Below are 63,619 nucleotides of genomic sequence, written 5' to 3'. Positions count from 1 at the left end.
CAAAAAAGTTTTTTCTTAACTTTTGATTGGGTGGGCAGGACGCACGTTTGGGTGGGCTGACCCCACCCATGCCAGGGCCTGCCACCGCCAGCCTTGTGCCTCATCCATGGAAGGCACCAGCCTTATGGCCTCTGCAGTCCACTGGCCATCAGTCAAAATGGAGAACAGCTGTCTCAGTAAGATGAGGATGTCACCTGAGAGTTTAGGGGAGCTTTCAAATTGTTCCGTGAAGTTTTCTCGAAGGCTCATCACAAAATCCTTCATCGCTGGATCCTCCCGTATATTCTTCTTGCAATGCTCCCACAGATATGGAAAGTGCAGCTTTCTTCCATGAATGTCTCTATCCAAAAGGTTCAGCTTTGACCGGAAAGCTTCAACCACCTCGTCGACAATGGCACCTGCTGTAATAGCTCCACGACTGTTTTCTTGTTTTTTCTTAACCATATCAATTGCACATTTTAATCAACTCAGCATCAGCAAATGGCTCCTGAGCTTTAGCAAGGTTCCATGATGCAGCTGTTGCACTCTCGTGTAGATGTTAATTTACAGATAGTAGAAACAGAGTGCTTTTACCGGCTTAGCTGGTGAGTGGTATTGTCTAGCTGTGGAACGTAGAGTGCACAGTAGGTCTTACATGTGCTCTAAAGTATAGGTCAAGTGTGGGATGAGGTCAAAATAAAGTAGAGCAGTGCAAACTTTAATGCACATGTTGCACACTTTATTTCATGTTATGACAGGTGCGCTCATGTAAGTGCCAATGGGTCGGCGTGGGCCAGGCATTTGGCTCTTGCAGGCTGGACCTGGCCTGTGGGCCACCTATTTGGGTTCAGTGATCTAGATGATTCTAGAGGAATGTTTTGGGTTTTTTTTTAATTTTCAAGTCTTTAAGGAATCCTTAAAGTTCAGCATTTTGGGAATTCTTTTTATTCGCTTTCTGATAGCAAGATACAAAAATTGATGCCACTCACACATCTGCGCACTAACTATGGTGTGAGAACCAGGCAGGAGCTGATTAGTTTAGCTTAGCATACAGACTTGAATCAAGGGGAAACAACATATAGCTCTGTAATGTCAGACTTGGCTCAGTTTACATCAGTCTAAGCATTTCTTTGTCAGCCTTGTTGTTACTGAGACTGAGTCGCTAATCTGAGCTAATTCTAACATGCTAACACTGGCATTAGAGTATGTTAACATTAGCATTTTAAAGCTTACAGAATATGGAAATGCATTCACTAATTGTTGAAATATTTCATTCTGGGCCAAACTGTTGGACTTACAGACCAAATTTAGATTGTCCATCAATCTATTTTTGTTACTGCTTAACCAGTTTCAAGGTTGAGCTGGTAGCATGGAAAGCTAAGCAGCTCCTTGGCTCAACAAAGCTCCCAGGAACAGTGCCGGGCTGTGAAGCTAATTTGAAATAATGGCAAAAGCAATTGCAACTTCTGGGTCCATCAGACTTTCTGGCTTCATGCACCACTGAGCAACTTTCATAGGAATGAATGGGTGCCACTTCTGAACACGGTATCCATTTCTCCTCAATATATCCATGGGTTACACCCACAACATCCTGGTAAATATGGTCTGCACAGTATGTCTGTCTACAAGCCTTCTGCAATCACAATCCTGATCAAGTACATCCTATACACAGTGTATATGTAATACCAAAGATTCTACAAATTCAACCTCCTGGAAGCGTGGTGGGGAGGGGTGGATGGATGGGTGCTTAAATTGCGTCCCTGTTGCTTTCATGTTGTAACTGGACACATGGGATGTTCTCCAGAGACCATCTGGATGTGTGTGTTACCACAGCAGATGGATTACCACATCTCTCTTCCATGCACAGGTGGGAGCTAAAACCTGCCCTTTGATGAAAAGACAAGATCCACCACTGCAGTTAGAGGAGAAGTCAAGGTGCACAAAGCCAGTCTGATTCCAGCATACAGACACACTCTCCATCTGTATGCAGATGAGACCTTATACATATGGGAAAGAGGTGTGTTTTTTAACCTTTGTCAGGCTATTTATCTTAACAGATCTATGCTTTTACATTCATTTGTAGAGTTCATAGACTGGCACTTTCTATTTCTTCTACTGGCATTTAAGGAGCCATTATAGGATAAATGCCTTGCACAGTAGTTTTAATAGGTGGGGAGATAGCTGTGGAGGTGTTTTGGGTACCTCAGAATCATTTTGACTTTTGTAAAGAGTAGATATGTTTACTGTAGTGTGGTTATAGTTTGAACTAGCAAAAAAATTGTCCTTTTAACTGATGGTTCACAACTATTTTGGCATTTGATCCTTTAAAATAAAACTATATCTCCACACAACCCCTTTACTTCGCCACAGGTTCAAAGAAGTTCATCAAAAACATGATGTTTTTACAAGCATGGAGGGAAAACTATCCAGTAATTCATAATAAATAATCACAAGATAAGATTAGAGAAAAGACAGCAGAGTTTGTTTCTTTATTTCCAATCTTCTTAGTAATCTTACAACAGATCTCATATGCAGAGCCGAAATAACAATGATCCTACATACAAGCGTTGTGTGTGTATCCGAAGCCTGATATATATATATCATTTTCCTCTGTGTCATAGAGCTCCATTGTTGTCCCAAAAATATTAAAAATCCTTCGATGAGCCATATCGTTGCACTGGGTGACATGTTCTTTTGCCACAGAAAAGTTTGGGCACATTAGTTTGTTTAGAATCATCTCTGGAGAGTAGTTCTGTGTAAGGCAGATGCCGCTGTGCATGTGTGGGAACGTGGTTCCATTTACAGAGCTTTGCTAACTTGTGTTTTGAACTGAAGGTCTTTGAGAAATTTATAATGTACAGAATCATTTTGATGGTTGTAAAGAGTAGATATGTTTACTGTAGTATGGTTACAGTTGGAACCAGCAAACAAAATATTCTTTAAACAGATGGTTCACAAGCATTTTGGCTTTTGACTCTTGAAAATTAACCAAAAGGTGATGTTCCCCTCTTAATCTGAGAGTTTTTAGATGTATGTGTAGTATTTTATAATAAATAATCATAAGCGAACATTAGAGAAAAATGTAGCAGTGTTTGTTTTCTTATTCTTGTCAGTAATCTCTTCAGATTTATCCTGCGATCCCTTTAAACATTACCAAATACAGTTAAATCTCTTGATTTCTTGTCTACTTTTTCACCCTAAAATTTCTACAAGATGTGCTGCTCTTCCTCCTTTAACTCTGGAGCAGTTAGGTCAGGACCTTGGATTAACATGGCATCGTACTTTGAGGAAGAACAGAGGGGCGACTGATCCAAACTGATAAACAGTCCTAGATAGGAACCAGGTGAATGCCGACAACCTGCTTCTGCTTTAAGGGGTTCATACTGACCTGGCCATAAAGGTTTCGCTGCTATTTTTTGCAACCATGTGCAGCGTCTCCTTGGGCTTATCAGTGAGGTATATTTACGAGGTCCTCGGCTGGGCATGCTGGGATGGGTTGGAGGATTTACTGCAAGCCTCTCTTTACATGTCTCCATATGTGGAAGGAGGCAAATGGGAAAGTCTTATCTGCTATGTTAACACTGAGAGGAAAGAAATCTGAGCAACATACCACATATCCTCTTTAATCATGTTTTTAAATCAGTGATTTACAGTAAGATGGGCAGCATTTAGGTAATCTGAGCATCGTATCTCATCTCTTACAGATGGGTGATAGAGGAGGAGGGGAAGAAAAAGACAATAATTTAGGTTCAAAGGGCTTTAAGATGCAGCTCTTGCATACTTTTTTCTCCTCCTCCTCTTGCTCAGTGTCGGAAATGATTTGTACATTTTGACAGCAGAGTGTAAACAATATTTAGCATTGCCAGGCCGTCATAGACAACACACAAAATAAAAGGGTGCTCGGTATGAGCAACCGTTCATTTTGTTGTCATGTGTCTAATATCTAAAAGGTTAAATGGGGACTTGCACTGAAAAATGAGTTTCAAAGCATGAACAGGAAAAGCAAGACATACAATGAAGTGTCATTGAACTTGCCCGACTGGTTAACATTGTAACTGTGGTTTTTCCATTGTAAACCGTTCTCAAAAATTTGTGCACACTATACTGAATGTGGGTTGGGGTGGACAGTTTCCCTGTTCACCCAATGTTTTTGAAACCCAAATATGCATTTCCAGTTTGTTTGGAAATGTCTGCCACTTTTCCTCTCCTCTGAACAGTAACATGTCAAACAGACTGGCGTGTACTGTATAAAAATCTGAGCTCTCCGCATGAGAAAACACAAATGCATACATTGCTATCAGCAGAGCAGAACATAAGGGTATGAGAGAGATACGCCTCAGTGTCAGTGGTGACTACATGTCTCCTCTTATCGCAGCGGAAGTGCCCTTTCCACACACTTAATAGTTCAGTCAACCGTTTGAAGTCACTGAGACACCAGGGCCTCATTTACAGAAATGCTTGCTGACCTTAGCCTGATTTCAGCCTCCAAAATTGTATTCATTCTTTTGAAATACAGCCAGGAATACATCATGTTTTCAATTATTAAAGCCCCTGAAAACTTAAATAAAACCATTAAATATTGGTGATTATATAAACAACAATCAGAGTTTTAAAAAATGAATATTCAATTATTATAATAAATATTAATTTATTATTTAATACTCAAAAACTGTGTAATTCTGCCTCATAAGGGCGGGTGGATGTGGTTTAATCATTAAGCCTAGCAACATAAGATAAGATCATCACAGTTTGATGAACATTTGGCACATTGAGTCAAATCTTGCCAAATCGTGATTGGTGCATAAAAGTATGTGGCATCACATTTTTCCTGCTGAGTCCCGCCCACTTTAAACCAGTGAGACAGGCACAGAAGAAAAACAGAAATATGTCATGTGAAATAACCAAAACTTTTTCAACATGCAGAAAATAGTGTGTTTATGTAGGATTCCACCACTCACAGTAAGAAGCAATTCTAGAAAATAAACCCTTTAAATTACTATTTTAACCCTCCTGTAAACTCTGGTGAACTTATGAAGACTGCTTCTTTGATAACTATGTGAAAAATGCTGCCTTCAAATAAAAATGTGAGTTTGTTTTTTTGACATAGGAAGTCGAGTGTACAATATGCTTTCTACTTTCTCTTCTGTCGGGTGCTTACTATAGCAGTTCTTCTAGAGCCATCGCGCCTAAATGGCTTGCTTAAGAGCATATTTCCAATAGTTTTACTCTTGAGTCTGCTTCACTAATTCTTTGGGTTCCTCAAAACCATTCTGACTGTTGTGAAGACTAGATAACATTATTGTAGTTGGAGCAAGCTAAAATAAATGTCAAATAAATGCTAGTGGTTTGCTGCTATGTGACAATCAACGAAAATGGAGAATGATGATGTGTTGTGAAATATGTTTTTTTGTTTGTTCGTTGCACATGAAACCACATCAGGGTCATTTAATATAAACTAATAGAATAAACACAACCTCACTTTAATGTACTGAGAGTTCAGAGTGTATTAGCTAGTCCCTCCAGGATTTCCCGGAGTTTTTTTTTTTTTTTTGTGATTATTGCAACCAAAAATACTTGATTTTGCAGTAGCTTTTCTCAAAAATTACATTACAATTTGCAATGTTTTATGTGATTTTTAAAAAAACTACTACCAATGAAGAGTCATATGTAATCACTTCCGGTGCGCTGTGATGACATCAGTTACCACGACACAAAATGTAACAGTTGGTCCAAATCCCAAGTGGTCTGTTGATTTTGCCATGCAATGTCAAAAAGTTACCATAATTTAGCAAAATGGCAAGTTCTCATGTTAATTATTGCGATTGCAAAATTTCCTGGAGGGACTGTTTAATGTGGAGATATTCCAGGAATTTTGTAAAATTGCGAGCCCCCGCAAATATTGCACAGATTGGCTGAATGTGCATTAATTATTGCGACTGCAAGATCACGACTTCCTGGAGGAACTAATTAGCCCCAATTGAGGACCATCATACTTGCGGTCCTGGATTGCCATCTCCTGGAACCCAGACATTTTAGTCACTTACTACCTACTTACTGTAGGTACTAAAATTCGTTAGGGTAAAAATATGAACTCATAGGAAAGTAAACAATGTTCTCAGCAATGTATCAGGTGTACAAATGACATCAGGTGGATAAAAAGTAACAAAAAATGATGATTTAGAAATAAAGAGAAAGATATTTTCCATTTAAGTCTATACAAATCCTACAAAATCAAATTTCCCGCAGGATTTCTTTTCCACTGACTGACTGTAGCACTGTTAGCAGTGGTGCACTGCCACTGCCAGAATATAATAGAAGAGACCTTGCTCAGAGTTGTGTTCTTGCTATTGTGTCTAGCCAACCACTGTGTCTACTCGCCAGCATTTGCATAACCGCCATACAGTTATGGTTTATGACAGCAGTGTGCCGGAAAAGCTGCATTCCTCTACCAGCCGCCGTGCAGTGCAAGACTGTATTTCCCCATTCTCTCCACCAAAGTTTAAACTAAATAACACACAACTAAAACTGTACTGCTACAGCACATTCACATTCACGTCATTAGTGGGGGGTGTAAGGTATGCAAGCATGATTCCTGTGTGAGGAAGTGCATGCTTTCATCTGCACTGACTGTTGCCCAATATTTTGATTTGTTAAAATGGCAGAAGACAAGTAACTGTGACGAGTTCAATTCCGGCCACAGACCTCATTTTCTCTCACCATATTTCCTTTCACTCCACACTGCTAGCAATCAAAGAAATGCAAAAATGACAGCCAGAATAAACATGTTGAGTACAGGAAGGTGTTAGAATAAACAAGGAGAAATTGGTTAGAGCCTCAACTGCACTTACAGAAAATCGATCTTAAGATGCTGGAGACTAAGTTTGATTGACAGGTGATCTCTGTGAAATGCATCAAATCAATCTTTGAGACAAATAAAAGATGGATTAACACTTAAAAAGATATTTTTTAGATGTCACCTTTATAGGTCTACAATGCAACACAATAGAATTTCACAAAAATACAGACAACAGACAGATGAGAACCTCACTGAGGTTCATATATGAGACATATATGATTTATAATAGAGCTTCAATAAGGGTATATTAGGTTAAGTCCTGTTTGGTTTTGGTTAGGTTACCTAATCATTGCTCCGGCCTTTCTGACACTTGCATCTAACAGGACATGTAAACAGTACATATTCAGGTAAAAATGTAAAAAATAGGTCCATATTCTCATAATACATTCTAGTATGAAAGCTTTTCTATACAAAATGCAAACGCCTAAATGAAAGTCAAAATAAGAGACCATCAATGGAGGTGAGACCAAGTTGTCCAACTCCATACAGATGATGAATTTAATGCTTGAATTTGTTGTCCACCAATCCAACCAGGAAGAAGAAGAAATTGGTGTTTTGAGTTACCTGAAAACACTATGGAAGATGGTTGTCTTTTTTTTTTTTTTTTTTTACATAAAAGACACTTTTAGATTGGTCTGCTTTAGTGTGGATATACCCTATGAAGTTGAAAAAAGCTTTCAAACTAGCACGCCAAATAAAAAAACAAAACAACATGGGGATTTTGCTCTAAACAACTTGCTGTTGAAGCTCAAGGGTAAGGGCCAGGAAACACATGTCACCAGTGCTGAGACCTAGAGGTCACCAGTCGAGGTCATTAATTATTCAAAGCCCATTTTAAAAGACATATGTGTTTGAATTAATCCACGGGGGAAATAAACTGCTATTAAACAGTCTGTTTATATATGGTCCATGTGGACTGACCTCCATATCTTTCTTTTGAGATGAGGCTTCATCATGTTCAAAGATAAAGGCTCCAATCATCCTCACTGAATATTTAGAACTCAGTTAACCATTAAGGGAAAATATGAAGGCTTCCTACCACAATTAAAAACTGTGAAGACATCAGTAAATGAGCATCATCTTAGTATCCAGTGTGGTGAGACAGTCATTATAGCTTGATGAAAAAACAGCGTGTCTCAACCTTGACCCGTGCTGTCACCAAACCCCCTCCCAAACACCACCAGACACACACACTGAGTCCCCAAAAGATGCTTAAAGATAAAAGAGAATCGACCCGTCAGCCGTATGTACAGAGACTAGAGATCTGAAAGGAGAAAAGCCATGAAAAATGGATGAGAGAAGAAATCCACTTCACCTCCCCCCTGGAGGCTGGCAAACCCCCCACAGCGCTCCCACTCATAATCCCCTCTCCTCCTGCACACACACTCCTCTCTCTGTGCCTCACACACATGCATGTGGTGTATGCAAACAGGAGGACAAGGTAGGCACACACCACCCGAGGCCCTTTGGTAGGTACTAGTATTTGGAAGATAATACAGTTTGGTGCTATATTGGACTAATTATGAGTCTTTAATGGCATATTATATGTTATGGCTAATGTAATGAAGTACAGCCACATAAGCAGTCTAAAATCTAAAATTACAATCAATTCAATTGTTATTATATTGCTTTTATGGTTGCTCAGATTTTCAGGTAGCGTTTTGGTCAATTAGTTTTTTATGTACAGTCAAAATATATCAGGTTCCTCTGCTGGATCACTCTGGCTTAAGGAGAAGCTTAACAAATTTCATTAGTCACGGTTTTAATGGAGAGGCTCATATTAGTGAACCATTACAGTCTAAAAGGTTTTTAAAGAGACATTTCCACTCTGAAAAGAAAGCAGTTCTGGAGTAAGCACTGAATGCTTTCAATTTTATAGGCATGGAAATGAAAAAAATGAAAAAATATAGAGCAAGAAATTGGCTATCAAACAGCATATTTCAGCAAGACTGACAGTCCACAGCCAGCTCTGTGAGGCTGTACATCAGCATGCTAACATGCACACAATGGGAAAGGTTACATGCTGATGTTTAGCAGGGATAATGTTCACCATGTTTGCCATCTTAGTTTAGCATGAGAGCATGCTAACATTGCTATTTAGCACTAAACAAAAAGCACAGCCAAGGTTAATGGGACTGACATTAATTTTGCAGGTGTTTGGTCATCAGCAACAGTATTATACAAATTTGACCAGATGTTGGTGCTACATGCAGAGTTAAGGGATCACCAATTAATCCTTAGGGGAACAAGAACATTTGCACCAAAGTTCACAGCACTCCATTCTATAGTTGTTGAGACATTTCACTCAAAGCCACAAATGTGAACCTCATGGCAACACTAAAAGTCAGGGGATGACCGAAGTCATTAGGCTAGATCATCTGGCAACCATTAATATCCGTACAAAATTTGGTGACAATCAATCTTGTAGATATTTCATTGGATAAGTAAAAAATTTGAGCTGCTATTGCTGCTGCTAGAAGAACAGTCAGAGGATCACCAAGCCATTAGAAATCATCCTCTGAGGGCCATGAATGTCTGTACAGAATTTAATGACAGTCCACCCAATAGTTGTTGAGATATTTCTCTAAAAACAAAAATGTTAACTGCATGATGGCATCAGAGAAAAAGTCAGAAGATCACCCAAGTCAGTCGGATTCATCCTCTGGGGATCATGAATGTCTTCACAAAATGTCATGACAATCCATTCAATAGTTGTGATATTTCAGTCTGGACCAAAGTGGTGGACCGACAGACCAACATATCCCTAAATCACACTGCTAGCATGGCTGAAACCCCATACTGGTCAGACACTACAGAAAGCACACACACTTCCACACACATATACTCTTACACATTGTTCCTTCACCACTCGAAGCCCTTTACCAGGTGTGATCCAACTTAAGGCACTCACATGTACTTGTGACAGCGTGTGAAATGTTGGCGGCTCAGGCTATCGGCAGCCTCCTTTAAGGCCTATCTGACGACCTGGCAGTCGCCTGATGAGAAGGAGACAGAGACATGGAGGGAAGAGGGGGGCTCCTGTCATAGACACTTTGACTGACAGCTTCTCTCTCTCAGCCAAAAGGAAGTGGTGTAGCTGCTGTGGTAGCATGTTATATTTCACTTACACCAGGGCAGGGATATTAAAGGAAAAATCATTTTTGTAGTCATAGTTTTCAACACTATTAGTTGGCGTTACATTGTACACACCACTGTCATTGTCCAGTTTAAAGATGTTTATTCGAGCGCTAATAGGTACAATGTAGAAAGTCTGATTGTAAAATACTGTAATTTTCCTTAAAATAATCTCTGATCTCTGAAGTTAATATCATTTGCAGTCAAAACTTCAAAACCTGTTTATATAGATAATGAAAGCTTTATAGGGGCAAAATGATGAAACAACTTACAAGACTGTACTGTTTGGTCAAAGTAATTAATTAATAGACCCAGATCACCAAACTATAAGCTCAGAGAGAACATCTGTCCCACATGCAGCTGAATGTGAGTATTTGATGGATGTTTTGTCTTTTCGTTGTGATGATGAACATCAGATACAAGGAGAATGCGCCATCTAGTCTGGGTACTGATGTCCACCTATAAAAAAAAGGTACTATGTTTTCCTTCCTCTTCAGGCAGCCTTTGGTTTCCATTTATTATCACACAGTATGTAAATCAATTTAAAACCTGCTTGATGAACATCATTTATTTTTGTCATAGTTGCAATATTTCTGCACTGTAATCCAGAACATAATTTTTCACACCGGTCAGGTTTTACAATTGCATTTATTACCACGCAATGTTGCTGCAACTTTAACAACAAGAAAAACACACACATGCTGTTTACTGTGATGGAGACTGATTGAATTTCAATTATCTGCATATTGATTCTTGTACTGGAAGGAAATGAAAAGAATCACATTTCTGCTTGTAAGGGGAAAGAAAAAAACAACACTTTGCTTTGAGAAATGGTTATCACTTTTAAAAGGGGGCTAAATGTGAGCTAAAACATGCAAAAACACTGGTGTGGTCCTTCAAATGTAAAAACAGTAACCACTGGCCACCTGTCAACAAGAATCAGAACCCCTGACCGAGCTGTCAAGTGATGCAAATATCCTTAATTAAGACAAAGTGCAAATTGTGACATCTAAAAAATTCTCTATCAGGGCAGATAGGATTAATTAACTACAAGAGTTAAGACTACATTAAGAGAAAAACTACATATCAATGAGAACACGTGTTAAAGCACAGAATATGTTCACAAATGTCTTAAAGGGAAAATGAAATATCTTGCTCCAAGAGAATAGGGACAAAATGTTTTTTTTAATTTACTTTTTACAGTATCAAACTCCATGCAATATCTAACAAATTATGAGAATATCGGTATATGAACAACTGAAATGTGTGATATAACATCAAATCAAAATTTGCACATCTAATTTCTTCATATTGCCGGTTTTTAGGGAATCAGGTTAACTGGTGACTGATGCAAACAGTAGAGGGCGCTCTAAACTACTGCAATGTATGGGGTTGAACTGAGGAGAGCACCTTGGTAAAACTGCTGGTTTACACAGTTTAGTCTTGTTAATGAAGAAGTGCTGCATTGTAGGGGCAGTTTTACCATTAATAGCAAGTCATGCTGCAGAAAAAAAGATACGTAAAAACATATTTTTTGGCAAAAGGATTAAATAAATTGGTATTTCTCTCTTGAGCCAAGGTGTTCCACTCTCCATAGTAAATGAGTATTTATTGTAGTTTTTCACCATCGTTATAATTAAAAGCAACTAGATGAACCGATGTTCCATCCAAACTGATCATTTAACGCAAACTATAATCACAGCATCATGATCATAACCAAATTACATATCAGTCACCAGCAATTAGTCCACTTTGAGCGGAAAAATTGAGTCAACATGCGGGAAAGTTTTGGTGACAAATTATATTTAAATGCTTGGAATGAACTGGTGTCCAAAAATTGTCATTCAAATGTGTCCCTGCGTTTAATAAAGACTATAATTAAATTCAAGACATCACTGATAGGCTCCTAATTTGAAATAATAGCCCGGCTCATTATAATATCTCTGCGGGCGCGTTTAATTAAAGTCGACCCCTGCTTTTGTTTGCATGCTGTAATGCGGTTTGTCCAAATGAAGCTCAATAGAAACCCTATATAATTCAAGTTTTGGGAGGAGGACGAAGAAGAAGAGGAGGAGGAGGGGGGGGAGGAGGAGGAGGAGGAAGGTTGGTGGGGGTATTATACTATTGTCCGCCCCTTAATCCGGTTGGCTCAGAGACTGCCCGCAGGCCAATTTGTAAGTGGTTTGCGGAGCTGCCAATCAAAGCAGACATCCTCTCCTCAGGCTGTGGCTACGAAACATCAGTTGCTGTGTGGAGAGATTTGACGGAGGGACACTCCTGTACATGGACCATCACTGCGCTGCAATCCGCCGCCTGCTCACACACACACACACACGCATGTAATGCCTCGGTGAAATCTGGACGCACTCGGTGGGGAAAACACGCATGTGAAGATTTGATTCTTGCATGTCAGGAGAGGAGGAACTAGTCGCCGGCTCCGCGGCTGTTTGTCTTTTCTTATCGCTTCTCCCCCCCTCCTATGTCACTCTAATTAATCGGAGGCATGTGGAATCGCACCGGGATTAGGAATTGCTTCCCAATAGTGTGCCTGCTGTTGACGTTATGGACGAAGGTAAGAAGCCTCCCCTTCATTTTAAAAATATTTATTTACGCCACGCATACGTAAAATAAATGTTTAAAATTACCAATGTCAAAAGTTGGTGGGCGTGGGCAGATGTATTTGCTCTCCGGCGTTGCAAATTCGCATCACATTAATCGATAATTGAATTACGTAGCCGTCAGTTGTGGAGCATGTGATCATGTTACCATGACAAGATTTGAAGTCTGAGGAATTGATACAGGCTACTCTCCATTTTGGTTACAATGCTGAGCAATGTAATGTTTTAATATTTGGGTTGAGAATTAGGCCTGAACCAAACAAGAAGTTGTAAGTTGCATTGCATCAATTGGCTGCTGCAGCGGTTCATTTGCTCCCGTCTGAGAGTAACCTGATTGTCTGAAACCACCAGCCTGCCAACTGTAGGCTATTCACGTGGTCCATTCATGGTGCAACAAATCATTTTGGAATATCCACCGCCATCTACAAACGCTTGCTTTATAATGCTTTTAATTGAGAATAGAGCACTCACTATTTTGGCCACTTGTCCGTTTTTACGCACCGATTTGAGCAGCCTGCATCACGCTGTAGGCTTTTAATATGGGTATATAAATAATTTTGGTCTTTTTAAAAATGTTGTTTCTAGGTGTCCCAGTCAACCGGCTATTTCGAGCTGCAGCTGATCTCCGTGGAGAATGTAAACGGCGAGTTGGCGGACGGGGAGTGCTGCGACGGATCCAGGAGCTCCCAGGACCTGCGCTGCACCCGAGACGAGTGCGACACTTACTTCAAAGTCTGCCTGAAGGAGTACCAGATGGAGGTCACCACCACCGGCCCCTGCGTGTTAGGAGTTGGATCTACGCAAGTTCTCGGTGGAAATACGTTTTCTTTTAAGGGCGCAAAGAATAACCCGAATAAAATCGACGATGCTGGCAAGATTTTGATCCCTTTCCAGTTTGCGTGGCCGGTGAGTGTGATTCCTTGCTCCAGTTAAACCTACAGGAGTGTTTCCTGACCCCTTCTCCTCTGGAGAGAGCACAGCACTGAACCCTGTTTAAAATTTGAGCAATGTAAAGTCCATCATCTTGTGTATGTATGTGGGAACACATCATAAAACCATATATGGATGGTTCGGAGCCCCTCTCCCATTCTTCATACATCCAATGCACTACAGCAGCACTTATCTGGATAAAAGTTAATACTTTCTGTCATCTTTGCAGGGCTACAAGGCTTGACAGTAAGAACCTGTTATAAAAGGGGCAATTTCACTTCTCCTTTCAGCATAAAAGCTGATATTTTATATGAATAAACTGCTGCTTAATGGATCAAATTGGTGCCAAATTTACCAAAAATCCTTAAAGATTTGATTAATTGGGTTATGTGTTTGTGCCTTTGCAGAGGAGATACACCCCATTAAATGGGCATCTTAGCAGCATCCTGTCCTTATAAGATTTGACACTTATCACGGTTAAACGATTGCATGCTTCACAAGGATCCGGTTGCAGCTACAGTGGTTCGCAGTGTCGTCTGGGTCATCTTTTAAAGTTGCCCTGATATATGAGGGTTGGCTTTGTTCCAATCCACCAGCTTGCACCTGCCAAGGCCGTGATAGAGTAATTAGACTGGGGGAAATGCTTTGATATGTGGACCCTAGAGGGGGAACTCTGTTACTTCTCAAATGGAGAGACGGTTATGGCGAAGCTGTACACCTCAGAACATGACATTTGCTGATTCATGAGGGTGTTCAAGGCAAATTCATATAATCCATCAAGTGGCCTTTGGTTTAATAAGATGAACATTTTTAGAATTGGTCCTCATTGCTCGCTAGTGCCAGTTTTGTTGGAAGATGATTGTGGGGAAATACCAGGAAAAGCAGCTGCAAAAGTTAATTTAACGTAAGAACAAATGCTTGTTTGTGTGTTGGATGTGTGGTCATCATAAACAAATTTGATATCTTAATTTTGCTTTTATGCCTCACAGGAGACGTGTGTGATGTTCTTTCTTTCTACAAGAATGGCATGTACTGTATTTGCGAGTATAGTCTGGTTTATGTGTTGGATGGATGCTCCCCAATTCATTCTCCATTATGACGATGAATGAATGACACGCTGCGAGTGTGAAATATGCCTTCAGTTGGAGTGAATGGTGCCTGCTGGCAATGGTTTGGTATTGCTGGCTGTACCCTTCTCTTCCCCCCTTTTGCACCCCACAGCTTCCCTCTCCTGCTGTGGGTGCCAGGTGGCCCCTGGTGGCCCCTCCAGGGCAATTAAGCTCGTCTGACTGTAGTTGAGTGATAGCTGATGGATTAGGCACGCGAAGAACGTGTGCATGTTTTGACTGCCATGCTGCTTAAAAATGCTTGTACAGTACAGTAGCACTGAACACGCTTTCAGTTGTTTGTTTGTTTTTTTGTGGGATGCACTTGTGGTTTTTGATGACATCTAGCTGGTGATTCTGTTAAATTGAATTGAATGTTTTCATTCAGATTTTTAATGTAGTGGTCGTGCTGTAGTGTGTTAAAGGAATTAGACAGTAACTTGACTATTGTACCAACCAGTGCTGTTCAGTCGATTGGTTGATGTACAGAAAATTAATTGGTGTAATTAGAAAATAATCAGCAGAATAATTGATGAAAGCAAAAAATCTCTGGTTCCAGCATCTCAATCTGTATGTTTTTTCAGTTTCCTTATGATAGCAAACTGAATATTCTTGGAATTTGGATTATAGGTCAGACAAATCAAGGCACTTAAGGCTGTCATCATGGGCTCTGGGAGCTAGTTATGGGCCACTTTTTTCACTATTTGCTATTTTATAGACCAAAACAATAAATTGATTAAATGAGAAAATAATCAGTACATTAATTGATAATGAAATCAATGATTCGTTGCATGCAGTCCTGTTTTGACGAAAAGTTTTAGCTGCTTTTGAGCACTAAAAGGTTGAAGTAAACTATATTTCCTTAACTGGTCGGTTCTAATAAATAACAAGTCTTTGTGCTAGTGTACTTGCTGTGGTCTTTTGTGTAAGGCCTCATGGGTTTGATCCAGGTTTTGTCTTTTGTGTATTTAATGATTTCAGGGTTTCCCGCAGCCATTTATAACAGAGGCGGTCCACCTTTAGTCAACTAACAGCTGCCTTTGCTAACGTTTTGAAGCTTCAGGGGAAAATGGCAAAGGTGCGATTTCACACAGTAAAGGACATATGTTATATTTAATGAGCGAGGCTCTTGTTTAGACCATCAGGTGGGGAGGAGGGCTGAGTTAGCGAATCAGTTTTCTGGATTTAGTTTGAAATGACATGCATAAAAGATCACACATCTAACAATCACCGACACATCTGATATGAAGCTCTGGGAGTCTCTTTATTCATGGCATTGAGCGACACCTCAAGGCAGAGGTGAAGAGGGCTATTCTGGTGTGTTGTCTTTCTGTTAAGTGGTCTAGGCTGATAACGGTGCACTATTCCAGTGCCAGATGTCACAACAAGCCGGCGGGGTCACTAGCTGTGGCGTTGTCGCTTTCCTCACTGAAGAAACAAAGATGCAGTGTACTATATGGCTGTGTCATCTGGCCAACTGCCCATCTTAAGCCTAATGGAAACCAATGTGGGCTTTACTCTTCTACTCCTCTCATCCCGAACCCGGCTTCAGCAGTCTGAAAATGAAAGTCATGCATTATTTCGTAATTATTTTGCATAAAGTTTGCAATTCTTGAAATGTTGTGACACGTTTTATGTTATTAAGAACTGTAAAAATCCGTATCGGATGCAAAAAACCCTGAGACATGCAATCTACATGTCATTTTCCTGAGAAAAGTCATATTTTTGGTAAATTTTGGTGTACATGGCAGCTTAGTTATGCAAGTGTTTGCAAATTAGTCAACTTGGAAGTTCCTCTCAAGACTCTAAGGCTATTTATTTTCACTAAACATTCTCAAAAAATGATAAACTGTAGCTATGAAAGCATATGTTTTTTTCCATGATCAATGCAGTTCATATTGAACCGTTTCCTACAAAATCAGACACAAGCAGTGATTTTTTTTTTTAAATTGACCTCGAAATGCTGAGTTGTGAAAAATACTCTTTGATGCTTCAGATTTTAATTTTCTGAATTGACACTTGAGCCTATTCTCACAGAACACTTTTCATCTCCCAGTCTAGTTGTAGTGCAGTTGGGCTGTGACAATGAAAATCATCCCACATTTCTGGGAAGAGCTGCTTGTTCTGTGAAGAGACAGAGATATCGGTTCAGCTATCATCACACCAGTGTGGTGCACTCGTTAATGGCTGATTTTACTCAGATTGCATGATGCTTATCCATTTTTTGGCAATCTTCCAGTGATTCTCCAGCGATAGATTTTCTTGCCAGCATGCCAGTAAAGAGACTGACTACTGATGCTGCTGCCACCCCTGAGCTCAGCCTACACTCAGTCTTTCTCTACAGGTTTAAATTTACAGTAAATGCACTTTGCTGGTGATGCTTTCTCTGCTTATGGGTTTTAATCTTTTGTTAAGGTGCTGTTTGAATGGCAATCCACACCTTTTTATGATTTGAGTTAAGGAAATTTGTTTTACAGTGGAACTGAGTTTTTACCCACAGTGAGAAAGACAGGAGATTTTAGGGAACTTAATGTCCTAGATTGAGTATTTACACTTGACTCTTGAAATAAATTAGCGTGACTGCTGGAGGAAATGGACTTTTTGGTATCTAGAAATGTGTTACCTAGTTGCTATTTTTCTCCTCTCATGCTTTAGTCTAAATACTTCACACTTGTGTTTTTAGGTTTTAAGGAAGAGTTCATTTTGGGAAGTAAAGCTTATTTGCTTTCTTTTTGAGAGTAGCCTGGAACTTGGTTAGCCTAGCTTAGCATAAAGACTAGACACAGGGGGAAACAGCTAGCCTGGCTCTCTCCAAAGTTTGAAACTACGCCTACCAATACCTCTAAAGCTCACATAATAAACTGGCTGCATCTCATTTTTTTAACCCGGACATAACAGACAGAAATATGAAAACAACAATTTTGTGGTTTAAGGAGAAGCGTGCTGTAACTATGTCTTGGCAAATAAATCATTTTGTGTGTAGCCGCCGGACATGCAGCGCTAAAGTACTGTGTGGAAGGATAAGCTGTTGTTTTGTCAAGAAATAGTCACAGCGCTCAACTCCTCCAATGGTTTACATTTCTGTAAATGTACTGATGAAACAAACAAGATGCTTTCAGTAAAAAGGAAAGCTTTATAGGTTTTGTGAGGCTTATTATTTTTTTGGGACAAAGCCAGGCTAGCTGTTGACCCCCGTTTCCAGTCTTTATGCTAAGCTAAGCTAACCATATCCTTGCTCCAACTCTGTACTCAACATCCACAAATGACTTTGATAACAATTTTCTCTAACTCTTCAAAAGAAAGTAAGAAACATGTATATTCTCAAACGCAGAACTATCACATTAAGAAACTGTTCAGGTTTAAGTTTAAAGCTGCAACGATTAATAAATTACTCAATCAGAAGATTTATCTGCAACTATTTTGATAATCGATTGTCATTTTTCAAGCAAAATTGCCAAAATATTTGATGGTTTGAGCCTCTCAAATGTGAAAATTTGCTGTTTTTCCTATTCATATACAACAATCAACTGAATATCTTAATGTTTTTAACTGTCAGACAAAACAAGAAGTTTGAAGAGGCTTCTGACACATTGTAAAAGCCATTCAGTAACATTTCATAGACTAAAAGCTCGACTAACTGAGAAAATCTGCAGATTGATCGATAATGAACACAATCATTCATTGCAGCCCTTTTTAAGTCATCACACTATCATTATGTGGATGATGCTTCTATGGACGTCAAACATCAACCCGGTCCAGCAGCCATCTGACCACGTTAAGGCCTCGTTTGGCCCGTCTGATTGAGTTTCCATTTTGTTGGCCCATGCTGTGTCTGCACTTTAGCAGAGAGAGCGAGAGGGAGAGAGACACGTCTTACTTCCATTTGATCACTAATGAAATTGCCGGTGGAATTTCTCTGCCTCTCTGTCTGTCCCTCCCCACCCCCCAGCTACATCAGCCGGACGTCCGATTGATGTGAGCCTGCCTGTAACCATATCTATCTGAACTTGGATATGTATGAGAGCTCCTTTCTCACTCAGCTAGTAAATGGACGCATGTAGTTAGCCAGACCTCTAGGTGATCTGCAACAGCCATCATCTAAATTAAGATTGAGAGGCTTAATCGTTATTCCAGAAGCTCGAGGAGTCGAAGAATTTGAATTTGAATGTTTTAAATGTCATGCTTTCACCAAAATACTCAGTCATGGCAATTTAAACATCTTGATCAAGGGATGAAGTGTGTATCAAGTGTGTTGGTTTATTTGGTCTGCTGCTCATGAACACCCTTGAGCTGTGTGCAGCTTCCTCATGAGGCGACGATGATCTCATTCACATTAAAATGATGTATTAATCTGCACAGACCTGCTTAAAGCCTCCCTCCGCTCAGTGTTTTTCTTCTTGTTCCTTCAGTTGGGTGTTTGAGCTTCACTGTGCAGAATGATGGATGTGCAGAGTTTGACACCAGAAGACTGTTTTCACATTCATCTGCTGAAAGTGGAAAGTTCCTCTGTGCTCATTGAAAATCTAAATTAAAGAGGCGGGCCTACGAGCATGACATGTGACATCACGGTCATAGTTTGGAGTGAAACTACAAGTGTGATGTGGAAACTTGAAGCCTCCAGTGCACAAAAACTAAGAATTACAGTGAAGTAGGAGACATCTTGTGTCCAGCAGGAAAACTTTAGAAATCAACAATATTTGCATATTTATAGATTGTTGAATTTTTAACGAGGCAGAAGGAGTAGATGCCATTTCAAGGATTTTAACAAGATAAGTTAACTTTTCTTCTGTGGAAAAAAACATATCCGACACAAATTATTAGTCAAAGTGGAGTATTTTACATACATCTTAAAACATGTCTGAAGGGGATCTTTGAGATTGTTTTTCCTGGAACAAACCCAACTATTTGAATGGTTTTGGCTCACTGCTGTTGCTTGTCACGTGCACCTCACATGCACACAGTGTTACTGTCATCCTTTTTTTTTTTTGTGCTACTGTCAGGTGTGTGTATTGTCAGTATTAAGTCAAGATACAAGTGCTGTTCAGTGTGTGGTTCTTGGAGTGGGTGTGTGGGACCACCCACGTCAGACTTCCACAAGAGTCTACCTTCAAAGTTGTTCTTGTACAATCTGAAACCACATCCGTGAATCAGCAGCCAACTGTGATTGGACCGGGTGGGTGGATGTGCATTACTGGTTCAGTATGCTTGAACTGTTTCTGAAGGCGAAAGTGTTTGGACCACTTTTTGAACGGCCACACAAAGTCTTCCATCATGGCCTCCTCCTGGCTGCATCATACTGCCTCTCTCATCTCTCTACAATAGCTCTGTGTCTTTTGTGTATCTTTTTTTTTTTTGTCTCAACAATGAATCATATAAATGGGAATAACGGTGCACACCTCAGGACAGTCTCTCCTCAAGGCGTTTGTGGTTTTTCACTCTGTTGTAGATGTGAAAAGTCATGGAAGTAGCTGTGTGAAGGATGAAAAATGAAAGCTTGAGAGAGGAGTTCAAACCCTGCTTACATCACTGTGTGAAGTGGGTGAAGATGGTCAGATTGTTGGTTTTCGAAAAGTTACAAGAACTGGTTCTCATTTTTGACCTCGAAAAGGTGCCAGGGGAGAGGCTGAAAGACAATCAAGCACTCAGTTTGAAAGGATAAATCACATAGACCAAATTTGCAGAAATGGGGATATTGTGCTTCTATAGATTTAAGAATACAAAGTTATTTGAATTTGCTAAATACTGTAGCAAATCTAAGTGTTTAAGGTTCAAATTTTGTGCTGGAGTAGCTGAAAACATTCACCAGTATCATCAGCACTGTAGGTTGATGCAGGCAGCGATTTAGCATGAATGACGGAAAGTTGGTCCACGGTTCTGTGTTCATGTAGGATTTTTTTCTGTTTGGGCTACATGTTCATATATATATGCCAGGATTATATGCTTTAGTGTTAATACTGTAAAATGTGCAAACAGTAACAAAAGACAACCTACAGTATGTTTGTTTTTAAGCTCTTTTTCGTAGGTGTATATACTGTACCCTTTGGGATTTTAATGATTTTTGGAAATATTCACAAAAGCATATTAAGTCGTCTGTCTCGGTTTTGTTGTTTCTGGTTGTCTTCCATGCAACGCCTGCAGTTCATGCTAATGAGAAAACAAGATCTGAGCTACGTGTGAGGGGGGAAAATAAGAATTGGGACACTGTACAGACAGAGTGTAGTGCTTAATATTAGAAAGAAGTAGGACAGACGCTTTAGTAGTGGCTTTAGTGTGTCTTTCCCCCTTCCTCCCTCTCCTCTCGTCTCTGCCTCAGACAGCAGTTAAGTAGCTATATTTTGGATGAATACACACTCACAGTACCAAAGGCTAACAGAGGCTGCCGTGGTTTGCCACACCTGATACAGAGCTTGACAGAGCTGTTGCTAGGAGACGGCCACATAGGCCTCAAGTAAACAATTATCTTTCCTTGCTGTGACTCCCTCCCCCATCCTTCATCTTTTGTGGAAAGCCACTCACAGGAGTCTCACCTGTGATTCAGCTCGGCTCTGTATTGATTATGCAATTAGTCGGTCAGGCAGAACTCCCAAAGTGAAATGTCAGCTTTTTCCAAGAGCTCTATTTTCCCTAAAAGTGGTACTTAAGGTCTGATATTTGTATTTCAGCTATTTTTAATTTCTTGAGATTGTTTTCAGCTCCCTACTTAAGCAACACGTGAGAGGGATCCTCTGGGATGCCTCAGTGAACTGTGGTCTAGAATAAGGTCTAGGGTTAGTCCCCTCATCGGAGACAGAGACAGAGCGGTCACAAGGACTGTATGAAATATGTCTGAACTTATTATTGTTGTACACTTCCCTTCTAAGATTTTTTTATTTTTAACATTTTAAGTTTTGTGTGAAATATTACATGTTCAAAATTCTTTTTTCACTACTGATAGATAAAAGTGATTAAAATTGCCTTTTTTATTGCATATAGCCACATAGAAATTATTGCTCATGTGCCATTGAGGACATTTTGACTTCATATTCCTTCTTATTCTGGGGCTCTACTGGAATATCTTTGAATGATTTATTATTATTTATCTTATACTGGCTCTTTATGCAGCCCCTCAGTTCAGCCTCTGTCTGAAACAGCTCCTGTCTCTTTAAGGCCCCCCTCCCAATGAACCCACTCTCATTGGTTAGCTTCTGTTCCAGAGGCTATGTAAACAAACAGTAGAAGTGGGATTTCACTTCTTTTTAACATTCTTTACTCAAAAAACAAACTTCTCAAAAACATCCGTACATGTTCTGAGCCAGAATCCGATCCAAAATATACCAGTGGACAATGCTGAACAATCTGATGTCATCACGAGTAGGAAGTAGAGGTAACTTTGCAAACAAAGTATTCAGAGCAGGCTGAAGCCCTGGCTTTTGACTTGAAGGCGGCATTTTTACACACAATCACCTCAAGTTTTGGAACTTTGACCATGTTTAACACAGACATCGGACATCATAACAGTATATCAATTACAGAAAATCATAAAAAGCATGATATGTCCCCTTTAAGAAATCCTCATGGACTCTCTGAATACTTTAAATCATAATGTGCGCATTTCATAGTACCACCACATTTTCACAAAACAATTGTGCTTTTATTTTAAACTTTTTAGAGTAGAGTTTTTACTCTACTCAGATTCTGCAAAAAGCTGATTCTGCAAAGGGCAGGAAAATCTTTCAAAATGACGAATTATGCTTTTTCATGCAAGCATCAGTGTAATTAAAAATAGTATCTGTCACATTAATTGTCTCTCTCATGTTCACCAGTGTGTGTGTGTGTAGGCGGAGAAGGTAAAGGAATTGAAAGAATCATCATCACTCATGCCCTGATTACTCCCTAACAAGGCCTTCCCCTTCAGACACTGCACATTTTGTCTTAAAAGTCTTACGTACTGTTGCCTGTCGTCAGAGTTTACAAGTCTGACAGACATCTGTGTTGTTGCTTTGCTCATCAACAAAGATGCAGTGTAGTATTGACTGTGTGATATGGACAGCTGCCCTGTGGAAGCCCATGCGGACTGAACTCTGTCATCGCCATCTGACTCTGACTACATTCTTAATATTAAATGGATCTGTGTTATGGTGTGGAGGAGGAGGCTGCGGGGATTTCCTATGAGAACATTTTGTTTTGTTCATTCTGTGATTTCACATAAGGTACACCAACGGGGGTTTTTTTTTTTTTGTTTCAGTGGTAAATAACTGCTTTTCATAATCCATTATATTCAAAGGCGGCTATCCTACTCAGTTCCTCAGGAGGATGATGTTTCAGTTTGCGCTTTGTCTATTGATGTTGCACATATCAGTTCCATGAAGAATCTTGCAACTTTTTTTGGTTGGGTCGATGAATCAGCTGTTTTGTTGAAGAGACTGTTTCTCATTACTGTCTTGAAGCATTTCAGTGTCTTTCATAAACGTTCAGACTGGTAAAGTTCAAGTTTTGCAACATCAAATAAAATTCTTTTACTTTTTTTTTTTTTTTTTCATTTTAGACTTTCTGTGATCTTGTGAAAGACTCTGCTCCATGTGTCAGCAGTTCCAGTGACTTTCTACTAATTTTGGGCATATTTCTGCCTGTGCCAAAATGCACCAGTTTCCCTGTGGTACTGTCCTCCTTACCTAGTTAGCTTGCAAAGCTGCCAGTCCAAACTATATCTGGTCGTTCATTTATTTCAACAGTTGTTCTAAGGTCAGATGTTTACAAAGTCAAACTTTGTGGATTCTGACTTTCTTTGTATCTTGTCCGCCTTCCAGCTAACTCACTGGCTATAACAATACAGTAATAATTCATTTTAAGTATCTAACTTAGATAAAGCTGTGATGAATTGATGCTGACAATTCATGACAGCTTTATCTTTTAATGTCCCCTCTTTTTGCATGTAACTGACTGAGGCATTCAAAAGTAAAATGGATGTGACGTGTCCTGTAGCCACGCCGTATGGAAATACACTCGTTATTCTTGCCCAGGTCAGTGGCTAAGTGCAAACCACATTTTTAGCAAACCACTGCACTGAATATGGACCATGGACCAAGTGGCTTTATCATTTTTGAATGTGTAAACCAGCATTCAAAGTGGTTAAGGGCTGTCATGGAAACCTTTCCGACAGAGATACAGTGCATTTCCTACAGTAAGTTGGTTGTAGCTTAACTGTCGGTGCAAGAAAGTGAAGCTTTCAGAAGCTTTTGGCACGTTAGTATCACAGTTTCTGTAGAGCTATTAAAACAGGGTCATGATGACCTGGTGTAAAGAAGCTGAGAGGTGGACAGACATGAGACATTGCACGCTGCATTTACAAAATTGGATGTGTAGTTTAAGTTGTTGATGCTGGTCACTCTAAACTAAATACCATACTACACTAAATAGTTACAGTACTGTATCCTCTGCAGGCAAACCAACAATGTGTCAATCTGGTAAATGTGGGGAACATACTCCTACTTTTACACATAATGAGGCAAACAGATTGAAGCTGCAGATAACTTTTGATAATTAGAAGATTTTGTACAGATTCTGTATTTTGAAGCTGACTACATGTCTTGTCTGGTAGAGCAAAAACAGTATTCATTAGGAGTCTGTTGGTTGTGATGTTTCAGGTATTTCTGTGGGTGCATTCATAAGTATGTTAAGGATGCCTGCCTGAGTAGGTTTATCTCTGTAGTATCTGAGGCCAAAATTAAGCTGATGTTAGGCCCTGGCGATAAAACAATAACAATATGTACCTGCAAAGGACACTTCATCAATTCAGCAATAAGAAAATTGTCCCGTAGCATGTCTGATAGTTTCAATTAAATGCATTAATTGCAAACCGCCATGAAAGCACATAACAAATATGCAAAGTTTGGTTACATGAACAAACCCCAAGCGTGCTCCCTCCCTGGCTCATAAACAGCCTATCATATCCCCTGATAATAGAGCGTGCTATGAGTGACACGCAAACAGCCAATCATTTAACAAGTGTGTTGTTCAGTTGCACCATCAAACAGTGTTGAGTGAGAAAGTGAGTACAGATGGTGAGGTAATTGTTTTTTTTTTTTGTTTTTTTTTTTTTAAAAAAAAGGACAGGTCAGCTCACCAGTATGGCAGTTTTTTGGGGTTAAATTCAAGATAAAGTGGTTAAATACAGCCTTTTCTTCCTGGTCTTTATTAAAAAATAGGTCATTAAAAACGATCAGTAATTATCAATATCAACTGAAATGAAATATTTTATCGTGATAAATTTTTCAGCTACATCGCCCAGCCCTTGCTGATGTCCATTTTTCATTTTTGTTTTGCAAGAGTCAAGTGTGTTGGGATCATTTTGGGGGCACTGTAGGCCTTTTATTAAATTGCTGACAATAGAGAGATGACAGGAAATGAAGGGGGAAAGAGGTGGGGAACGTCATGCAACAACATTCCACAGCCAGACTCGAACTGAGTACGTTGTGGTTCGTGGCTGGTGGCTTGAAGAACTTAAGTCTATAATGTAATTTCAGTTTTATGTGCCACAGAGTTGGTTAGGCAGGAAATCTGTCTGATAACCTTGGAGCACGATGGAAAATGTCTTAATGATACAAAACATGCACTAAATTAGGCAAATAACTTTATGGCAGTTGCAGTATTGTAAGAGCATAGTTCAAACATATTAACTCACTTTGTAAACATGCATATTGATTGCTGTCAGGGGTTCGGAGGCTGCAGATAACATCTTGTTTATCTGGAAAAATGTATGGGGGAAAAAATGAATCAGCCTCCACTAATGACTGATAAAGCAGCGGCTACATCTCAAGTGTTGAGTACATGTGGTATAACCATCAGGTGCATAGCAAATAGTAGTGACTTGTGTCCCAGCATGTGTGTATTTCCATTGTCACTCTGCATTGATTCGTGTGTTTTAAAGTACGCTCTATGTGCGTGTTGCTGTGGCCCACTGCGTCCCCTGTCTCTTGTTAAATGAATGGTGTGCAGGTGCTAGGGGCTCCTTGTGGGGGTAATTAAAGCATGTCATTACATGGGCAGTTAAATTGTCACTGTACTGTTGAACCTGTTTGAAATGATAATGGGGCTCGGCTGGAGGCGGTGCTGTATTGCTCTCCAGTCAGGCGCCCTGTTGCTTTGGATCAGGAATTAGCTTGTTAATGTTTCTGAAGCATGTCTATTGCTGTAATTTTTACATTTCTTCAGGCAAATTAACACCTGAGTAAGTAATTGACAAATATCCAAGCGCGCACCACAGTTGAGCTTTAACTTGGTTGTTTGAAATGTTTAAGTTGCTTTTGAAGCTTTTTATTTTGCAATGTTTTACTGATATTTCCATTTTGAATCATGCAAGAAATTCAGTTAGTTTTTGCTCTATGAAATTTAAAACATTACCCCAACCAGTTTCTGTCTTGGCAGTATCCCCCCCCCCCATCTCTAACCACTCTGTAGCCTGCAGTACGTATGTACCTGGGCATATCTATGGTTTTGTATGTCAGGTCATTTCGTTTTTCTACGCAAATGTGAATGCATTGGTGTTTGTTTTTACGTGTTGCATAGTCTTGGATCATGCTGGTTAATTAGCACCAAGAGGGGAGGGGTTTGTTGTATTGGAAGTGCATGGGTAATGACCCTGTTGGCATAGTAGCAGCATGCTCAATGGGCCGTGTGTGTGTGTGCACAGCCGGTGTACACCAGCCAGCCAAATGCCTTGCCTTCAGTGCGACATCTCTTGGCACACGACTTTGGCAAGCAACTTGCACGCAGAGCTCGCAGCCCTCCACCTTTCTACCCAGCAGAGATATGACTGCTATAGAGTCTGTAACCTGCTTTCTCAAGACCTCATTTAGTCGTATCAGTGTAAATTCATGTCTTTAAAAATGCCTTAAGTCTAAAGGCAGTGGTGCCTAACTTGTCTGTAGGGTTTCATTCAACCAAAATGCAGAAGAAACTAATAAACTGCTTTGCCTGAAAATTACTCATGTCTTAAGGCTTGTGGCCCTGGCACATGGCTTCAGATAGGCTTTAGTTTAACACATAATTGCAGACATTTTCCTTTGTATATGTTTGTGTGAAGAGGTTGGCACACTTGCTGGAGATTGTCTTGTCTGGTCCGTAAGAAGGATCACTGGCCTCTCCGTCTTTGATTCTGAGGTGAGATGCAAGCTTACTGTAAGTGCAACGATACAATGTTGTACAAGAGGAAGTATCTTGATGTCAACCAGAACCAAACACAATGCTAAAACTATTTGTTAATGAACAATATTTAGATCGAAGGGCTTGACATAACTTTCTTGTTTGTGACCAAGTGGAATGGTGCACACAACTATTGGTCAGAAAAGTTGATGTTATTTCAGCTTGCAAACTGGAAAAGTGGGGAAAGTAGGGTTGGCTTATCATTTGGTCTGATCAGTTGATTTATCATTAAATCAATTAGCCGTTCATCAGAAAAAGTGTTACCCACACTTTTGTTTGATGACTGATTAGTCGTTTAAATCATTAATCAAGCAAAAATACCAAATAGTCATTGGTCCCAGCCCCTCAGATGTGAGGATTTGCTGCTTTTTCTGTTTTTGTATCTTTGTAAGGGAAATAGCCTTTGGTTTTTGACTGTTGATTGGACAAAATGAGCAATTTTGAAGATATCAACTTGGACTCTTGAGTAATAGCTGTGGGTATTTTTCACAATTTTCAGACATTTTGTAGACTTCATAAAAAATACTTTAAGTTTAAATTTTGTCCAGTTGCAATCCAAGGAAAAACAAAGGTGACAAGCAGGGTTCAAACATGTTCAGTACGACAAGGGTCAAAAACCATCCAACTTGTACATCACTGCTTGCCAACATCATCGCCACATTTGCAAGGATTTTGCCACTGGAGGTCTTTGATCTCTGAACCTCTGAACAGATTGAGGAGCTACAGTTAGATCCAGTCACTCTCCAGGCAGAAGTGACAGGACCTTGGTTTCACACATCTAAATCTACTTTTTACCCTCAAATGCAAGAAAAAGAAGCTACTTCCCAAACCCCCAAACCCCTACAAGCTCCTCTCCAGTCTGAAACTTGTCTGGTTGTGATCTCGGATGGTGTGAGTCTGCTGTGTCCCATGCATTAATGACCCTCAGTTATCAATGATTTCACTTCCAGTTAGTCTTAATGACTAATTAGAATAGAAGATGCAACAGAGTTGACGAACATAATTTTATAGGGCTATTTTCATTGCATTATTCCTCCATGTTCAGGTGGCTTTTATCCATGTAAGGCCAATAAGGATCACTGTTATCCATCCATATTTTCACTACTAGTTTCTAAGACCAAAATACATCACATGCTTTTGTGTCCATTGGCCTTCCTATTCAACAGAGACAGTGTATCTCAGTGCCCTTGCTGGAATAGTGTAGACTCAGCCCTAGTAAAACCAAAAGCTGGGATTGACATCACAGATTAATGAAGATTACATGCAGCGATTACTGGCCACGGGATGAATCGTAACGACCTCATGTCCCATCAGAAGGCAATAAATCAGGAGATGTCAGTGGAACTCTCCGTGGAGGAGCTGGGAACAGGGAGGTGGGCATTCAGGTCACCTCCCAATGACATGGGAAACAGAAATAGCTTGAGGTTACAGAGGGTTTTTTTATAGGGAGTACACATTGGAATTTGTTGCATGAAAGGCAAGAGAAACCAGCCACTTGTAATAATTCTCAAAGCTCAATCAACATTTGAGATCCGAACTGGGATCTCACATGGGATTACACACCAGGCCTGGATCTCACATTCTTGGTATTCTTCGAATGCAAACACGCACATCACCCCAAATGCAGAGGGCTGACCCCTCTTTTGAAAAAGAAGCGTGCAGATCCCATGCTTAGTGACCCCAACCTGCCCTGGCTTCCACTTCCCACTACCACCTCTCTGTGTTCCCTGTTCCTTTTTATTTAAATGGCCACCTTCCACTCACCCATCCAGCCCTCATCTGGCGTGGGAACCTACACCTGTGGCTCTCCCCAGACATCACTACCACATCCTCTGCCTTCATGAGTAGGGCCCATTATAATGAGTTTAAATGATTCTACCTGGATTCAAGGAAAGTCCTTTCATTTAATGTCATGCAATGCAAAGATGGCAACAGAGTGTTACATCATTTCAAACAAATACAGATTCACTGAGTAGATGACACATAAACATCCTTTTTTTTTTTTTTTTTTTTTTTTTTTTCACCATGCCCCCCTTCTTGACTTGAAAACTAGGATTTCTCTGAGTAAATCCTCTAATCCATTAGGGGAAGGGCCGGGTAGGGTTTTGGAGATTTGACTGACAGCGGATGCTTCATGGTCTCGGATGAACTATCTTACACAGTCATACGTGGGTTATATGTGTGTTTTTGAGTTGAGAAAAATGGCAAGTTATTGAAATAAGGAAATTTTTATAGTTGAATGGATGATCAGGACTTGTGCGAGAACCACTGGCAGCTTTTTTTTTTTTTTTTTTTTTTTGACTTCACCCATGCAACAGTCCTGCCCAGGCTCAGTAGCACACATGCTGACACTAATTGTCCTCGTGCTGACTGTGTCTCTTCATGGACAATGGTTTTGATTGGGATGGGGGTGAGTTACGGTGTTGGGACAAGGGTCTTTGTTCAGTAGCCTTTCCCCCTTCCCTCCCCCACTCCTCCCCTTTATCCCCCTGCCCATCCATCTATCTTGTTCCAACCATTTGGGCAGCTGTCACTTAATCCAGCTAATCACAGACTGGGATGGTCTGTGGGAAACCAGACTAGTCCGTGGCTTTGCTCAACCCCGACACACACTGACTCAGGGGACTATTTACTGAAACGTTTACAACATGCAGGCATGCAAGCAGGTCTGGATTTTAGGGAAACCCAAAAGGCTCAGGTCACAACACGGCCACCTGTTCTTTCTTTGATCTTCTGATTCTGTCCAATGAAGAGTTTTCTGTCCAATAAGTGAACACTTGCATAGTCTCGTGAACCAGGGCGGCATCACCGAAGATCTCCTGTCACTAATGCATGCATTGCCACTCATAGTTCCTCTTGTATGCATCGGCATACGCACACACCCACCCACATGCTCAGACTGGGGCAGCCAGCCCACCCTTTTGTAGTGGGGGGAGGGGGGATGGGTAGAAAGGTCAGAAGCCGAGCTACATGTCGTGGGATGATCCACGTTCATGTGAAATAATCCATCTTTGAGGCCGCATCTGTTGTGCGTCTGCAGTCGGACGGGTTGGCAGAGCTTCCAGCAACAGCAGCACGAGCATCGCCCGTGGACCACCTTACCTCACCAAAAACCCCCAGACTCTCCTCTTCTTCCTGCACCTCTCCTGTAACTACGGCGTTTCTTCTCAACCATCTTGACTTGCCCAGCAGCTCATGCAGCTGTACCCCCGTGTCCAAACTCCGACCCCAGCCCTTTTAGCTCACCCCTCTCCCGTCATCTTCCATCCTCTTCTCTTGTCACCCGTGGTCTTCCACAATAACACTCCCCTCCCCTTCCTCCCGCCACCACCCACAGCCAGACAAGCCTACTTAATCCCACAGCCCAGCAGCAACCAGCCTACCAGCTTGTTGGTCCTCCAGATCAACAACACAGACTGACTGACACACACACACACACACACACACCCGTACAGACACACACAGACTTGCACACACATTTTACAATCCCCCTCCCTGTGATTTCTCTTTCCTATGTCAGTCGACCAACTACAAGTCTCTCAAATACTCACCTTCAGCTTTTTTTTTTACTAACTCACCCCTCAGGGTTGATGTCCTATCAATGACATTACTGTAGAGGTCACAGCAGTCACACTGTGGCTACTACAACTGTCACTGGTGGTGACGTAATGAGTGCTATTTAGGTCAGCTGGTTGCCTAGCAGTTTGCCCTGCAGCACACCAGCTAGATTACTCCTGTGATGCTGGTTAGCTTGGTTAGTTTCCATCTGTGTGTGTGTGTGTGTGTGTGTGTGTGTGTGTGTGTGTGTGTGTGTGTGTGTGTGTGTGTGTTCATGTTTACTCAAACCAATGTCAGCTGCGCAGAGGGTTTTTTGCTACATCATTGCTAACAATTACAAGCAACCGTTCAGTGTTTTAGTAACCATCCCAACATCCACAAAGTGTCAAACAACGTGACTTGAATTGTTAAACGTAATAGTTACATTCAAATATCCGTTTTTTTTTCTGTAAATAAAATAAGAATAGCAGTGTTTGATGTCATGATGAAATTGCATCATCAGCTCTCCTGATTCAGGCTGAACATCCTTGGTAAGCTAATGATTATTTGCATTACTGATTGATCTGTTTATTGTGCTGATAAATTGTTGAGCCTTTGTAATGTAAGAAAATATCCCGAAAAAATCACATTTTCCCAAAGTGGGACATTGTCAGGCTGCTTGTTTTGTCTCACAAATAAATATAACAAAAAACAACAAACAGAGCTGAAACATTTAGTCAGTGAATCAATTAGTCAATTCAGTTTTGATAATCAGTTTATTATTTTGTCTTTCTCCGGCAAAAATGTCAAAAATCACTCACTCCAGCTCTGCAAATTTATTTATCTGCTAGTTTTTGTCGTCTTTATGATAATAAATAGAATATATTTGTTTGGTCTGTAAAAGAAAATGGTAAAAAAAACGACTAACCTATTACTCAAGAACGCAATCAGCTGATTAATCAATAGACAAAAGCAGGAGGAGAAGGTGAAAGCAGAGAAGGTTTGGTTTTATTGATTGATACATGACTTAAATGATTAACTGATTATGAAAATAGTTTTCAATAGTTTTTTTTTTGACTAATTGAATAATCATTCATGAATGCAATGCTGCTGGTATATAATGATGTTTAATACAGTTTTGGACATATTGTTCTATTTTATTTGTAAAATCTGTACTGTTGAGTTCATGTAAACAACAGGTATCATACACATATTGCCCATCTGAGGAGTAAAAGTCTGTGGGGAAACTATGCTGAATTTTCTTCGATAGATATGATGAAGATTGAAGATGTTGCTGTTACTCATCTTTTTCCTTCATCTGTTTGAATTCATTGTACACGTGTTAGCGACTTTTAAAAGAAACACAAGGTTTCGATGTAATGGACACGAGACAATGATAAATCCATTGCATGATGTCTTCAGTGGTCGACTGTAAAGCATAACTTGTTGTGAAACAAGCTAATCCCCTTAGCCGCTGATTTACCTCACTGTCTGACAACCAAGGACAAAGCCAGGCAGAGTTCATCTCCCACTGCTAATATTGGCAAAGTGACCTTCTTAATGGACATCATACCTGCTCATCCTTTTTTTCCTTGAAAACACGGTGGAAAACAACCTGCCTTAACATCATTTTGATCTGTTTTATGTATTGATTTTGTCAGAGGAAGGCTTAAATTGTTTTATAGCAGAGACAACAGGTAAACCAAAATGGGTTTCAAGCAACACAGAACCCTTGAGTTGGTAGATAAAGTGAAAGAACAATGGAACAAGGATTAAGAATCATAATCTATTACAGGCAACATAGCATTTTATCAACTGGCCACCACCATATCATCGATGTTAAGAACACAGTTTCTAAGGTTTCATGGGTAGCAGCCGCTACCAGTAGAGCTAACAGTAGAGTTAGCTGTTTTTGATGTTGATTAGTTAATTGATTTGACTATGACTATGTTGTGTCCAGCAGTGCTTCTTCTAGGGTGACTGCTATAATTCAGTCAGGTATGGCCTGTTCCTCAGGTGACTTCCAAGATGGCACCACCATTGGTTAGCAGGAATTTTGAGCTGTTACACGTGTTACGGTAATGTGATTACTTTTTAAATTAGTAATTTGTGATGCGAGAGTGATTACATTTCTTAAGGTAACTCGTCCAGCACTGCTCTAAGGCCAGCAGGGGTGCACGGAGGTTCATACTACTACATTGCATTCTGGACAGAGGGGTAGTTGGCTCAGGCCGGTTTGAATTACTACTCGCCGCGTGTCCTTCCCTCTCTACATCTCAATCCTGCAGCTTCTCTTGGCTTCTTCCCACAGTTGTACTTACCCAATGGTGTTCTGTCATCTCTGAATCATTGGGTTTCATTGGCAGTGTAACTCAAGCGCACCTCCGGGTAACAAGGCCAAGTCGCAAACGAGACTCAGTTGTAGCAATGAAATCGATTGTTGCATCATCTTTTGTGTATGTGTGTGTGCACGCATGTGTATAAGCTGGTGTTTGTAGAAGACTTGCATGACTATGACTAAAATTAACCCTATTATCCTGTTTGTACTATAAACACATTGCAATTATTTGTTTACTTCTCAGTGAATTTAGGAACAAAAGGACAAAGGCCCTCTATAAATTGTTCCTTCTTTGTAACAGAGTAGACAAAGACGTCATGAGCTCATTAGTGATGATGATTTGAGATGCTGCCAATTTCAAACAAATTTAGTCTGGTATTTGCTTTTTGTCATTTGGACATTGTAATATTTTAATATTTACAAATGGTATCTATTCTTTTTGACATCCAGGCCAATGCAAGGCCAACTTATTGAGTTTCTCTAACATAACCAAGCTCATGTCAAATGGAAATGTGAGAATGCAGCTGAGCTGTTATTAATAACAATACTCAGAAAAAGAAAGAGGAAGTTTAATTGGAGAACTTTTGATAGTACAGCAGGTGTACTATTAAAAGTTCTCTAAAGCAGTAGGAGAACTTCAGACGTCATTTACTGGAAATATCTTGATTTTTGATTACAGAAAAAGTATTTTCTGATTGTGTTTCCTCAAATGTTTTTTGGGGGAAAAGTTTGCTGTAACATTGCCTTGTAGCAGCATATGAACACAGCTGTTCATTCCACCTACAGCTGAAGTGTCACATATGCTTCAGACACAGTTATCTGGATGATATTAGCCAGAATCTGTCAGCAGTATTGTCGTGTGTTTTCCAGAATGCTAACTCTCTCATTTCGGCCTACCTGGAAGAAATGAACAAACTCTACAGCCTCTAGGTAAAGGAAAGAGATGCTATTTTCTCCGAAATGCCACCTGACTCATTTTGACATTCCTTTTTTCCTCTTTCTCCAGCGGATGTACACGCTAATTGTAGAGGCCTGGGACTGGGACAACGCCACACGTAACAGTAAGTCTAAACCTTATATACATCTGAATGCTGTGGCTTCCATAATCTGCTACTAGAAGTGAATGAGGGTGGCGGTTAAACAGGTTTTCAGTAAGATTTCTAAATTTCTGGTCAGGTTTAAAGTACGTCAAGACACATTCACGAGCATATTTTACGTTTTGTGTCGCGAGTGGAAACTTAATAATTTCTGCTTTAAATCATAGCAGGTTGAAAACAAGGTGTACTGTACATTTTAGCCTCCCAAGACGCCTCATATAGAATGCAAGTGTTGGTTCTTCTCAGCTATGTCGGCTCTGGCGGTCAGTGCTGACCAGCTGTATCCTGTTTTCCTTTGGTTATGTCCGCTGTGTGGACTCCTGTACAACCCCTTTTTCCCGTCTGAGCAGTAGCGCAGTCTGGGAGGAAGAGGACCCATTGAGGACTATAATATCTGTATGTGTGGACGTAGCTTTGATCTAGAGACAGTGGCATTTTTCACGAGTCTCTAATACCTTTCTATGCTTGGAAGCATGTGCATGAATGTATTTCTGATGCTGAACCAAACTGTCCTCTCTTGTCTAAACTTGTGCCTTTATTTATATGAGGTCATTACATCCTGTTTTGTCCATAACATCAAACGCACTTCCACTCATGTATGCAGACAATGGGGAATAAATAGATTTTGACATCATAGCTCTTTGATTAGACTGTTTCATGCCCTGTGTAGTCTCCAGTTTCTGCATGTGGGCCTCCAGTAATTGTGTACATTTACAGTGATTAGTTCCGGTGTTTCTGATGGATGTAAGGCCTGCAGTAAATGCTGCTTGAGAAACCGTCCAATTGATTTCCTGCCAGCTACTAACACTTTAGTGCCGGCCAAATTGCTACAAAGAAGCAAATTATGTTTGTGTTTTTGGTCTAAGGATGCCAGACATAAACACATTTTCAGCACTTACAGATGGATTTATATATATCGAAGAGAATGTTATACCAAAATGTAGATAAAACTGACTTTTTTTTTTTTGAAGCCCAAGCAGGTTTGTGTTGCATACTGTTCAAAAGCTGAATCGAGCCTGCTGTTAGCTCACAGACATCAGCTGACTTCATCCTTAATGTCATGGGTTCAAGAAACACAAACGTCTGGAACAAATGCTCCTTTCAACCTCCGTGGAAGATCACAAAGGAGTCTGCTTGTAGTGGCAAACTCCTGTGAGGTCATAGGGGGGTTGTTGTGAGGGGGGGGGGGGGGGTTGTTGGTGTGGGGGAAAAAAAAATCAATTATTAAATAATAACTAACTTACCAGAAACAAACACACATACAGGCTAACATGCTAAAGGGCCATTCATTTTTTGCGCATTTGTCCTTTTTTTTTTTTTTTCCCCTAACTCTTGACAGGATGACAGGAGGTCCGCTCGAGCCCTGCATGCTTGCTAATAATTTCTTTGAAGAGTTGGGTTTCTGATATTGTGTGAAGAACATGCTGTAGATAGACCAACTTATCAGAGTTAACTTGAATGCATATTGGACAAAGTTGTGCACATCATGTTGCTGAACAGCATTTGTCTGAACATGGCATCAGTGTCTTTACAGCATCAGTCACTGAAATACAGCTGAGATGCTGATTTGGCTGAAAAAAGGCTGAGCCACTGGATTTGAGTTATTTAGATGTTATGTAAATGTGATAGTAGTGTAGATTCGCTGTTAGAGCTTCTGTAGGATTAAGGGAGAGAGCTGCATGCTCTGTGGCTTTATGTTTCCCTCGGTCGCATTGTAGACATGGCATTTCATCTCACTGTCACACAGACAACACTCGGATATATTTTCTCGTTGAAGACTGACAACCTTACTGATGTGTGTGTCGTGTTTGGTTAAGTATCTGGAACAACTGTAGGTTGGATGTCCACCAATTTCCTGTAGTTAAATTCATACAAATCAAAATTTCTGACTGTGTCATTAGTACGGAGACTGAGCATGATCACATTCTGTCTCATCCTGGTGTTTTTTAAATATTGAGCCTATTCCTAAAAACCTGCATGTGCTTTTTAATTCGAGAAGTTTAGAACAATGTTACAGTCGTGGCTTCTGTAGAAGTACCATCAGATACCTTGACAGAAAGGTACTTATCTGCAGGGCAGAAGGTGGAGATTGGTAGACATGTAGCTGTTTCTGTTTTGTATTGATATTATGTATATGTGTGCTATGGACAAGTTGACACTGTTGTCAAGAGCTGCAACGATTAGTCGATTAATCGAAAACTGATCAACAGCTACTTGCATAATTGATTAACTGTTTAATTTTTTATAAAAAATATCAACTATTTGATGGTTCCAGGTTCTCAAATGTAGGAGTTTTCTGCATTTCTGGGTCTTCCATTATAGCAAGATTATAGTGAGATTTTTGGATTTTGGACTGTTGGTCAGACAAAATAAGACAATTGAAGATTGTCATAAACTGCATTTTTCAGTTTTTTGATGTTTTATAGACTTAATCATTAATTATGAGAAAATAGTCATTAGTTGCAACCCTATTGTTGTCTCTCATGAGGTTATTTTTTTAACAGAAAAATCTTAATAGTAATTAATTGTTGAAGTCATGTTTTTAAGCAAAAATGCCAACAAACTCACAGGTTCCAGCTTCTGAAATGTTAAATTTTGCTGACTTTTACAATAGTAAACTGAGTATCTGAGATTTAGACTTTTGGTTGAAGAAAAGACAAGCAATTTAAATATGTCAACTTCATCAATCGAGAAAATAATCTGCAGGTTAATTGATATTAAACGATTGACTGCAGCCATAATTCTGTCCTCCATCCTACAGCGTCTACATCATTAGTGTTTGTTTCTGGTGTTCATGCGTTTACCCTTGTTACTCATTAAATGAATGAAGGAAAGTTTATATTAAGCAATGACGGTGGTGGAAAAATTCTCAGTCAAGAAACAATAAAGGGCACAGCACGAAAAAGAACGCCCTAAATAAAAACCTGAAATACATGACGGTCCTGCAAGTCATTATAGAGTTGAACTTGTTGTCTGGCCTGAGTCAGCAGCAGCTTCATCATGTCTTGTCCTACGTAAGAGCCTACCAGTGTGTTGGTCTGTCAGTGAGATTCCTCTCCTCCAGCGTCACATCCTCCAGTGTGCCTCTCTTCCCTTCCCCCTTGTGTCCTCAGGAAAGGCAGCCGGCTGTTTTCCTTGTGTTTATCGAGCAGGAAGTGGAGTGGACTGGGCGGCCGGGCTCAGTGTTTAGACACTGAGGTAGCAGAGCCCAGCTTGGGCCCGGAGCCCATTGTTCTCTATCTGGCAACTGCCGGGGGTTATTTCTGTTATTGTTGCTTAATTCTGTCTGACATTGTGTCAGTCCCCAGCAGAGGAAGGTGTGTGTGTCCCTGCTTGCTCACTTCTAAATGTCTATGGTGCATTGCAGCCCAAAGCCATGGAGAAAAGGAAATTGCAGACCCCCTATTTCCACAGAGATTGTTTGCCAGCTTCGATCCCACTGTGATAAAGATTGCTTTCTTTCTGGAAGCTGACGCTGTAGTGAGCCCCACAGAGGCAAACAATGTTTAATGTGAGTGTTGGCGTGCTAGAGGCTAAATAGTAGCAACCTCAACAACACAAGCGCTTCATCACAACGCACATGCAGAGAGCTCGGAGGCAGTGGCATTTTATGCCATCACCAGAAAATGGATCAATTTGCAGACAATGAATTTCAATTGCATACTTAAAATTCAGTGAGTGCTTTGCTCACACGCAGACACACACACACACACACACACACACACACACACACACACACACACACAAACACACACACACACACACACACACACACACACACACAACGTGATATCAAAGTCTGGCTGTCTGCTGAATAAGAATGCACTGCTTTTTCTTCCATTGAGGGCGCTGAATAAAGGAGATTCCACATCATTGTCTGCCGTCGGTGTTTCAAATAACACCGTACGAAATGCCACAGCTGATGGCTGCCTAATGAGTTGAGTTATGTTTGACTTAGGCTAATTGATTTAGAACTTTGGGAAAGACGAACGTAGGGCTGCAACTAACGATTATTTTCATTGTCAATTAAATCTGCCTCTATAAAATATAAAAATTACGTTAGAATTTTCCAGGGTCAAAGGTTACATCTTCAGATGTCTTGTTTTGTCCGACCAACAGTCCAAAACCCTAAAGATATTCAGTTTACTATCATGTATGACAAAGAAAAGCATGAAACCATCACATTTGAGAAGCTGAAACAAGCAAATATTTGTCATTTCTGCTTTGAAAAATTACTAAAATGATTTATCTATTATCAAAATAGTTGTAGATTAATTTCCTGTCAATGACTAATCGATTAACTGACTAATCTGTGCTGCTCTGGACGGATGCACTCTCAGTTGCACTGCAGTCAAAGACTCACTGTATTTTGCAGCAATGCAATATTAACTCTCACAGCTTGTGTATTGGGCTCTGAGCGCTGCCGAGGTGGTGAGACATCCAAATCCTGATTCATCTTGCTAGTGATCAATGTAGTTAGCAGACAACAGCCTAAACAATACACACTCATTAAATAAAATGTCCTGCATGAAATGAAGTGGGGTTACTCTAACACTAGTTTTCTGTGCATTGTAAACAAAGAGCTGAGACATGGGTTGAAGTAGTGCGGAGGGGATATTTTAAATGTCCATCTTCTCTTTGTGTTGTCAGTTTTGCAGCTGACATGACCGATTTGTCTTCATCCTGCTTTCGTTTCAGATGAGGAGGAGCTGCTAATCGAACGCAGCATTCACACTGGTATGATCAACCCCGGTGACCACTGGCAGACCATCCCTCACGACGGGCCCGTGGCTCGCCTCATCTATCGTATCCGGGTGCGATGTGACGACAACTACTACAGCAACAAGTGCAACAAGCTTTGTGTTCCTCGTGATGATTACTTTGGCCACTATCGGTGTGAGCAGTCCGGGGCGCAGGTTTGCCTGGAGGGCTGGATGGGAGACAACTGCAGGACAGGTGAGCTGCCAGCTTTCCTGCAAATATTCTAGACTCTATAATTATAGTAATGACTTAATAAAGAAAGAAATGTGATATCATATTACCTACACTCAGTCCTCCAAGCCTTTGTAAGAGTGCCAAGTGGCTATGCGTAAGCTTTCCACATCCTATGACTAAGTTAGCTACAGGCTAATCTGCCACAGCCTACAGATGTTATGAGCCATATACAACTGGTGAAAAGAGGAGGGTCTTTTAATGAGTAGCAGAAAACTGGTTGGTAGTCAGTTTGCTAATTAAACTGTGTTTTTCATACATTATTTACATTTCAGTAATCTTCCTAGCTAGTTAGCTCGTAAACTAGCTCACTAGCTTTGTAACTGACATGCTAATTTGCATTTTGGATACATTATTTACATTTGAACAATTTCTGGTTTGGTATTAATCATTTTGCCATCATAAAAAGTATTAAAGATCCCCCCCAGAATGAATTAAGACATAAAAAAAAAAAACAGTAGTGTGTGCCTGATAGGGTTTTTATCCTCCTTCTCCCTCATTAAAAATCCAGAATCTATGAATATGCAAATTTTGTTGCCCCCTACTTCACTGTAGTTCTCAGTCTACGTGCACTTGAGGTTTCATGTCTCCACATCACACTCGTGTAAGTTGTGTACTGGACCGGGATTGGCTTCCAGACTAGTTGTGATGTCACAAATCCTGCTCATAGGCCCACCCCTAAAATGTGAAAACAGCCCTCCAGTGTCAAAATGTGCAGATGAATCATTCTGAAAGTGAAACTCAAACATCGAAAACAAACAAAACAAAATCACATTTTTGAGTGGAGGGGGACTTGACAGATTGAATTTTGGACTGGAAAAACTGTCATTAACTCAACATAACTTCTATCCAGTAAATCCAGTCCTTCAGTCCAATAGTAAAGCACGGTGGTAACGCAGTGTGTATCGCCTGCATATGTGAAAAGGTAGCGGTGTTAGGGGTCGTGTTTGTGGGTGGTGCTGGAGAGAGTGGGGGGCCTCAATAAATCACCCAACTGACCTTAGAAGACGAAGGGTGAAAAGAGGAGGGGCGAGGAGAGGGGCTGGGTTGTTTTTAAGAGGGGGGTAGTGTTGTACATGCAGGCTATAAAGTTGTCCCTTCCTCACCCCCCTCACCCCCCCCCCCCCCCAACCCTGGTCAGGGTGCCATGAATTCTCACGTCTTGTTGCACTTGTTAGAAAGATGGCAAACAAACGTGCTTCTCCTCCTCCTCCTCCCACATCTCCATGTCGTCGTCTTTCTTATCCCTCCGCTTCTCTCTGTCTGGCTGTTTTTTTTTTTGAAAGAATAATATGTTTGAACGGGAGGAAATATAATGGTGTTTGTCTCTTATATGAATCAAAATATCACTTATTTCTTCTTTTTTTTGTCCTCTTTTTTTCAGCGATCTGCAAGCAAGGCTGCAACCTGTTACATGGCAGCTGTTCTGTCCCAGGGGAATGCAAGTAAGATTATTTTAAACAGTCCTTTTTTAATGTACAGACATGTGATCGTTTAGAGATTATATCTTCAGGATCTTTTATTTCTTTGAATCTGCTGGAATGTCTAGGCAGAGAAACTGCTGCTTTGTGTTTTTAGGTCACTGTAATATTGTACATGCAGTTCCGTTTTTTTTTTTTTTTTTTGACAAGGTCTGTTTTCAATAGAAAGGTGTTTTTCTGGAACAACTGGTGTTTCATTTATTCCAGATTAGACCAAAAGAGAAGCTTAAAGTGTGAAAGAATGATGGATGTTAGATGCCAAACGGAGGCACCTTCAAAATCGAAGCCCGTTGTTTATTGTGTCAGCCTTTTACTTCCCTCGCGGGCATCTCCATCTCGGTTTAGAAGAAAAGGGCAATGGCGCGCCTGCCTTCTTGTATTTTTAGCCGCCCGAAATCCTCCACAGAATACCAAGCATCTCATCAGCTCTCTGCCAATCGGGCCGAAGAAAGGGAGTTGTCGGCGTGTGTGAATTTGACCACTGTAAACGTGCTGGGAATTGTCATATCCCCTTCCCATCCGCAATGCAGTCCTCCTTGAAGGGCAGGGGGCAGGAGAGGAAATGAATATCCCACTGTGTTATGTACATTTCCCAAAGTGGAAATGACAGTTAGATAAAGTGACGTAGAATGGCCCCATAGGTCCGCGTTTCCAGGATGTGGCACATCCCGTCGTCATTTGTAAACCCCCCTCCCACCTGCCGGATGAAAAGAGACACTTGCCTCCCATTATTAGGGAAGCATTTGGCCGAAGAATAATAGGGGATGACCAGTTTTAGGAAACTGCTTCGCATTTTTGTTGTGGGTGACTTGATCAGCGGGCTGCATCCTTATTCCAGCGAGCAGACAGTCAACAGAGGGAAGCGTCTCATTCTTATGAAATGTCAAGTCCCAGTCAACAGGAAAAGTGACATGAATAGAAAAGCAGCAGTAAAGAATCTTCCTGCAGAGGCATGAATTTAATGAAGCCTCAGGTCACAGAAAGCTCCCATTAAATCCCTCACGATCTCATGCCCTTTCATTCCCTTTATTTCATCAGTTTTATGGGCTTTGCAAAGCTTTGCCCCGTTTGCCACAGGCTTTTGAAAAACACAAAAGCTGGTACATGCCTGTTGTTACGCTGCCGCATTGAGGGATTTTTTATTTGCACACATTAGGCTTGTTCTGACATATTTGTTAGAGGCTTGCCGTGTCCCAAGAATCACTTGGGTAAGCACTGTAACACATTTTTTTCACCACCACTCCGAATGTTTTGCAACCTTTTGACATGTCCAAGTGCGAAGATTTTGTAATCCAATTCACGCCCACACCCGTAAGGGATTGATGAGTTAGCATGGTATCAATATGACCGAAGAACGAACAGCAGAATGAGTCTTTTGATACCTTCAAGCTTAAGAAGCTGTGGCTGAGTCTGCTTGCCAAAGTTCTGTTAGTGTTATTGCTTCATTGCTGTCAGACCCTCTGAAGCTAATCATATACAGTGGAAGAAACATGGCAAGTATTCAACCCCACAACCCACCCCCCCCACCCACCCCCACCCCCCCACCCCTCCGAGCCTGAGAATGGCAGAGATTTTCAAAGGCCTCGTCTCTTGGAGAGGCAGCGGTGCCGTCTGCAGGAGAGCACCGGCTCAAAATAGCAGTCAATTGACAAGACAGCTGGCTCGACGACACCACAGCCTTGGAAACAGCCGAGTGCTGTCATGAAGCTGCAGGCGTGTGCACGTATACTCTGTATACACACAGTTGTCTCCAGCCACTCGCTCGCAGAACCACCGTGCCACCCTTGTAGCCCCCCCCCCCCCCCCCCCCACACACACACACCCCACAACCACCCCCCCAGCTCCAGAGTCTAACCCGAGCACGGGAGCTGCTGGAAGTATTCTTAACCCCTCCTGCCCTGGAATGTCACCCTCCTAAGATTAGTTGGCAGAAGGCCTTGGGACAGGTTGACGCAAGAGCAGATACAGTATTAGGTTTGTTTCCACTGCTGGGCAGGTTGTATCTGAGGGCTTCAGCCTCGAGTGCAACGCTGTTTGTCCCTTTTGCACCTTTTAGAAGCCCCTGCAGATTAGTGGTTTGAATCCTAAATCAAGAGCTCGTGCATATCCTCTGAAATTCTACAGAACCTCCCACAGACTTTTTCAGAATTATATTATCATGATTTATTATCATGCATAAAACTAATTTAGTGGTGGCTTCAAGATTTGAGAAACTTGCCGTTTAGTGGTGGCCTGTTGCTCGGCTTAAACACAGCAATTTAGACCTTCAAAAACCAGGATAATACACTCTCAGAAAGTGGAGAACTTACAGGCTAGTCAGACATGTTTGTATGTTTTCACTGATGTAAAGAAAGTCACTGATTATCCCTTCTAGAGATGCACCGATCGATCGGCTATTGATCAAAAACTTCCGTTTTTCAGCTGATCGGCCATGACCGATGACCGGCTCCAAACCGGTTCAGATTTACACACGTGCCCTATGATGGTTCACGTTACACTCTCAGCGGCACAGACAGTAACATCACAGTCCCACACACACACACACACACACACACACACGCTAAAACTAAATGGTATGAACTGCAGCAGAGACTTGCCATCAACTGGTAACGTTGCAGCACATGTGCTGCAGTTTTTAACTTGTTTAAACATTAATTTACCCATTTTATTTACCGGCAACATGTCGCACGCCGTCATCACAACCACCAACAGACAGCGCTCAGACGGCAGCTTGAACACATCTATACCCAGGTCTGCTCAAGATGGGACAGATGATGAGTCGGTCCAGCTCAAAGTAGCCTATATACAGGGTTGGGAGGGTTACTTTAATACAATTGCTAATTACCTGTTAAAAAATATAGTCAGTAACCTAATCCAAGTATCACAATATTAAAGTAACGTAACTTGATTACTTTCCGTTACTTTTGGATTACCTCAATACCGAATATGCAAATAAAGACGAGAAAAGAAATATCAATGAGATTTTTAGCATCAAAAATGTGTCGTCTGCTCAGTGCATTTTTAAAGAAAAACTTGCTTTTCATTAAGCAAATTCAGGCAGTAGCCTACAGACCTACAATGAGGGTGCACAACACATGATGTGCATTAGAGAGAACATCCTCAGGGAAAGCCTTTCACGAAACAGCGTTTGGCCCGCTGGCTGTGACGCTATCACACAGGTATACTGTATTTTCCTCTCAGAGGAATGGTAGTGGCAGACTTGTGCAGCGGCATCATAGGCTTCACCATGTCCTTTTTTATTCGGTTCTGTCTACATGATACGTCTGAGTTTTCTCTAAGTTGTTCAGTATTGAACGTGCTCGGCGACCAGTGACACACTGTCAGCTCTGGGCACGTTACGCACACACAGTCATCTTGCGGTAGAGCGGTTATGTGCGCTACAAGCTCTCATATACTCAAACTCTCTTTGACTCTCTTCGTCCCTGCCTGCTCTCTCAACGTAAGTTCAGTGTGTGTGTGTGAAGTGTGTGTACGTGCACCTGCTGTGCACACCTGCACATACCATGTGGTATCATCCTCTACTCACACCATCGTGGATCAGTGAGTTATTTTACCCTCTCGTTCCTGCTCTGCTTACATTTGGGACTTTAACAGTGCAAAGTAGTATATCGTTCTTTATTTTAAAATGTATTTTAAAATTGTAATCCTGCTACTAATCCCCATTTCTATTAAATGTATTGGTATCTGATGTATTGGTATCTATTTGTATGTATCTGATTACATCTTTCTTTTCTGTAATTTAAACAGAATACAGTTACCTCAGAATCAGCCAAGAAAATTGCAATCAGTGCATCTCTGATCTCTTCTTTCAGATTTCATTGACTTTATTTCTCTTGGCTACATCCATACCATCACCCTATTTTTAAACTTATTTCTATTATTTTATCATTATTAATATTAACGTATTTATCATTGTTTTTGAATGCTTATACAGTTATGTTTAAGGTGAGTGTAAAGCTGCTGCAGAATGTTTTTCATAATTGAAAATGAGGCTGTGTTCAATTATTAATGATAAACACTTTAATACAACCTGGGTTAAAAAAAAAAATCCTTTAAAAATGTATTAATTTAGTTTTTGCTTTATTCAAAAAGGGACATTTCAAAATTTTCTTTTCCAGAATATGAAAATCTTTAAAATGATTAGTCTTGGTTTTCAGTGTTATAATTGCTGTAAGTCATATAGTTGATATTCAGAGAGCAATAAAAGGCTTTAGATCATATATGTATATATAATTTATGGTCATGTTTTTGCATCTGTGTCTGACAGGTGTAACTACGGCTGGCAGGGCCAATTCTGTGATGAATGTGTGGTTTATCCTGGATGTGTCCACGGGACCTGCGACAACCCCTGGCAGTGCAACTGTGAGAGGAACTGGGGTGGCCTGCTGTGTGATAAAGGTATGGAAAAGTTCTTTTTTTTTTTTTCTTATTTCATCACTTCCCACACAAGATGCTGGCACAGTCCTCATTCTCATCCTGCACGTACCCTCTAGCTACAGTTGCCTGTATTCCATGAGTCACGATGAAGTGATGTACTCAGAGTGGAGATGCAACACAAGTGTCTTCTGAGGAAGCAATAAATCACCATGCATAAAGCTTTCATAATAGTTCTGCTCCGTCATTAGCTTATTGGGCTTGAGAAAAAGGTTTATAATTGGTTTGTTGGTATCTTGATGCTGGTCACTTGCTTGCAGCACTTTTCTGTTATCGAGCTGTTTTAAGAATGTAGAAGGCAGTTGAAATAGAGGTGTTTTGAATCTCAAAAAAGATTTTTCCACCTTTTTTAAATTGCAGTGGAGGAATATTTAGCTTAAAGGTTTATACCTCTGTCTTCTATCACAAAAAAACTAATTTTCAAAGGTGATTTTAGAATATTTTAGGCTTTATAATCCTTTGAAAATTGATTTAACACTTGAAATTGAAGCTGAGTGATTTGTCTTTCTCTTAATTTATATCTCACAGACAATTAGAATTCATTAATATGTAGGAGTATGTAAAAGTTAACATGATTTCATATGTGTCATGACAAAAATCTACCTCGATATAAGGTCCCAATAGTCTTTACTCCCCATTCTCTCTGACTGGAGAAGAGCAGCTGGATAGTTTTACTGCCTGTGTGATCCGAGCAGCAGCACAGACACTCGATCCTCCCTCATCCCTTCGTCACCGAGGGCTCTTCAGGGGATGAGAATGGGTCCTAAGAACCCCAGTGGAGACAGATCCCTGCTCATTTATTTACCAGCCTTTAGGGCGACCTGTCCTTTAGCCTAAGGATGGTGTGCAGGGATCAAATAGGGTTTAGAGGAGTTTATTTTGTATATAGAAAGAATAGTGGAAAGCTATGAGAATGCTTCTCTTAGCATGTTAAACTGCATATTTGTAGATTGTGGGTTTTTTTTTAAATTTTCTATCTTAATCATCAGCCATGGCTTTTTTTAATAAATCGTCTCTTCTGACACCAAATTTCACATAGCTAGGACCCCATAACTAAAACTGAAACAGAGACTGGTCTGATTGCTAACCACTTAACCATACCCTGTAAATACTGTAAAAGCTCTATCATGATCCAGTGCAGCAGAGTGGTTGAGAAAACACTGTGCTTCCCGTTAAAGCTGACAGCTGGTGCTCTACACTGAGCAAAGACAAGCTTCCTTGGAACTCCCGACACCAACAAGATAAATGTTGAAACCAGTAAAGAGTTGTCTCACTGGGTCGATCAAACTAGCAAAGTCTGAGGGCAGTGGTGCAGCTGACATTGCTCAGTTTTAAAGTGTATATAACTCTCAGCTTCCTCCTTGGAATCAATAAAGTCTCATAGCATTAGATTTTTAAAAATTATGCATTGATCCCTTTACTTAACCTTTTAATGGCCACATGACCACAGTAGGAAGGTTCGGTACAGCTTGATAAGTAACGTTGCATATTGAGACATCAATATAATGTATCACACAATAAATAGTAATCACAGTATTTGTAGACAGGCAGAGAAAGCTGCATATTTTGGAGCATGATGCCTACGTGGATGCAGGGGTAGTAAAGTTCGGAGGCGGAGGTCAAAGTCCTTATTGCAGATGGAAGCATGTTGCAGATAGTTCAGGCAAGATGAATGGATTAATGTAGTGCTGCTTCTGTAAGTCGATATACCCGGATATTGGTCACTTGTATTTTAGCATCTCTAAATGTGTGCCTCCTGGTCTCCTCCAGATCTGAATTACTGTGGTCGCCACCAGCCTTGTGTCAACGGAGGAACTTGCATGAACACTGAGCCGGATGAGTACTACTGCGCCTGTCCTCAGGGCTACTCTGGAAAGACCTGTCAGATAGGTGAGCGGGGGGGGGGGTAATTCATGTTTTTGTTCATTAAAGATGGTCCTTGTTTAGCTTCACTTCTCTCTTGGTTTGAGGTTCCTTAAGATTGTGATTCTTGTGGGGGAATTTGGAGGAACAGCAAAGAAATTTGACGATAACACAAATAACAGTATGTTTAGTGCAGATATATAAAAGTACCCATGCTAGCATTAGGAGGATGTGTAGAATAATGGAAATGCAAGATATTAAGACAACAGAAAATCATTAAAACATGTCCGATATGAAGAGACGCCATCAAGAATGTATTGGAAATTCTTACCTATCATCTTAATTTGTAAGAACAAGGAGATGTGAAGAATTTCAGCTCTTAACCTGAGCGACGTTTTACTCTTCATTGCGTAACCATGCCCCCCCCCCCCTCCCTCCCTCCCTCCATCAGCCGAGCACGCCTGTGTTTCCAATCCCTGCGCCAACGGCGGTACGTGCCACGAGGTTCCCACGGGATTCGAGTGCCAGTGTCCGCCAGGCTGGGAGGGTCCGACTTGTGCAAACAGTGAGTCGCTGCACTAATTTGAATAATATTCTGTCTTTCTTTATACACAAGCACTATCATGCTTGACCTTAAAGTTGCATCTTTAACCTTGCAGACACTTATTTTCTCCTCTCATTTGTTGGCATTAAAGAATTCTTCTTCTCTTTCCTATTGAACACTTGTCTGTGATATTTACTGATCAAACACTCTTATTCATTAGCCACCAACCTTCATTGGAGTTAAAACTCATTGCTCACCTCAGCTTTCTCCTTCTCATCCTCTTTCATCATCACTGACCATCCTACACTATTAATGTCCAAAGTCTGATTAAAGTCCCAACACTTCTTCAAATGTGGCTTGCTGTTAGAAATAAGCAGAGAGTGAGTTGTCCTGTGTGTTTTCTCAGATTTCGACGAGTGTTCCTCCAGTCCATGTGGTCAGGGTGGAACCTGTATCGACCTGGAAGATGGATTCGAGTGTGTTTGCCCTCCTCAGTGGGAAGGAAAGACCTGCCAGATAGGTAAGATTCAGGTTTTCAGCCCAAGAAAACACACACACACACACACACACACACACACACACACACAGCTATCACGTACCTATCACAACAGAGGTTATTAAAAATGTACTTCCTGTTTTATGATTTCGTTTTTTTGGCAAACAAGTCTTCATTTCTACCAGGAGATTTGTTCTCCTGCCAGTTCTTTCCTGTTTGTACCATTTCCTAAAACAAATAAATGGCCTCTGAGACACAGGCAGCATTGCTCACTGCTCTGTATAACTGTATTTTTGGATTAAAATTGGCAACCAGCAACCTGAGCCCCATGGCCAGAGTACAAGCTGTCAATATCCTGGACAAGCTGGCAGCTGCCCACAGCTCTGCCTTTTTTTTTTTTTTCTCAATGACTTTATGAGCTACTAGTGTGTCTATATCCGGCTGTTTGTTTGTCGCTGGCGGTGGCATTCGTTTCTATATCGCTCCCATCCCGACAAGCGGACGTGACCGGCGTGAGGCCAGGAAATGGATTACGACCGGTAAACAAAGTTGGGGTGTGTGTGTTAGGGTAGGGAGGGGGGGAGGTTGAAGGCAGGAAAGAGATCCCAAGAGTTCAGTTTCATCTTACCAGAACAGATCTCAGCTTACAGACAGCAATTGGCCTCCTGTCTTACCTGGAGATGGGTGTGTATGTGTGGAGTGTTGGGTTTCAGAGAGAAGACAGGTGTGTGAGTGCAGCACAGCAGGACTCCCTGCGGACTGCCTCCCCCTCCTCTGAATATTTGAGCAGCAGTGCTTTTCTTTGTTGTAACACTTTTGATGTCCATGGTGAATGTTTTTGAGTGAAACTGTACTATTTGCACTCGTTTGATCCGAGTAGGAGCGATGAGAACACAAACGGTCTTGTGTCAGTTGTTGTTTCTTTGAGGCTTTTTAAGATGCGTTAGGTGGAACTTAATTAATTAAAAGATTAGTTGATGGACAAAAAATATTTTTTAATCTTTATTGGACAGTTTACAGTACAGACATAGACAACAAATGTGGTGTGAGAGGGGAAAAAAGGGTATGACATGCAACAAACATCCACAGCAGGTTATATGGTGTACAGCTTGACCTCCAGATCACTAAACGCCCCATCATTCAAGTCCAACTGAAATTGAATCGAAATAATGTGAAACTAGGGGGCATAATCATGAAATCAAAGAATTTATAATATAGATTTCTCCATTTTTGATTTTTTTTCTCAAAGAAGAGCGCAGGACAAGTGATTTACAGAGCAGATACGTATGCAGTTTAATTTCAGTTGGACTTGAACAATCAAAGATACCACAAATTCACTGGTTCTAGCTTCTCAAATGTGTATAAGTGCTGCTTTTCTGTGTTTTATAGTATTGTAAATGAATGTTTTGGGTTTTGGAGTGTTGGTCAGACAAAACAAGCATTTGTCACCTGGGGCTCTGCAAACTTTTAATTATACAGTTCATAAAAAAAAGTCAATGGCATAAATTCAATATTTTTTTATTGGACATAACACGACCTAGCATAACATAGCTTAACTCTTGAAAAGGGGTTAAAGGGACAGTAAAGAGAATAGAGAGTAGAGAATAAAAACTGAAATAGATGCAGGCTGGAAGACATAAATTGCTCCTAGTATGTTTCAAAAATACTGTATTATACATTTCACTTTAATGCAACCGATAGCATCTTTTCATTAGACCCTCCCTGCCTGGTAAACACCCACATCTTTTAAACTCCCAGTTTGTAAAACAGGCTCTCTGTTATAAGTTTAGAGACTCTAAGCCCAAGCAGAGATTACTCTGGTGACATCACAAGGGTTATTTTGATTAAGTTCCTCCAGAGCAACAGGAGACTTTTATGACTAAAATCTGAGGAGCACCTCTTTGCAACCAAACACATCCACTATTTAATAGATTTGATTCTGTTACATTTCACTAAAAAAGGTTTTATAGAAAAATATGACTGGTTTTAAGTCCAGATCATGCATCAATTGATCATGATCCAGAGAAGGTTCATATATACATTTTTGACCCCAAAATGAGCTCAAAATTACAAACATTATCACTAATGCTGCCACTTCTTTAATTTTTCTGTTATTGGGACTTCAAAGATTTGATTTCTGGTTACTTTTCTTTCTCCTTGTCCTTTCCTTGGTTTGTGCCATTTGATGGACTCTGTGTTCTTCTACATCCTACTTTCACAGATGCAAATGAGTGCACAGGAAAGCCCTGTGTGAACGCTAAGTCTTGCAAAAATTTGATTGGTGGATATCACTGCAACTGTTTCAAGGGATGGTCTGGACAAAACTGTGACTTCAGTCAGTATTTCTTCCTCAAAGTCACTTTTAAATTTCTGTCTCTCCACTGGCGAACTCCTTTCCTGGCTACTTTTCAAACGCCTCCGCTCACTTCCCTGGACACATCACATAGGTGTAGCATGTGGTAACCCGTTCCTTTCTCGTCTTGGTAAACTGAAGCTCCTCCTCTGCTGTCATGACTGAACTTGCATGCCCAGTTCCTCTCTGGATTCAATGCATGCCCGGTTACAGTCTATACAAGGTCTATCTAACACTCTTGGCTTCACTGGTTTCCAAACTCTTACTTAATCTGAGCACATACCATGTTGTAGATTGCATTTTTTAATGGATAGGTCATTTATGGAAAATTTCAATGTTTTAATAATGTCTGCTCTCTTCTCAGAGATCAACGGCTGCCATGGTCAGTGCCAGAATGGAGCAACATGCAAGGTTTGAATGTTTTCATTTTCAAGTAAGACAAGGTGATTGGAAAAGTCAGTTCAGCTGGACTGTTGGTAACCTTGACTCTTTGACAGCTCCATCTTTCTTTCTTTTTTGTCTTTATTAGGAGGGCCCAAGGGGTTACCACTGCCTGTGCTCGCCAGGTTTCGTGGGTACACACTGTGAAATCCAGAGGAATAAGTGTGACAGCAGACCGTGTCAGAATGGAGGCCAATGCCACACATTGTTGGATGGCTTTGTGTGCGAATGCCCACAGGAGTTTGCAGGACAGCTGTGTGAGGTGAGTATTGTGTTGGAGTTCCCAGAAATGGCTCCCAGTGGTGTATGCAGAGACAGAATATAGACAGGGTTTTGTTTTTGTTTTTTTGCAGCCATTAGACTAAAGTGGGCTAACATCACATGTCAAAGTAGAGCTTATTGAAAACATGGCAACTTCACGAAGTAGTACAAGTGATCAATAATGTGTCACATTCCTGGTTTCTTCTGAATTTACAGAGTTTCTGTAAACTAGGTGCAGACACAAGGGATCTCATGCAAGAACCTCTTACTTGTATGAGCAAACTTCTGAGAAAAAAAGTGTTTTCCAAGTTGGATTTATCAAACTGTCTTAACTGCACAAACTTGTTATAAATGACTCATTTCAACCTGATGAATGGCACTTGTTCATGAGGCGGCACGCATTCGTGAGATTTGATCATTAGCAAAATGTCTGTGCTACTCATTTTGTGGGCGAGTTTCATACACAAAAATGTTACCAAAGATTGAAAAGAAGAATTTCACACTGCTGTCAGATATCAGCCGACGAAAAATAAAATTTAGCAGTGTCAGTAGTTGTAAATGAGGAACTGAAATAAGTAGAAAATATTAATCCAGCTGCCAACGCTGTATGATCAGAGCAGTGCTGTACTGTGACGGAAATGAAGGGGGAATATTTTGACATAGAATTAGAAGCTAAAAACATCTTGCTAAAGAAAAGACTTAGACTTGAGGTGGTCAAAGGGATGAGGCGAGCATTGAGATGGAGGAGATAATGTTATGCAGCAGGTGTAGTTACACTGTACAGCGGAGGATGTTTTCCTGGACAAAGACCGTGAGGCAGCTGTCGTAGTGTCAAAATCTTCCTAGCGACCGCAAAGCTGTATAAACTGCCACGGCAGATTGCGTGCCAATAAAACCATCCCATCTGAAAAAAAAAAAGTTGTCAAACATCTTGGCAAGCCATGAAGATCATAATGATATGGTGAAAAGAAAACTAATACTTGTTTGACAGCCATTTGGATTTTGGAAAATGTACACAAAGTGATTTTTTTAATGTCATGCAAATGCACAAACTTCACTCACCATTACAACACAGTAATCGGAGCCAACTGTCCATTGCAGACTCCCACATGTGCCAAATCATGGCTATGATCTCCCCAAATGTTGTGTAATAATGTATGTTCCCAACCCTACAAGTCAGATCAAGGTTTAATTGCAAACTTCTGCTGTAATTTATAGTTTTATTTCATACAAACATTACATATCAGTGTCCTTGCTGCAGTCTGTTATATTTGAAGTGTGTGTTTGAAGTTAATGTAGGTTAGCAGTGGGGAAACTGACACTTCACTGCATCTCCTGGGCCCTGAATGGAGGACATTGCTGGTCAGGAGCCAATCCTGATTTAGCATCTCTACTATAAATATGAGCCTCGCTGAATGAGGTGACGCTGGATTTGTGCCCGCATACTACAGAACTCTGATGCCTGCTATGGCACAGTGTACATTCCTGCCTTGCAATGCCAAAACTACGATGCCTGCAGCGTCATATTTCTCTGATTAGTATCAAAGTTCAAGCCCATAAGTTCAATTGTGTAATACTGTTTGTGCTCATTCCTGATCTGAATGATGTCTTCAGAGGAAATGAGGACAACCTGACTCACAGTGGAAATGTTCAAGAAACCACAACACATTTACTCACTTACTAGTAGACACATTTGCTTTGATCATGTAATAAAACAATATGAATTTTGAAGTACATCTCATAAAGTTTATTCAGGGAGCCAGCCCACAAAAGATTTGATTTGGATGGCAGTGTTAAGTCTGCCTCTTTTTTTTTTTTTTTTTTTTTTTTTTTTAAAGAAATAGGTCACCAACCTATTGGATGGATTGCCATCAAATTGGGTTCAAACATTGATAAATGACAGGATACATTGTAATAACCTTGGTGATCCTTAAACATTTCATCTAGCACCATCAAATCAAAAATTTAATTTATTGGTCATCCAATACGATGACCAATAAACTAATGACATTCCCATCAGCCTCAGCTGTACATCATGTTTAGCGCTAATTAGCAAACATTAGCATGCTAACAGGCTAAACTAAAGTGGTGTAATTATGTTAAACATTACACTAATATACATGGAAACTGGATGAAAGGAGTGATGAGTGAGAGAAAAATATAAAGAGGAAGAGAGGAACAGCAAGATATTATACCAGCTAAACATCACTGTGTCATTGTGAGCACGCTGGCATGCTGATGTTAGCATTTAGAAACTCCATCTGCTGAAGCTCATGTGATATAATCAAAAGCTCCAGAATAGCTACCGATTTTTCAGCTGCTGTTTCCAAGGACAAGAATGAACTGTGAAGCTCATTCGTTTTTTTTTTGAAGTATAAAGCACAACAAAGAGCTCCAACGTACAATGTGAGCTCTATCGTTTAAAGAGGCAGTTAAACTTGAGAGCTTAGTAGTTGCTTTACACTTCAGTTCATGCATTTTTAAAAAATATTCTGGGGTATTTATTTTTGTGAACGTAAGCTCCTTTGACACAGTACAATTAATCATAGAAAAAAAGTTTTGACTGACTCTCCCTTTTGGGTTTCCACCACAAATAAATTCTCGGCCCGTCTGCTACAATGAAGACTGTCTCTCGTGCTATGAGCCGTGCAAACATCTGTAATAATGTGCTGAAGATTTGTAGACCCTCTTTCCTCAGACACGATCCCCTGACCACACACATTCAAATGCTGAAAAAAAAAAATGTATCTGGCCGTGACACTTAAAATAAACTGTGTGTGACCACAGACTTCTCCCACTCTGCTGCCCTACTCTAACTCTCTTGTTCAGCACCTTAAATGGCAAAGGGGTGCAACCCAGAGTTTATGCACAGTAGGCTTCTGTTTACATAAACTGGAGGATTTTCACTCCAACCTCTGTATTGCAGCGAGTAGAAAGGGCAAAAGATGTCACCGTGGCCTCTAGTCGGGTGGTTCCCTCTGTGTCCTAGTGGCATGACAGATGATTTATCTTTATTATATTCACTGTGGCTCTGCATGATGTTGGACCAGAGTCAATATTTGCTCTCACAATGCGTTTATCTTTCTCGTGTCTGCTCAGCTTCTCACTCTCTCCTCTGCCATGCGTCTGTCTCAGAATAATCTTCTAAGATTAAGCAGCGCAGAGATGTAAAACCAAAAGCGTGGATTCCCTTGATGAGCTTAGGGAAGGTTTCTGAGGCTTACTTTGCTCGTCCACTTACCTTTGATTCGTTCTGAATAGCGGCGCTGGCTTGAGCCAAGCTAAGCCGCTCACCTACGCAGACTTTAGCTCTCCTTTCTCCATTGATCATTTGACTTTGCTTGTTTTACTGTCATAATAATCCCTAAAAGTAGCAGTTTAGTGCGGTGACGGTGTGTGGTGTAGCAGCAGTAGCTTACAAGTTACAGATGCAGATTCATAGCAAAAATGAAAGAACAACTTAATCCTCTTTTAGCTTGAAAACCCCCTTAAACAAATTCATGAAATGCATTCAAACACAACTTAAGTCACCCAAGTCTCCACCTTCGCTAATGATCTAATGATCAGATGGTGGTTGAGAGCCATTTGATCTGCTATCTTAGCTTAGTGAGGGTTCAGTAGCAGCAGCAGAAGAGGAGTGACAGAATACGGAATAAGAGGCGTAGGGAAGATGTAAATTTGCCACTAACTCTATAACAAGGATCAACACTGTAAACTACTTAGCTTAGAAGTAGCGGTGCTAGTTGTATTTATACTGCTTCTTCTCAGTTGCACACTCTCAATTTCTCCACATCTTCTCAAATTGCAACTCCATATTATCCTCACTGATAAGTTGATTTCTGTGTTCATGTCAGGGAGATGTTGAGCATGCGAGGGGAGTTCAATGCAATTTGTCATAGGGGAGCAGGTTAGAGGACAAAATTACTGGATTTTCTGTGGAACAAGGAGAATAACTTTCATTGTAATGACTACAGAATGGGACCCTGATCAGTAGATGGTGTACTAAGGTGACTGTACACACAGTTTGCTAACTGAAAAAGTGGATTTGGTGTTAAGTTCCTCTTTACAGCAAGTGGAGTCTTTAATTTTCTGTTTTCGTTTGTTGCCTGAATTGTGAACACTATTTTCCTCACCTCTTGATTTCATTAGATCCCTAGCTGGTCACCTTCTGATGCTTGTGATCCAAACCCTTGTGAGAATGAGGCCAAGTGCCACAGCATGGACCAGGACTTCTACTGCGCTTGTCCTGAAGGCTACGAGGGAAAGACTTGTGAACGGCTCAAGGAGAACTGCCAAACCACCCCTTGTCAAGGTGACTGGAGACAACTGTAATGAGGAAATACTATGAAACAGACTACTGTAGTGTGACAAAGAAAAGTAAAGAATTTGAACCTTGTTTTTATTTCCTTGCAGTGATTGACAGCTGCACTGTTGCTGTAGCGACCAACGACTCGGCTGGAGTGCGGCACATTTCTTCTAACGTCTGTGGTCCTCGAGGAAGATGCATCAGCCAGCCAGTGGGAAACTTCACCTGCGTCTGCGATCCGGGTTTCAGTGGCATCTACTGTCACGAGAGTACGTAGAGGCTCTTGGTTTGAGATCTGTAATATTTCTTAAAGATCACACCAACAGCTGAAGTCCAAAAATTAAAACGAATTTCAGCGATTCATTAATATATTGTATATAAAAGATTTTAAGACGTTTTCAGACAATGATAGGTTTCTTCTGGTCTTCACTCCTCTAAGTTGTTTATACTCCTCCTTACTATTTCAGATATTAACGACTGCGTCAACAGCCCATGTAGAAATGGAGGGACCTGCATCGATGGAGTGAACTCCTTTCAGTGCTTCTGTCCTGACGGCTGGGAGGGAAAACTCTGCGACCTCAGTAAGTTCCAACATGATTCAGTGCAGTTATTCATCTTTGCAGCATTTTATACAAAAAGTCAAGCCTGACGTAGAGCATAAGAACACAGTTCAGTATAGTTCAAATCATGTAAACGTCCCTTCGCTGCCGTCCTCAGATGTCAACGAGTGCAGACACAACCCGTGCAAGAACAGCGGACGCTGCGTCGACCTGCTGAACGACTTCTACTGCGAGTGTGCCGACAACTGGAAGGGCAAGACCTGCCATTCCCGTGAGTTATGTCGACTGTGTGTTAATGTGTGTGTTTATGTTCATAGCTTGCAGCGGCCCCATTTTCACCACGCTATACATCTCTATATGTTTTGACAACTAGAACATCTTCAGATGTGTAAAGCAGATCAGATCAGAGCTTTTTTTTTTTTTTCTTTTTTTACTAGTGCTACAAATAGTTAGTCATATGAAGATTATGTGTGTGTGTGACCTCAGTGTTTCTTCTTGTTATTTGGGCCAGGCGAGAGCCAGTGTGACCCAACCACCTGCAGTAATGGAGGCACCTGCTACGACCACGTGGATGCCTTCCGCTGTGCCTGCCCACCTGGATGGGGAGGAAACACATGCAATACAGGTGAGGCCTCGGGATGGCATAGATATATTAAGGTTTAAGGCGGCCCGTGCTTGCTGCAGGAGTTGCTGAATGTGAAATACTTCCGTTTTCGTGTATCTGTAAATTAGATTGTCGTAGGAAGATTCCAAAGAATTCCAAATATTTAGTGTCTAAATAAGTTAAGGCAGGTTGAAATGAAAGGGTTTGACTATTGCCGTCTTATTTCATTTAATTCATTCAAAAGAAAGAGCGCAGTTATACGTTCATCACATGAAGGTGCATGGCGGTTAGAAATCAGCATTGATGATTCACCATGCACACTTAATAGAAACCACAAATTTATTTCAGAAGACAACCTTTTGATCGCGGTTGGATCTTTGACAAATCATTCATTCATTTAACCTTGTGTTCATGTTAGACAGTTTCGTGTTGCCCTTAATTGGCCAACTAATTCTCCAACTGGCTGAAATACACATCAACTGGCACAACACCAGACCTATTTGAACTGCTGAACAAATAGGAGATGTGAGCGTCTGGGACCAGACTAATTTAACTAAAACTCCATTGAAACCCAGAATCATACTTTTTTTCATATTCAGTCATACTTATACAGATTAAATTTGGCTTTTAAATCAATTCAGGTGAAGGGCTTTACACAGACATTCATTGTGTCATGTGAAATAAGTATGTGATCAAACAATCCACCGTGATTATAAGTAGTTTACACTGACTGCCGTGCAGCAAGTAGCATTGTGTTTTAACTATATTACTATTTCAAACAGGTGTCTGTCCTCAGGCATTATTTAAAAGGTCTTTTAATTTCCATTTGTGATTAATAAAGTACTCTATCTAGATTAATAGATAAGTGCAAAACGTCAGGTCAAGTAAGGTTACAGTTGCATGTAGTTGCTGCAAAAAGCATTAACATTGTCATTTTTTATTTACTGTATGAGTTTGGTGTGTGGATGTGTAAGCTATTTTTGATTTTTAACAATCCGGTGCACCTCTGTGATCTTCCTCTCTCTTCCCACAGCCAAGAACAGCACATGCGCCTCCAGTCCTTGTTTGAACGGTGGAACCTGTGTGGGAGGAGGAGATACCTTCACCTGCATCTGCAAAGAGGGCTGGGAAGGCCCCACCTGTGACCAAAGTAGGTTTCTCTATGTAGCTTTGCATGTAACACAGAAATCTCTCTGATATCTGCTTATGGTGCCTTTCTTAAGGCTCACATATCCTGTTTGATGTGATGTAACAGTGTTGATCAGGCGGAGTGAACTCCTCAAACACTCTCTGAAAATGCAACTTCAACATTGTGACAGAAAAAAAAATTCCTTTTTGACTGTTTTGAATTATTTTCATTCTTCTTGAATTCTGAAATTATGTTAAAAGTGCTTGTTGGTTCTGCCTGCGTGTCACCACACCCAGATGAAGAGCTTTAGTTGCAGTATCACGAGTTATAAATATTATACATGTATGTATGGGTCATCCTGGATGGTTGCAGGAATTGTCCTGTAATGCGACTGCAGTATTTGTATAATACAGAGACTTTACAAATGTTGTGAAATCCATCATTTACTGCAACTCCTTAGGAAAAAACTGACTGGTTCAGTCTGGATGTGAATTTTCAGCATTAAATTACCAGTTTATGATCTTGGTCGATGTAATAAAAGAGGAATTTATGTTTGTTTTGATACAAGATCACTAGAAAACCTACAAATGTCAAAGGATGATCATGATTTTGTGAACACCCTATCTTCTGGACAAACTAAAGGTGCCAAAATGGAAACTTGTATTAGGTTTTTAAGTTAACAATATTTAGCTAGGCAATGTTAGGTAGGTGATCAAAAAATGACACAATGGCGCTGTAACAGCTCAACACTAAATGTATCCTTTTTTTTGTTGTTCTCTTCAACAGACACAAACGACTGCAATCCTCATCCATGGTATGTACCGTTTCCTGCCTCACACACTCCTGTGGCGTAGCCAAACCTTTCCCCCCTTTTTATCCGCGTCTCCCTGCCTCCCTCCTCTCCACACTTCACACAGACCTCGCTCGCAGGCTGGAGAGGGGGTGAAGGGCCGCTAAAGGCAGTGGAAGTTGTCCTTAAATCAAGCCTCAAAGGGGCATCTCTCATAGGAGGAGGCTTGGATATTGAATAGGACAGAAAGAGGTAGGAGTTTTAGGGGGAGGAGGACAAGAGTTCCACCTACCCCATGGTGAATGCAGGTGGGGGGTGGAGAGGCAGGGGGGGGGGAAGAGTGTACGTGTCCATTCTTCCTGTGCGACCTGGGGGGGGGGGGGAAGCTGGGCTTTGAGGAGGAATGGAAGAGAGGCATGAGGAGGGGAGGGGAGGGACTGGACACGCCTATTAGCATCTGAAAGGTGGAGGCTTATATTGATGAGTTGAATTGAGCTTTGTGTCCCCCACTCCCACTCCCACACACACACACACACACACACACACACACACACACACACACACACACACACAATGTGCTTTGTTGCAGCTGGAAAGGATGTGGCTCTTGTACAGCCTCATCTAATTGTTTTTTATTTCTTTCCTTTTCTCAGTTACAATGGCGGTATATGTGTGGACGGAGTCAACTGGTTCCGCTGTGAGTGCGCACCTGGTTTTGCAGGACCAGACTGCCGAATCAGTGAGTAATGACATACTTTATATATAACACACTCCCTGATGCAGTGCAAAAACCCCAACTAAAACACTTTGAATCAAAATCCTGATTCACAAGACCATAATGTAGCCATGGCAACCTGGTATGATTAAGAGGATGGATAGGTGGAGGAAGGAAGGAACAAAGTAAAAAGGCGGGGGCGAGGAGGAGATGGACACATTGACAAATGCAAGACCGGGACGCCGCCCTCTCCCTTTTTCTAGGTCCTTTAACGCCTCAGGGGTCAGAGGTCGTCCCTCCTCCATACTCACACAGCCACACAAACATACGGAAGACAAATTACCCAGTGACCCTAAAATTCTTCTTCTCTGCTCTTTTGTTTTGGCCGGATAGCATTCACCTTTTCTGTCAGGCTTGAATTTGAGTGTTCTCATCCAGACTGTGTTCGTGTGAAATCTGGACAACAATGAGCGGTGTTCCCAGTGATTTTGATGAGGAGAGTGTCGTTCAAAGAGCTGTGAAAATAACAGCCGGGTTGGTTTTTAAACATGTACAATTTTGTTATTCACGTATAGAAGAAATTAGATTTGATTCAAGCCGTACAGCACCTGGCTTTATCCAATAATTGATTTCGTGGTGTTATTTTGCCCAAACTGGACCAAAGGTTACCTTGCGAGTCAGCTGATCACGCAAGATCACGAGATAACACAAGAATCCATCTTTTCAGGCTTCAAGTTATGCGCTTGTGGCTGAACCAACAGTGGTTTGGACCAATCAGCGTCCTATGAGGAACTCCGGGCAGCTACAGGCGTGGTTTAGGCGTGACGACAGCGAGAAGTTAGCCTGTGATAGACGGCGATAGACAGATGGTTCATCCAAACACCTGCCAAGTAGTTCCCACCCTTTTCCAAGGACGACTTCTCAGATGGTTCCGCGTAATAAACCAATTGGCGTGTCAGGTTAGACCGAAGGGATCACAAGATAAATCTAAAGGGTGATGAGATGATTGACAAAATATGGAAGAAGGAACAAAATGGAAAGAAAGAACACTCCTACCAAAGAAAATGTGGTCCATATGTTCTGGCTTTTCTCAAATCTAAAATGTTTCACCTCTTCAGGCCTTTCAAAAACTACTCTGAGAAGTGAACATCTAATGCTTACAGCCCATAAACATTGCGACCAGTGACAAGGGGTCACAAGTAGGAATTACTTAGCTATAAAGGGTCATGAGCCAAAGAAGGCTAATAAATCTGTCTAAACCCAAATCTTTCTCTCACAGACATAAATGAATGCCAGTCTTCACCCTGTGCCTACGGAGCCACCTGCGTGGACGAGATCAATGGTTTCCGCTGCATTTGTCCGCTTGGAAGAACAGGAACCCGATGCCAAGAGTGTAAATACATTTCTTCCCTCTGCCTTGCTCATTCAAGCCTTCAAATTTACTCAATAATTCACTCCACCTTGTTGTTAATGTACAAAAATTTGGACTCATTGTCTCATTAAAGCGGGATTTTAGGTGTATTGATTGATCCTTTCATTTAGTCACTTACTACTGCAGACCTCCTGTCATGAAAGTTCAATATGTCTCTTTTCTGTCTCTATGTATAGTCATAGGAATTGGGAAGACTTGTCACTATGCTGGGCTGCAACTTCCGCACGGCAGCCGCTGGGAGGAAGAGTGCAACAGCTGCCATTGCATCAACGGCAAAGTAGATTGTTCAAAGGTAACATGGCACTTCTAAACACACTGCCAGCAAATATCTGACGCTCTTCACATACACACAATCACTCGGTTTATTGTCTGAGCGAAGGAAAAACAACAACAAGCAGTAACAGTGCCCAGATAGAGGACCTTCAGCTGCTGATCCCATGGTGGATCAGTTGCTCAGATCAGTTGTTCCCAAAGTAGGTGCCATAATATGTGTTCAATTCCATTTACTGTTTGGCTTTTTTATACTATTTCACTACACTGTATGTAGTATGTATTACATGCTGAAGCTAAAATGTCATAAAATCCATGATTATGTAACATTTTAAAGCATGTTGACGAATCCGACAAAATGTGCAGTTTGGTCAAAAAGACGAGGTCTGTTTTTTAAAAATCAATCATCTGAGTCATGGTGAATAATCAGCGCTTTCTTTGTCTTGCGTAATAGTAAACTAAAAAAATGTGTCTCTTCTGCTGTTAGGAAAAAAAAAAGTAATTTGAAGACGTCCTCTTGGGTTTTAGGACATTATGATTAACATTTTTCTCCATTTTCTGTCATTTTATCAAACAATTAATCAAGAAAATAATCAATGGATAAATTGATAATGAAAATAATCATAAGTTGCAGCCCTAAATGAGGTGATACCCAGCATTTGCTAGTTTTCACGATAATGCAACATGCAGGATAATGCCAATATAAATGTTACACAGGGTTTCATGTGAATATTTTTGACCCTGTGACACCAGGTGGTGTGTGGTCGTCGTCTCTGCCGGCTCCAGTCATCAGGCCAGGACCAGAGACAGCAGTCCTGCCCAGCTGGACGGGCATGTGTGGAGCACAGCTACCTCACATGCTTTACTCCTCCTTGCCATCAGTGGGGGGTTTGCTCCATGGCAAGAACCTCACCTCCACAAGCAACCACCAAGTGCCAGCCAAACAGTGGGCATTTGGACAACAGCTGTGGCCGCATAACACTTGTTTTCAACAGAGACAAAGTACCACCAGTGAGTCATCTCTTCACACATTTTTTTTTTTTTTTTTGTTCCAGTCTTGCAGTCTTTGACAATTTTCCAGGAGTGTTTTTCATATTGTTGCTGATCAGTATATCCGTGTGTGTTTCCCCTCAGGGAACAACCGTGGAGAATATCTGCTTTGAGCTGAGGTATCTTCCTGACACCCGAGGTTTGGCAAAAGACCACGCCCTCCTCCTGCTCTGTGACCTCTCTCATTCGAATCAGGATGCTGTAGAAGTAGCTATAGTAAGTGAACGATCCAAACTTTGTTTTTGTTAGCCATACTCTTAAGCAGTATCACCAAATACTTCTCAATTTCATCTGAGAAGCACAGTGTTGCAAGAAGTTCTTTATCCCAGTTTGGCTGGCACAGTTTTAGTTGGTTGGGACAACTAACTCAGAAGTGTCCCCAAGCAAGACTACTCTGTGGCCACTTATGCAAGCTATTCAGTCCCATACCTGCTATCATAGCCTCTTGCATTAAATTAGAATTTGCAGGTTCATATGTCTAAAAGTAACAGTCAAATTGACATATTTTGTCTTCGGAGGCAATCTGAAGTAAAGTTAAAGGAATAGTTTGACATTTTGGGAAATGTATTTATCCTCATTCTTGCTCAGGCTTAGATGACAAGATTGATGTCTCAGCTGAAATGACACATTGAAGTGAATAAGATGTAAATAGTTGAGATGTTGGGAGTCGACTTAAAGCCTGATCCTAGCTGTTTTATCTCATCTCTTCCCTCTTCTCTGATTTTGTTCTTAGTCTTTCCAGCCAGAGGATCTACCAGACCACAACCTAATCCAAGAAACAGCCAACACTATAGTGGGCACCTTGTCAAAGCGGCACAACAGCACCATAATGCTGGCAGTCATTGAGGTCAAAGTGGAAACACAAGTCATGCCCCCCTCAGTGGGTGAGTAATCATTAACAAAGGTGTCCCACAAGGATTTGTTATGGGCTCCTTTCATTTCCTGATTAGTGACTTACCACTAGTTAATGTGCAATAAAAATCTACCTTTGAATATGTCATAGTTATTCTGTACAACTTGAGTCATGAATTTTGTCTGGAAGTGATGTTTGATTCATGTCTCACTCTTGTCTTTTCTCTCCCTCTCCAACCTCTCCTCCCATGTACATCTTGATTTTAACAGACTACCTGGTGCCTCTACTATGTATCGTCTTCTGCTTGCTCTTCCTTTTCTGCATCATTGTATGTGTTTGGTGGACGCGTAAACGGAGAAAAGAGCGTGAGAGGAACGTGAGATCAGCTGCCGACGACAGCGTGAACAACCAGTGGGAGCCGCTCCGGCTCGTCGTGGGACGTCAGCAGCAGCATCACCAACAGCAGCTGAAAGAAAGCAACAGGGAGGCTGAACAGGAGCGCAAAAAGCTCATGGGCCCCTCCTATCGGACGTGTGATGAAGGGGAGGAGGAGGAGACGGAAGGCGAGCTTGAGCTCGAGGAGGAGAGTGGCGGAGCAGAGGCAGGAAAGCAGCCAGTTTATAAGTACTCTAAGACTGCAGTGCAGTCCAGTGAGGGAGTGATCTGTACCATGCACAGCTCCAGTTCACCCCTCAAAGCGCCCCACCGGACCCCAGGCTACAGCCCCAAAGACAACCGCTGGAAAAATGTCAGTGCCGTCTTGACTGGTCAAAAAGACCTCAGAGACCATTGTGTATAAGAAATTTAAAGGACTTGCGAAGTGAAAGCGAGAGAAGCTGCAAGGCTGTCGCTATTCTTTTTTTTTTTTTTTTTTGGACTACTTTTGGAAAGAAAAAAAGGCTTTGTGCTTTAATAAGCCATTCTTTGCTTTGTTTTCATGTTTTTGTCAGTCACCTGAAACGATTTTTTTTTCAGGAGGCTAGAGCACAGTGAACATCTTTTTTTTTTTTTTTTTTTTTTTTCGCTTCTGTTCACTTATTTTTCTTTAATTATGTACAGAAGGAGCTGAAATGTAACAATTTTTCAGGAGGCAAAAGAAGCCCTCCACAATTTTTTTGTTTATGGATTTGTCCCATTTAAGAAACGATGAATCATCGAAAAGGAGAAAAAAAAAAACAACCTGTATAAAGATTTTGTTTGTTTACAGATTATTATGATTTTGTTAAATTGTCAGTGGGCTCCTGTTTA

At 40.9% G+C, this 63,619-nt stretch overlaps 1 protein-coding gene across 2 annotated transcripts; it reads left to right on the top strand.

Moving 5' to 3' along the window:
• The first annotated feature begins 12,109 nt into the window (after window positions 1-12,109).
• On the top strand, window positions 12,110-63,302 carry jag2b (jagged canonical Notch ligand 2b). Of its 2 annotated transcripts, XM_044329483.1 has the most exons (26): window positions 12,110-12,542; window positions 13,174-13,494; window positions 33,686-33,740; window positions 38,475-38,732; window positions 40,153-40,213; window positions 44,538-44,668; window positions 46,475-46,594; window positions 47,019-47,132; window positions 47,518-47,631; window positions 49,829-49,942; window positions 50,325-50,371; window positions 50,490-50,663; window positions 54,812-54,974; window positions 55,076-55,237; window positions 55,436-55,549; window positions 55,686-55,799; window positions 56,040-56,153; window positions 57,166-57,282; window positions 58,048-58,075; window positions 58,705-58,790; window positions 60,046-60,159; window positions 60,375-60,490; window positions 61,222-61,479; window positions 61,603-61,734; window positions 62,252-62,402; window positions 62,641-63,302. In XM_044329483.1, exons 1-26 carry the CDS (start codon window positions 12,474-12,476, stop codon window positions 63,168-63,170), a joined length of 3,777 nt encoding a protein of 1,258 aa, XP_044185418.1. In that variant the 5' UTR covers window positions 12,110-12,473; the 3' UTR covers window positions 63,171-63,302. The 2 variants fall into 2 exon arrangements, with proteins under 2 accessions (XP_044185418.1, XP_044185419.1); XM_044329484.1 differs by lacking the exon at window positions 49,829-49,942.
• Window positions 63,303-63,619: the final 317 nt, after the last annotated feature.

This window comes from Thunnus albacares, chromosome 16 (assembly GCF_914725855.1).
Source record: "Thunnus albacares chromosome 16, fThuAlb1.1, whole genome shotgun sequence".
Taxonomy (NCBI): domain Eukaryota; kingdom Metazoa; phylum Chordata; class Actinopteri; order Scombriformes; family Scombridae; genus Thunnus; species Thunnus albacares.
Note: the sequence above shows the minus strand (reverse complement) of the source record. Positions and strands in the feature narration are given on the sequence as shown.

Excerpts from the sequence above, each read along its gene's own strand:
- jag2b (XM_044329483.1), top strand. The coding sequence starts at position 12,474 with ATGTGGAATCGCACCGGGATTAGGAATTGCTTCCCAATAGTGTGCCTG. Across the intron at positions 13,495-33,685 it reads CTTTCCAGTTTGCGTGGCCG|CGGATGTACACGCTAATTGT; the intron begins GTGAGTGTGATT and ends CTCTTTCTCCAG. Across the intron at positions 58,076-58,704 it reads GACTGCAATCCTCATCCATG|TTACAATGGCGGTATATGTG; the intron begins GTATGTACCGTT and ends TCCTTTTCTCAG.